General features: G+C 37.7%; 1 protein-coding gene across 2 annotated transcripts; it reads right to left on the minus strand.

Moving 5' to 3' along the window:
• Nucleotides 1-19,809: 19,809 nt before the first annotated feature.
• AUH (AU RNA binding methylglutaconyl-CoA hydratase) lies at nucleotides 19,810-56,190 on the minus strand. Of its 2 annotated transcripts, XM_026674057.2 has the most exons (11): nucleotides 55,950-56,190; nucleotides 54,085-54,152; nucleotides 53,915-54,002; nucleotides 49,861-49,947; nucleotides 48,318-48,410; nucleotides 44,739-44,795; nucleotides 32,249-32,436; nucleotides 27,320-27,370; nucleotides 24,451-24,498; nucleotides 22,367-22,440; nucleotides 19,810-20,810 (listed from the first exon to the last, which is right to left on the minus strand). In XM_026674057.2, the coding sequence occupies exons 1-11, from the start codon at nucleotides 56,164-56,166 to the stop codon at nucleotides 20,807-20,809; spliced, it is 975 nt and encodes a 324-aa protein (XP_026529842.2). In that variant the 5' UTR covers nucleotides 56,167-56,190; the 3' UTR covers nucleotides 19,810-20,806. The 2 variants fall into 2 exon arrangements, with proteins under 2 accessions (XP_026529842.2, XP_026529833.2); XM_026674048.2 differs by having other exon boundaries at nucleotides 19,810-22,440.
• Nucleotides 56,191-72,089: the final 15,899 nt, after the last annotated feature.

Genomic DNA, 72,089 nt, shown 5'->3' on the forward strand with positions numbered 1-72,089 from the left:
GGTTCAGTATTTAGTATTCTCCAATTCTACTGGCTCTATTTTTTCAGTTGAAATAGAAATGCTGACACTCAGCCATAAGGTCCAAAAGCTAAAAGTAGTTGTTCAAAATCTTTCTCCCTCCCAGAAGTCCAGAAAAAAATTAATTATTCATTTATAAAATGCTGATTCTATTTAGGACTCCATATCATGGTGGTTACACTGGAAACTAGTAGATGAAGAACAAAAGAATGGGACCTTGGGATTTTTCCCCTCATGGAAAGGAGAGCAGTTCAGTGATGGAGCACATACAGTATTTTGTATGATTCTGGAGTCAGTTCTTGAGCTAAAATAAATAAGGAAGAACTAAATTCCCCCAATCCTTGTACAATGGGAAAGGTTTTTTCATTAACCATAATACAGTATCTGGAAGATTTACAAAAACAATAAATATTTACATAGAAGTCTTTACAGAATCATATACTTTTGACTGCTTCAAATGGATGCCTTTAGTTTACAATGTTGCTCATATACAAATTTTTCCTTCCTGGCAATTATCTTTTTCTAATATTTTCCTTATTATAAAACAATGCAAACTATCTTGCAAATGAAAGTTTTTGCAACACAATGATTTTCTCCTCTGCAACACGCCTAATAGTTACCACAAAGCCATTTAGATTCACTCAATTGAAGTGGCAGGAAAATATCCATAATAAAGAAACAAATATTCCAACAGTTAAAAGATTCTGATTTTGTATAGAAAGAGAATGAATTTATATTACACATTTTTAGAAAAATAAATCTACTTATTACAACAGAATTAGACTTTGTGCATGTGATGGATCAGTTCAAGTACCTCTGTTAACCTTTGAGTGTATTAATTTATTTATGGTCCAAGACCAGCCTGCTTCGAATGAAGTGGATGGGGCCAAGAACCACAGAGCAGACTTAATTTATTTGTGAGATTTGGGGGGTGGGGTGTTAAAGAAGAAACAGGGGTGCAAGACAAATACAAAAATTTAAGTGTTTTATTTTTCATAAAGCTAAAAATGATAAAGCACAAGTTAATTTAATTTAATTCAATGGAAGCATACATTCTCCATGCATTAAGTAGTTCCCCTTCTTTAACATTAAAATTACAATTTGTTAGTTATGTTTGACAGGCAACGGGGAACATACCCAAGGTTCAAAACTAATATGCCAATGTGGGATCATAGATTGTCAACAGTTACTTTAGGTAATGGAAGCAATGAAGTGTGATGGCTGAGGTAGTAGTTCACCAATTGGACCGGATCTTGATTTCAGTTTTTGAAAAAATAAATCAATATAAATAATAATTCTGAAACTAGGCTGCAAGTTTTCCAATGCTCCATTTTTTTTCAAGGAGGATAAAGTGTCCAATAGTGACTTTTCTACATTTAGAAAGCCAGAATTCCAATTATCCAAGGCGCATCTCTTCTTGGCTACAAAGCTAGACTTCTCTCTGTTTCCATTATAATAGCTCACTTTCTAATTTCTCTCTTTGATAGCCCAAAAGAGCATAAGGTCCACTTAAAATGCAACACTTTAGAACACAGTGTTATCATTGGATAGGAAGTTCATTTAGTGACTGTTCAAAATTACAACAGCACTGAAAAAAAGTGACTTATGACCATTTTTTTCTCAGTTATGACCATTGCAGCATCCCCATGGTGACATGATTTGCATTTGGAAGCTTGGCAACCAGATCATATTTATGATGTTTGCAATGTCCCAGAGTCATACAATTTTGCGTCTTTTTGACAAGCAAAGTCAAGCGGAAACCAGATTCACTGTGTGACTAATTTAAAAACTTCAGGGATCCATTTATCAAATGTGGCAAGAAAAGTCATAAAATGGGGTAAAATTCCCTCAACATTTTTTTCACTTAACAACATAAATTTGGGGGTCAATTGTGCTCGTAACTGAGGACTACGTGTACAGGCTTTATAATATTCTATAGCATTGAATATGAAAAGAAATTTCATTCAGGTATTCCTTGTTTAAGTGACACAGTTGGGATCAGCAATTTGGTTATTAAGCAAACCAGTTACTAAGTGAACCCATCACTGTGCTTATAGCAATATCATTTAGGCTTATATACCACTTCATAGTGCTTTCCAGCCCTCTCTAAGCGGTTTATAGAGTCAGCATATTGCCCCCAACAATCTGGGTCCTCATTTTACCCACCTAGGAAGGATGGAAGTCTGGGTCAACCTTGAGCCTGGTAAAAATCGAACTGCTGAACTACTGACAGCCAGCAGTCAGCAGAAGTAGCCTGCGGTACTGCATTCTAACTACTGCACTATCCCGGCTCTATGATACAAACACAATGAAAATGTTTAAAGACATTTGTCAAAGTCACAACATGAATGGGGGTTTTTTTTGTGTGTGTGGCCACAATTCACACTGCTTAGCTTTGCACGATTTTGGAAAGGGTGTTTAACATCTGCAGCTTCTACCTTCATGATACCAGATTCAGACCAGACTTTGAAATCTAATTCATATCTCTTCTCCTCAACATTAACAGAGTGCTGACCTCACCAGGATGATAGAGCACCAGGAGAAGACGGATGGCATTTTTGACATTTTGCCACTTTAAAATTGACTCCATTATAAAGGTATTTTATTTAATGATAATATCTAAAGAAAGCAAGCACATGCCATGTTATAATATATAAAGGAATTGCTGACTGCTTCAGCTTGGGAAAGAAATGTGCTGACTGCATATTTTTGCAGAGAATGTTAACTCTGAATTATTTCTGTTCCCTTAAATAGTAAGATAAAAATAGTGATTTCAATTAAGTATCCAGTGAACTTCTATAAAGGAAAGTGTTCTCAGATAAAGGATTGCATGCACAGAAAAACATGATTTAATAACTATCTTCCTGTTTCTTTATTTCACCTTCTGCATGAGGTCATCTGAAACATCAAATGGAAAGACATTATTTTTATATTCTCTTCATTTTGAATTGTATTAGGGAGAAGTATGAAATGTCATCAAGTATGGATATTGCCTATAAGTTTAGAAAATTGCCATCACTAACACCATTATGTTAGCCTGCATAGGTCTTCACTCATACTTCTGCCCTGAATGAGAGTAGAACAGAACAGAAAAGAACAGAATAGAATAACAGAGTTGGAAGCAGAGGTGGCATTCAGCAGGTTCTGACCAGTTCTGGGGAATTGGTAGTGGAAATTTTGAATAGTTGGGAGAACTGGCAAATATCACCTCTGACTAGCCCCGCTCCCATCTATTCTCTGCCTCCCGAGTGTCTTCTTTTGTTTCCCTGTACAGGAGAACAGAGCTGGAAAGCAGGTTAGTGGGGTGGGGAGGGAATGGGATTTTGCAGTAATCTTCCCCCAGGAATGGGGAGGGAATGGGGATTTTACAGTATCTTTCCCCTGCTATGCCCACCAAGCCACTCCCATCAAGCCACATCATGCCCACCAAGCCATGCCCATAGAACCAGTAGTAAAAAAATTTGAATCCCACCACTGGTTGGAAGGGACCTTGAAAGTCTTCTAGTCCAAGCCACTGCTCAGGTTGGAAACTTTATACTATATGAGACAAATGGTTGTCCAATCTCTTTTTAAAAATTTCCAGTTCTGAAGCACTCATAACTTCTGGAGGCAAGTTGTCCCACTGGTTAATTGTTCTAACTGTCAGGAAATTTCTTCTTAGTTCTAGGTTGCTTCTTTCCTTGATCAGTTTCCATACATTGCTTCTTAACCTGCCTTCAGGTGCTTTGGAGAATAGCTTGACCACCTCTTCTTTGTGGCAACTCCCGACATATTGGAACATTGCTATCATTTCACCCCTAGTCCTTCTTTTTATTAAACTAGACATACCCAATTCCAGCAACCATTCTTTATGTTTTAGCCTCCAGTCCCCTTATCATCTTAGTTGCTCTTCTCTGCACTCTTTCTAGAGTCTCAATATCTTTTGTTACATCATGGTGACCAAAACTGGATGCAGTATTCCAAGTGTGGTCTTATCAAGGCATTATAAAGTGGTATTAACATTTCATGTGATCATAAACATTTCTACTTCTTTGTTGATCTCTAAGGAATTGACCGATTGTAGTGGGAAAGAAAAGTAAGGGAAATAAGCTTATGCTCATGGAAACATCCCCCTGCCTGCCTTATTAGCTAGTTGCATGAACTGTATCTATAATTATTTCTTCTGGATATGCAGTTCAGTTTAGTTGAAAAGTAACAATTAGGGAAAATAAGATATCAGGATCAGAAGCAAATATAGGTAGTCTTTGACTTACAACCACAACTGAGCCCAACATTTCTGGGCTGAGCAAGACAATTGTTAAGAAAGTTTTGCCTCATTTTACAACTTTTCTTGCCACATTTGTTAAGTGAATCACTGCAGTGGTTAAGTTAGTAACATGGCTGTTAAGTGAATCTGGCTTCCCCATTGACTTTGCTTGTCAGAAGGTCATGAAAAGTGATCACATGACCCTGGGAAACTGCAACCGTCATACATATGAATTAGTTGCCAAATGGCTGAATTTTGATCACATAACTATGGGAATGCTGCAATGTTGTAAGTGCAAAAAATGGTCATAAGTCACTTTTTTCAATGGTGGTGTAACTTTGAACAGTCACTAAAAAACTGTTGTAAGTCAAGGACCAACTATAGCTATACTAGTTCATGGTGTTTATCAGTCCATGTACATTTATGCATTCAAGGGAGGATCAATGTCATTTTGGCATAATATGATTGCTTTTGGAGAATATTGTAAACAACGGTGATCTGAAAGCTTTTCCTGGCAGAGCAGTCCAGAATAATGGACAGGCCAAGCCAATGTTTTTAATTAAAACTTTTAAACCAGAAGATAAAAGCTAACACAAAATAATAGAAAGTAAGGAAGAAAAAAGAAAAAGTAAGAACTCAAAAGAAAAAAAAGGTTCAAGAAAAAGAAAATAGCTAAGAAATTAGAAAGGAAAAAGTATAATGGCTTCCAATATTCTTAAATGCACTTATAAATACGAATGTATTTTAACCTCCTTCTCTATAAAATTACATCGTATTACTCTTTTTTCTCTATATGTTCTATTTTTTTCTATATAGATTTCTAATGTATCCTGTCTAATCATAAGTCACAAGTTCATTTCCCCCCCATTTTTACACATAAAATCACAAAAAAATCACCTATAGGTTAGAGGTTCTCAGACTGGTCTTGTGGTGTAAGAGCCATAACCTCACCGTGAACGTCAAAAAGACCAAAGAATTGATCATAGACTTCAGAAGATGCAAAACAGAGCCTCTCCCACTATATATCAATGGAGACTGTGTGGAAAGAGTTCATAGTTTTAAATTTCTAGGAAATCATATTTCCGACACCCTTACTTGGTCGGTCTACACTATGGTCACTGCAAAGAAGGCCCAACAGTGCCTGCACTTTCTGAGATTGCTGAAAAAGAGTGGTTTGGGTGAGAAGTTGCTGGTTATTTTTTTATCAATCTACCATCGAGAGTATTTTGGCACACTGTGTATCGGTGTGGCATGCAGGATGCTCTGCAGTGGATAAGAAGATGCTCCAGGGAGTTATAAACACAGCACAAAAAATCATTGGTTGCTCTCTTTCTTCTTTGGAAGAGATTGTGAAGACCAAACTCCTCTCTAGAACAATAAAAATCTCCACAGACCGTTCTCATCCTGGACATTCTTATTTTGATCTGTTACCATCAGGGAGGCATTATAGGTATCTTAAAACAAGGATTAATAGATTGAGAAACAGTTTCTTTTCCAAGGCAGTAATTGTCTTGAATCAAACAGTGCATTTGTGCATTAGTCCTATTATTATTATAATTATTTTAATTTTTAAAAAACTCTGTAGTGTGATTGTGATGTGGTGTTTGGGGCACTGTGCTGGAGTAGCTTTCAAATTTCATTGTATTCGTGGAATGCAATGACAATAAAGGTATTCTATTCCATTCCATTCCATTCCATTCCATTCCATTCCATTCCATTCCATTCCATTCCATTCTATTCTATTCTATTCTATTCTATTCTATTCTATTCTATTCTATTCTAAACAAGCTTCCAGTCTGCAATAAATGTAGATTATATCTTTTTTCTAATCAAAGAAGTTAATTTATCCATTTCAGCATAACCTGAAAATCTTTTTTCTTTTTTTTCTTCACTTCCTATTAATTTATGTTACCTTTTATTGTCTTCTTTTAAAAAAATTGTATATAATAGAGCCATTGGTGATTGAACTTGTTCAGCCCTAACAACCAAGGATGACAAATGGGCATACCTTGAGTTCATGTTATCAGAATAGCAAGAAAGTCAAGAATATGCAAAGATAAGGAAAAACATAGTCCTGTTTTTATCACATGGTTGACTGAAGGGGTTAAAATGCTGCAGAAATACTGCAAAGTTAACCCAGTCAACAAATTCTAGGTTAGATTCAATCCAAAACAAATACAGTCTTTCACTGCTAAATTAACTTCACTCAGATATTTCTGTACTATAAAGTTGTTGATGACACAAATTCTTGAATGGTATTATCCAGATGCTTCCTGGAGAAAGTGAACAGGAACTTTACCTATTCAAAATGTAAAACTTTGACCCAATTTGAATGACTCTGTCCTGTTAGAACCACCAGTAAGAAGATTTGAGAGAGTTAGTGACTAAGTAGATTACCTAATTGGGTTAAATGTTTTGTGTAAACAAAGCATTCATTTTGCAAATTCCTAATTACTGTAGGTAGAAAAGTATTTTCTTTGTTTTAGAAAGTTTACATGTAACTTATATGAGAATAAATACCAATTAATATACTAGAACCGTGATGGCGAGCACACGTGCCACAGGCAACCTTACCTCACTGTGCATGCACATGCCTTCCAGATCATTTTTGGCCCATTTGAGGCCTTTTTCGGCCTCCCAGAGGCTTGAGGATAGCTTCTGCGGCCTTTTCAGACTGAAAAGTAGGCCTGTTTTGTCACTTCCAAAGTAATGAAATGGGCCTATTTTTCGGCCTGCAAAGGCTGCAGAAGCTGTCCTCAAGCCTTTGGGAGGCTGAAAAAGGCCTCAAACAGGCCAAAAATCAGTTGGGAGGCACAGTGCAGTAAGTGGGCGGCAGGGGGGATTGCACACGCATGCACAGGGGGCGCGGGGGGGAGCATTGCCTTCTGGCTGCTGGCACGTGAGCGCACACACCATTTTTGGCACAGGAGCCCAAAAAGGTTAGCAACCACTGTACTAGAATGTATATTTAAATAAACATCTACAAGATTTTATTAGTTAGATTATTTAATATGTGTAGGAGATTCCAGGCTAAGCCTGAGGGAGATGTCAGTCTCAGTCTCAAGTCCCTTTGCACCACAAGAGATCTAAATCTAGCCCACCTTGAATTCTATTGACTCTTATCTACCGTGAATTTGCTGTGACTATTAGTAATTCAGATTCTGGTAGAAAGTGTGAGCATACATTGAACGTGTATTCATTTGAATCACCTTGGCTCCTGATTTCTTGTATTTTCTTTAAGTTATTGAGTCAGTGCTGTCCGGAGATGTTTTCATGGTCATGTGGCCAGCATGACATCACACTGCAGCACAAAGAAACAATGAAATGTGGAATGTTGTTACCTTCCCACCTAAGTGGTATCTATTTATCTACTTGCATTTACATGATTTTGAACTGCTAGGGTGGCAGGAGCTGAGACATGCCTACCAAATGTCTAACAAGTAAATAAATAGAATACAGCAAAATGTAGAAAATAACCTCTGATTTTTCTTGATCACTTAGAATAGGAATACAAATTCCACATTTAACATTGTACGCCTCCCAGAATTACCCTGTGGCAAAATGGGCAGTCAATAAATTTTACAAATGCATCACAGAATACTGCATAATCTGTCACTGGCTGCCTTTTTCTTGAGTCCTTCTAGAATGGGGGTGTCAAACTGGCGGCCCATGGGCCAGATGCATCACATGCAGGCCACACCAACTCCAGCTCTGCTAACGCAAAAAATGTCACAATACATCATGATACACCATGTGATGCGATCAAGTTTGACACTCGTGTTCTGGAAGGACACCCCATAGATGCATATTCTCTTTCTACCCTCTTTTTAAAGTACATCATTTGAATGTTCCATTGGATGTTACAATGTTGTTCTTTTAATTAAATGCACTTTGCTGTGACCGGAGGAAAATATATTTAGACCCCAGTTTTATTTTGCAGCTGTGTAGGTGCAGCTAGGTTTTTCATCTCACAATAATGTCTAGAAAGTCTCCTAATCAAGATAGCTTGTCAAACCAGCAGCAATGACTAAAGCTCCTGAGTACTAATAAAGAACATTTATTACTTCCCAGGTTATTGAGGAAGTGGACAATAGTTCAGGAAAGTATTTGCATAATCATATTTTATGTAATTCTCCTGTTATACTTTCAAATCATAATGTAGATAATGAAAAAAAGCATTATTTTAGTACCTGAATCTTGGTCTCTCTGGATTCTGTGACTAAGGTCAGCCAAATCAATGAATGCTGACACAGGTAATAAAATATCAAAACACAGAAATGTGTTATTATTTCACAAGAAGAGTTCTCCACTCCTCTACTCGTTGCAGAATACCTTATGCCACCAGACTTGAAATTCTAGACCTAGAAAACCTAGAACTACGCCGCCTTCAGTCTGATCTAAGTATAGTATATAAAATCATACATTGCAATACCCTACCTGTCAATGAATACTTCACTTCAACCATAGCGATACAAGAGCACTCAATAGATACAAACTCAAGGTAAACCACACCAAACTTGATTGCAGGAAATACAACTTCAGCAACAGAGTGGTCAATGTCTGGAATACTCAACCTGACTCTGTGGTTTCTTCCCCAAACCCCAAAAACTTTTAACCTTAGACTGTCTACTATTGACCTTCCTAAGAGGTCTGTAGGGGGCGTGCATAAGCGCACCAATGTGCCTACTGCCACTGTCCTATTGTTTCTTTTTATTTTTCTTATATGTATCCATTTCATGTATTCATAACTATGTTTATACTTATATATATTATCTTATAGTTGCTTGACAAACAAACAAATAAATAAATAAATAAATAAATAAATAAATAAATAAATAAAGTTATTCTGAATGCTCAGTTTAAGAAACTGTTTGTTATTATCCCCTTTCTCCTATAGTTAACACTTCTGCCAAAACCCCATAGGCAACATATACTGGTTCAACTGTTGAATATTTACTTGCCACACTACTATGGCATGAGGGCTTAGTCAGAGAAGATGACAGTCCGGTGTCAGTTCTTCAGCTTTAATATAAATTAGCTTTGTGTAACGGCATATATCATTTTAGAAAATGTGTTTCCATGCTAACTCCCAAACTAATTAACAATAACCCCAAATATTTCAGAAGAAAAACAAAGCGGAAACAGGTCCGGAGGTTATTTTTATTTGTTTGAATCAGGATGCCCAGTTGCTCTAGGAACTATTTACAAGAGATAGAAAAAATAGCTGTCTTGACCATTGCTAATGCTTGCTTGAGCAGCTGGGAGCTATAGTTCCAAAATGTTAAATGACTATTTCAACACATAGTAATATAGGAAATGTGACACATAAACCTAAATATTCCCAATCAGCACAGTATTTCTCTGGATCGAGAGAGTGAATTTGGTTCTGCTTGATGTTTCTTCTTGTCTTCAAAGTCCAATCATTACTCCCTACTCCCCAAATACCTGTCAATGAATACTTCACTTCAACCATAACAATACAAGAGCACACAATAGATACAAACTCATTTACTGGTGGAGATAAGTCTCTTCCACCTTCACTGATAAAATCTGGGACAAAGGACCAAGCTCAGAAAACATGCTTCTTTTAATGCTGCCTTCTTCAATCTAGCTCTCTCCAAGTGTATTAGACCACAATTCCCAACATGACCAGAGAATATATATGAGGGGATAGGGATAAGAGGAGTTATAGTATAGCACAGCAAATCAGGAAAACAGCAGGCTTTCAAAGCTCTGAGACTAATCCCGAGATGTTCCTCCTATTGAGTCTCATGCAGGGGGCTGCATGAAGTTGTCTGGTTCCCCTCCCACCCTTGGTCAATGAGAGAATGTAGCAAGGGAGAGAGAGTTGGATAAAAGGGAATAGTAGCTAGATACCCATTGTGCTAAGAGTGAAGCACAATGGAACCTCCCACTGCTCCCACATTGACTGTGAGCCTTTGTGTTCATGTGTAGAGGGCCTGCCAGGTAGGGAAGCTGGAGATCCAGAGTTAGGGTGTAATACAGTCTCCGGAGGGCAGGGTTAGGGAGGGCAGTTATATCCAAGTAGTGACAGGCAGGGGTCATTATGACAGGAGTCAGAAAGCAAGCCACATGTGGGGAAGATGCTCCCAATGTTTATTACTGGTGGTATCTTCTGGCCATCTGCACTCACAACGAGGCCTGGCAATGGGACCTGGGGCTTTTGACTGCTGCTGCTTAAAGCCAGGTTGATCAACAATAAAGCTCTTATTTGTGACCTATACCTGAGGATCAGGCCAAACTATTATGTATTACTGGACTGATAGGTAGGGAGGTTTCCCTCTTTGAAATATACCAACGGGGTTTAAGTTTTGGCACCAACTGAAAGTCAGGAGAGGACGGGTAGCAGGATCCAGGAATCTCTGGTAGTCATCAGAGGTACTGTCAATTGTGAGACCCTTTCCTTGAAGTTAGACTCCTAGGAGCAGTTGGGATTGTACCAGCCTCCCTGCTGCTTTGCAAATCTACCCTACCAAAGCTGCTGGAGGTGATTGGCAGGATTGCCAGTGGAGTTTCCCAGACTCATGTTTCTTGCAACTCTTCTTTACTTCTTGGTGGCTTTTGATCCCATCAGCAATGGTGTGTGTGTGTGTGTGTGTGTGTGTGTGTGTGTATCAACAATGGTGTGTGTGTGTGTATGTGTGTGTGTGTGTGTGTGTGTGTATGTATATATATATATATATATATATATATATATATATATATATATATATATATATATATATATATATATATATATACCCTGTTTCTCCAACAATATGGCCTCCCCAATAGGAAGTCCCAGCATGTTTTATAGGCATGAAATGAAATTAAGCCCCTCCCCCAAATTAAGGCCTATATTAAAACATGCGAAATGGGGGAATGGTGGGGGGCTTGCCATTAGGAAGTACTTTTGTTGCACACCCGGATATGGTGCTGCCTGCGTTGACCCCGATATGAAGTGCCCCACCAACACCGAGGTCAACATCCAAGCCATCGCCACCCACCTGCCCAAAGATGCAAGGGAGGGGGGAAATTAAGTCACCCCTGAAAAGATGGCCTAGCCATTTTTTCGGGCTCAAAAAAATAAGACCCGGCCTTATTATATGAGAAACACGGTGTGTATGTATATGCTGTTACGTTATCTCTAATCCATCATTTTTTATTTGATTGGACCTGGCAACAGCTGCCTATGTCTTTGTCACCTGACAAATTTTTGGAAACTGTCTGGAAGTTATATGTGGTACAGAATATGGCTACTAACATATTACATCTATGTTAAAAGCTCTTATCCTGATGATTGTTTTGGGGCACAATTTAATGTCCTAAAGGTTGAGCTCCTAGTCAAAATAGTGACAGATAGTTTGCATTAATATAAATGATTATAAATATCCTACTTAAAAAGTTGCCCTTTAATTAAAATACTGTATCTGATGGGGTTATGCTAATCAGTCCACACCCTGCTGATGAAAGCCCAGGCCTGCTGGGAAGGCCATGTTACAAGGATGCCAGACCACTGCATCCCTAAACAGCTCCCCTATGGAGAGCTGTCTCAAGGAAAGTGATCACAAGGGGGACAAAGGAAGTGATAAAAAGACATTTTGAAAGCCTCCTTCAAGTCCCTGGACATCGACACCATCTCCTGGGAAACCCTGGTACAAGATCGATCAACATGGTGCATGTTGATCCACTAATTCACATGTTGATCCGCTGCCAGACATTTGAAGACAAAAGAACTACTACTTCACAAAAGCAGCGAGCACCCCACAAAGCCAGAGCTGCAAATGCTGCAACAATGGTGCCCACACATGTCTGTACGACATGTGGCAGAACATTCCATGCCCGTATAGGCCTTACCAGCCACCCGTGGACACATCATGGACAGCCCACAACCTGTTAGATGTCAAGATGTTCGAACACGATGGACGAACATCATAATCATGCTAAGGCACAGAAGAATATGAACTGTGGAAGTGAGTGGTCGATTTCCTTGTTTTCCTTGTTTTCCAACTGAGGATAGTTCAAATGATCAAAACATACTTACAGGATTTAAGTTCATATAGATATATCAGTACCAATTATCTTTGGAATTGTTTTAAGTCTCCTTAATATAACAAGATTCAGCTTACTTCAGCATTTGCCAGGAAGACTTCAGATGGCAAAATCCAATTTGTTTTAATAACCACTGGCAACATACCATTTTCTTCACCACATCAGCAATTATTTTTCTAAATACAGCACTAATGGGCAAGAAAAAAAACATTATAGTACTGGATGTTGTAACACCAGAAGGGCAAGATTTTATAAAAGTTAACATCTCTATAATCATGTTTTAGCAAACTGAAAACAGCTAAACCACAAAGGAAAACACACACACACACACAACCACACATACATAATCATCTTTCCCTTCTTTTATCTCACAGATCTCTGTAACAAACTGGTTGCTAAAGAAATCTGATCAAATTGTGACACCGTGTTTTGAAACTCTTCTTGGAGTTCATTTGAAACTTAAGCATAACAAGTGGCCTCTTATCTGTGTACTATTCCAAGAAGGAAGGCATGTTATTTTGTCATCCCAGCTGAAAAACTAGCTGGCTTCGCACGTAGACCCAGGGAGAAGAGAGACAGAGAGTGAGCTTGCACACAGACTAGTAAACAATGGTAACCAAACCTCTTTCCTTTTCCCACTGCTGCTGTTATTGCTTGCTGGAACTGGAATGCAGGAAGAAGTATCCTAACTTAAAGTCAATGTTTGACTTTTTATTTGCTTTTAACCAGTTTATTCTGTGGTAGCATTCTTGTTCTGCCTCTCCCAGCTGAATATGGATGCATGCATCTCTCACCGAGGTCATGCACACTTTTTGATAAATAGACCCACTGAATTCCTATGGAAAACTTATGTGAGCAATGCTTACTCATTCTTAGTGCTGAGGCTGATAAACATTTCACTGAAGTGGGAAAAGGCAATGATGCCTTTTTTCAAGTTAAAAATAGTCTTATGTAATTTGGAGATATGCAAAATTAGTTGCAGGAGAGGATACCATTTTGCTTCTTCCTGTGTCAGTAGATGGATCAATAGTTCTAACCAGCCCAACCTACATAAAGAAAGGTATTTTTTAAAAAAACTATTATCTAGATATAGTGGCTAGGATCTCATACTAACTTATCCTGGGATATGTTAGGCTTTGGCTTAGTGTGGTATGTCAATACTGCTGGTGTGGCAAATTATGTTTATAGCTTAGTATACTGATTGGGTTGAGAGGAAGTAATTCTGCAGATATTGGGCATGAAGTCACTGAGAGCATGACTGGTATGCTATAAAGAAGTTCAAAGAAGGCATGGGATAGCTAGAGCCAAGTCTTTGCTTCATCTAAAGAGGAGCTGTTTTGAGATTAAAATAAGGGGAGATATTCAATGTATTATTCTGATCCAGAGAAAATCCCAAGGTTAAAACATAGCTATAAATACATAAATAAGTAAATGCTTAGCATCTTCAACTGGATTAATAAAAGGCAAGAATAAATAAGATCATTGGAATAATTATGAGAATAGTAATGGCCAGAAAAGAATAGTTAAGCTTGATTGTTGAAGAAAAACATTTGACTATTTAGAGAAAATGAGTTTACACTTGTATGGTTGTCACTATTTCCAAAATTAATCATGTGTAATACTTTGCAATCCAAAAATAAATTATCTATGCCCTTTCCCAAACAAAAAGCTCTTTTCTGAACTTTGAAGCTGAACTACATTACCAAAAAGAAAAGGCTGCATTTTTGAAACATGAGTTTGAAAAGTTTGAGACTTTCATATTTGTGTGATGAGAATTATGTCACAAAGTTAATCATTCCCAGGATATAAACATTCAGGCTAATGAAAAACTTCTTGTGCAAGCAGTCATTAGTCAGGAGCATAACATTGCATAATGCTTTCTAAAACATGTGTTATACGATCAGAGTACAAGGCTACATAATACAGACAAAGTGTTTATGCCATCTGCTGACCTTTCCTAAGACAGAAATGGATCCATGTGACATGCTCTTCTTGCCAACTTCATGCCAATAATTAAACTTGATGAGATGAAGGAAGACAAAATTGTCTTCTTTTCAACCTTTAAGAAGCAGCTTTCAAGTTTTTATGTTCTGTCGTAATAAATGTAACCATAGCCATGTTGTCCACTGGGAACTTCACTTTTTAAAACTGGAAATCAATAAAGACTTCAAATGGTTTCTGGCATTTGTAGGAGAGAAAACACATACTCCTATAGATACATATGCACACACATACACTATCGCACACAATTGCTTTATTTGCCAAAGAAGTAAAAAGGTCAGAGGAACAAAGACAGGCAAAAGAATGCATGGCACATCAAATCTCAGCACAGAACAATGGTATTTGAAGTTCTTGAGCAATAACATTAGCAAGAAGCTGTTACTTAATCTCCTACCAGTATTACTGAAAAGAACATTTGCGAAACCATTCAGGCAAGCATGCTGTAATTATAATAAAAAGGGTTTTGCAGCACCAGATAATTTTAATTCTTTGCACAAATACTTCTTTAGACCTAGCTTAACTAGGAAGAACAAAGAAAGCCATGACTTGTAAAAGAATCACATGCACTTAAAACTATTACAGATAGTAGATAGCATGTACATAGAAGTATCTTTACCTACTGATGGCATCTATTCTATTCTATGGAATCCTGAACATGTTGTTAAATGACTAAATTCCCACTGAAACCAGTAATTTCCCAACTTGGTATACTCCAGATATATCTTAGGAATTCCAGCTAGCTTTCATAGTAAGAAAGGAAGCTGCAACGAACTCACTGGGAATAAAGGCAGAATATAGATTTGCATTATAAGGAAACTCTGCTAACCCAGGTATACATAGGCAGGAAATAGATTTAATATTGGAAAACCCTTTGATAATTTATAATAAATATTTCTAAATTTTTATCCATTTTAATTCATTATAATTAGACTGCACAGATGGAAAACCAGTTTAAAGAACCAAAGGCTTTTCTTTTGGGACTGATGGACAAACAGTTGAGAAAAAGTTATGGAACTTTGTTTGTGTATAGGGTAACTGCAGCAAATTATTGCAATCACAATGATGGAAAAAATTGACTCTATTCACAATGGAGAATGGTTGGTGAGGATGATAGAACCTGCCTGAGATGGCTACATTTTCTTTGATCAGAAAAAAAATCTAATATTTATGTTTATAGACTTTTTGCATGAAACAAAAAAAGGTGAACACGTGATTTATGGGTTTGATGATTCAATAGGATATATTTAATCAGGAAATGAGAGGGTTATGATGTAACCATCAAGAGGTAAATTTCTAATTCTATTTATAACTGCTGTAAAGAAGATCAAAAGCTACTTTGTATCTTTTTTTCTTTTCTATATTTCTTTTACACATATCCCTTTCCTGCACTTTTAACTTTCCTCCCCCCCCCCCTTTTTTTTTTCTTTTTATATTACTGGTAGTTTGTATCAGTTATCTTACTTTTTAAAATCTTTAATAAAATGTAATTTTTTAAAAGCTGGAAAAAATGACAAATAAGACTGTACTGGTCTGAAAAGATTTTGAGGTTAGTTTAGAAATTGTTGGCTAAGGAGATGCTCAGTGTTCTGAATGTATAATCTGTTCTCTTCTCATATACTGCTTTCCAAGTGGTAGACACTGCTGTTCTAGGAAAATAATGTAGATCTAACAAGTTCTAAATCTGCCTGTTCTGTAGAAAACCATAATTTGTTACTCATATTATTCTCATATATTCATTATTCTCATACTCATATATTACTCATGTAAATGTGATAATAGGACTCCCATCCATCCTCCATACTTTCCCAAAAAAATTACTTTTCCAATTGAAACTGGTAATAAACTGAAGAAATTGATGATCTGTAATTTGCATTTTCTCCTACCAAAATAAAGCTTAATTTTCAGAGTGCATCCATAGTTTACAAATTTTGTAATTTTTGAATTTGGCGATTAATACAGGAAAATGCAGTCAGGCTTCTTTTACCAGAGGCTGACTGGATTTAATAGAAAAGTATAATTCAGTTTGCAAAATTCTTGAAAAAAGAAAGTGGTTCCACATGCCCCAAATTTTTGAGAAATACTCAGCTGATAAAACTGATAAATATTGAATCAGAATGAATATATTTATAATAATTTATTGATAAGCCCTGCAACATCAATAAAAGAAAAATAAAATGCATAATCTGGTTCCAGGATAAAAGAGATGGAATGTAATACGTTGATAAAATACATGTGATAAATACAGTGAGTCAGCAATTAGTAATTAATAGATTCACTCCCTTGCAGGATACCTCAATTGGTTCAATGTGTCAGGTTCTTAGTTCAACTGCCTTAAAAACTAAGTAATTATATATGTAGGATAACCACGAGGAGGAATTCATTCAGAACTATGCAAAAGATGAATGACATGGGGCATATAATGCAAAGAAAAATGAAATATCAAAATAGCTATAAAACAGGCAAGAAACAGCAAATGGCTCCTATGTTATAATCTGAATCTTTATGTATTCCTTTTTCTTTCCTATCTGCACAACAGTCATTCATGTTCTGTGTGTGTTTGCGTGAAACATATACAGCAGTAACACAAAGAACTTCTTGAACTTGGACACAGTCAAATGGATAAGGTTCACTCAAATCCAGCTTGCCATTTCTCATTTCTTGTTGTTGCTTTTAGACAGACAATAGAGAAATAAAGCTTAGCCTTTCTCACATGATGTCACCCTTTAAAAACATCCATCACCTACTGGCAATTAACTTGGAAAAAATATCCCTGTCCATCTGAAAATATTTTTTTAATAAGAGAAAGAGAAGGGATGACAGAAGAAGTCATGTAAGAATGAGACTCGTGGCAGAGTGTTTTCCCCACATTTGGCTTTAATTTCATATAATTATCCATCTACTCCTGGCCCATCACTGCAAAGCTGTGTCTACCAGCATGAACCCCTCCCCAACTTCCACTTAATGGGATGGGATTATACATTTTAGACATGACTTCTGATATCAACAACAGCTTCATCCAGAAGCAATTGTCCAAATTTCTCTTCTTTTTTTAAATTAAAGTGGGTTGTTTTTCATCAATGGGAATTATAAGCTGGTACAAAAATACAAGAGTAGTTTCTCTTGTCTAGAATTAAATTTAATGATTTTGGAAGAGTTAGTTGACAGAAATGCTTGAACCAAAAGTATGCATGCGGATGAAATGTTGAAACTGAGAAAGGCAGTTATGCAACTTCTGTTTCATCACTGGAACAATTGGATTTTCTGGAGTATTTCACGTAGCGATATGAAGTGTTACTGCTGAATCTTTCTCTGTCTTCCAGGCTCCCAGCCAACTTATGTTTGTCATTTCAATCTTTTTTTTTCCTTCTCAACCAGCTGGGAAAATAGTTTGAATATCTACAGCTAGTAAATGGAAATACCAATATAAGCCAAATACCTTAAAATGAATTAAGTACAATTCACCAAAATAAGCATGTTCTTAAAAAAACTGAAAAACATCTGGTATTTAACTGGATATCAACATTGCAAAATTTGGAATCTTCTTCCCAAATTCATTATAATAACAAGAATCTTCCTGAGTCCTTGTGAACAACAAAAAGGGACATTTTATCATACTTGGTAGACAAGTAAAAAGCTAAAAAACGGATTCAAATACTGTAGATACATTGATTCAAAGGATTTTAAAGTAAAAATAAAATAAACAATTGTGATCAAAGGCTTATATATTGAAATTGACAGGCAGTTTGAAAAAAGTCATGGAACTTTGTTGTTGTATATTGTGTATCCAAAACTTGGAAAGATTTAGCATTATCCACAATAGAAGAATGGTTGGTGAAAATGATAGAACTTTCTGAGATGGCCAAATTGACTTCTTTGATAATTAGAATGGCTAGATTATAGAAAGAGAGTCATGTTGTTTAAGAGTACAAAGGCAAATTTATAATTGTATTTTTAATTGTAAAGAAGGATGGAAGCTATTTTGTAACTTTATTTTCTATTTTTCTTCTACCTTTTCTCTCTTTCTTCAACTTTATTTTCTCTTTGATTTCTTATTTTTATTTTTTTCATTATATTAGTTTATTTCACTTTTTATTTCCCTTTTTAAAACTATATGCAGTAGTTTTGTTTAGATTGTTTTGGCTATAGAACATGGCTCATTTCCTTTGCAATTTTTTTCTATATTTTGATGTATAAACAATATATTTACATAGTTTTGCTCATCACATCAGTAAGATAAATTCTGTAAACAGAAAGGAAATTGAAATACGAGTGGAAATCCCATAAAAGATCAAGGATCTTTATTTTCCAATAATACCAAATATCTTTATGATGTCTTGCTGCAAATCCAGTTTTCTCATAGTGAATTTCACTTCTATTTATTTGATTTTCCAAAGTTTCATAACAAAAATATGCAAATATAGTGAAATAGCTTAAGAGGCCATAGCATTTTTTTTTGGCAACTATGGCAAGCAGTAAATCCAGATGTGTAACTCACCTAGTGATTACATATTGACAAGCCATTGTGCTTCAAAGCTACAGGTACTCTAAAGATTATGTTCTACACATCACACTGGAACAATGCAATTAAGAAAAATTAGCAGTTCATAATCCATGCTTTGATTCTATTTGATATAATTAATCTAAAAGAGTTAGCATTATAAATAATATATTAATTGGATATTCACTTTAGCTAGAAGTGAGGTGATGGTTTGGATTTTTTGAATGAGAATAAATCCCCTTACTTGCACGGGGTCTAAGAATAACTTTTTTTTCCCCCCATCTGATTCTTTTCCCCCAAAAAGCTTAAGAAGATTGAGAAATTACTTTGCTTTGAGGTTAACATGGTGGGTGCAAATGGAATCAGTACAAAAGGATTATGTACTGAATTGTCAGCTTAACAAATTGTAAGGGCCCTTCTTTCTAGCAAATGTTTAACCGACATAAATTCAACAAAAAGGAAGAAACAGAGGATAAATTATTGCCTAATGTGGATAATCTTTCCCCTGGAATTCATTACACCTTAAGATACTATGATATTTTAATGCACAGAAGTGAAGGCTGCAGATACAAGGGCTGCAAATAAATAGCAACATTCTTCTTGTGAAGGAAAAATGAGATACGTGTAAATAATTTCCTTGAATCAAAATAATTTTTAAAACATAAGGCATCAAAATGACTAAATATTACAGTTTAGTAGAGATATTTTTGTATTCCTTTATAAGCAATTCTGATGAATGACATTCAACATGCAATTATCATAATTTATGTTATTTTTATACACTAGATGTATTTAGTCTTGAGTGATGTCTGTACACTTAAGTATATTTAATTGGATGCATGACTTTATTAAACATTACATCTTACACAATGAAAATAGAATTTTAATATTTTTGGAGACTTTTTCTTTCTTTCTAAAATTATAATAGATAAAATGGTCAGTCAGCTAGCATAGTGATAAGTCCACTGAAGTATTTTAATCAAAAAGTGGAATGTTGAATTTAAGGATATTTGTTTCATTTTGATCCATTCTTATATTTATTACTGACATGCAACATACAAAATTACATATAATTTTTCCATACTAGGCAATGCTATATAACAGAATGAATATGTAAACAAAAAACTGATATACACTGCATTCATAGATGAAACCTCCTTCTAGTTCATATAGTGGGTAGAATAAGTTTCCCTACAAAGGTTAGCATCCAACTTAGGTTAACAGCCGAAGACAAAAAGAAAATAAAAAATGTGGGCATCATCAATATGTTTAATGCTTGCAGATGATATTAAAAAACTGACAATGAATCCAGATAAGATGTTGGTTCTACTGTTTAAGATGGGATTGCACAGAAAGAATGATAATATATTAAATTAAGTTAGGCGCATAAGAATCCTTATAAGCCCCTCTATTTCTTTGAAGAAAGCGAAGATTGGCCATAGTCATATGATCTTATGTTAATTTTAGCTGTCTAGAAAGACTTAAGCTTTCTGAACTCCAACATGGATTTAGTTAATTGCAGTTTTTCTCTCATCATTTTCTTTAAAAAAAATTTTTTTTTAAATGAGGGGTTGCCTTAAAAAAACTTGTATGAATCCCTAAACTGTAAATTATAATACAGATAGTCTTCAACTTACAACTACAATGAAGCCCAACATTTCTGTTGCTAAGCAAGGCAGGCGTTAAGTGAGCTTTGTTCCATTTTACAATCTTTTTTTGCCAGTTTTTAAGGGAATCACTGCAGTTGTTGTAACACAGTTGTTAAGTGAACCTGGCTTCCCTTTGACTTTGCTTGACAGAAGGTCACAAAAGGTGACCACGTGACTCCAGGACACTCTGACCGTCATAAATATGAGTCAGTTGCCAAGCATCTCAGTTTTGATCATGTGATCATGGGGATGCTGCAATTGTCTTAAGTGTGAAAAAATGGTATTTTTCCAGTGCTGCTGTACCTTCAAACGGTCACTAAATGAACTGCTGTAAGTTGAGGACTACCTGTAAAACAAACAAAAAAATCAGTGCTGCTTCTTACCTTCTCAGCAGAATGCAGCTGCTTTCTAAAGTTGGAAGAATTCCAAGCAGACAGATGTTGCAGCGCTAGCAATTCCTTTTTGTGGGAGCCATCAAGTGTGTAGAACCCTTGGCTTGCAATGTCACTTTCTTTGTAGCGATTTCAGTTTATTTGCCTTCCAGTGAGGAGCCTTGTTTAGTAGGCAACACAACTGCAGAAAATTGTATTTCTGGACATGTGTAACATAAGGTGGTAAGGTCTCCTATTATTATTATTTAATTGGTTATTAAGATCCCTATACACCCTTAATTAAAATGTACAAGTTTATAAGACAAAATGTCCTTGGATCCGTTTTGATTAGTATGTAGGGTAAAGCTATCTGATTTGTTAAATTGGGTTTATTGATGTATTTGCATTTATTCTTTTCATTCTGTTTTACATTCATTCTTGGATTTAGTTAGAATGCCTGTTATTTCTGTGTGTGTATGTGTGGTTGTGTGTGTGTGTGCATGCACACGTCTGCATCAACAGGTAGTCTTTAACTTATGATCCTAATTGAGCCCAAAATTTATGTTGCTAAAGGACGCATTTCTTAAGTGAGTTTTGCCCTGTTTTATGAGTTCACTTGCCACAGTTGTTACAGTCGTTAAGTTAGTAAGCCAGTTGTTAAGTGAATCTGGCTTCACTTTGCTTATTGGAAGGCTACAAAAGACCCATGACCCTTGGACCCACTGCAACATCATAAATCTGAACCACTTGCCAAGCATCCAAATTTTGATCATATGACCATGGGGGATACTGCAGTGGTCGTGTGAAAAACAGTCATAAGTCACTTTTTCAGTGCCATTGTAACTTTGAATGATGCCCAAATGAACTGTCAACAACTACCTGTAGACACACAATAATAAACTCATTGCCATTATATACACAAAAAAGCTCAAGTCATAATTTTTATGCCTCAAGTAAATAATCCCAACCCCGTCCCACCACGCGCCCCCCAAATCTAAGTTTCAGTTTCTATTTTATTGTTAAAATCCTATGCTGGAAGCATAGCACAATTAGTATACTGAAGAACTCTTTACAATTATACAAGCTGTACAGTTGTTTCAAGAGTATATAAATATACTCCCAGTTGTTCTTTCATAAATTTGGGAAACGTCATAAATTTATACATTCAGATGGAATAAAAGTGCATTGCTGATCTACTGATAAATTTATTCAATATAATCTACAGTGTCTGGTTTATAGAATTACTTTGTTCCAACAACAGAACGCCTACATTGTTTAGTCTCTTTAGGAATGTATATATTTAATTGATAAGATATACAGTTCCAAGATGTGGAATAAAGTGCTGTAGAATTCAATGACCTTGCAATTTCACAGAAAAGCCTTCAGGACATATACATTATATATATCAAACTATGTGTATTTACATTTACTTCCATAGTTGCAGTAGTCCACATTCTGAGGCAAAAAGTAAACTAAAAGTCCTTCCAGGAGCCTTTTATTTCAATTGCATTTTAAAAGAAGTTTTTCTTACTCTCCTTTGTAGTGAGGAGGTCTTTTCTCTTTAAAAGCAAGAAGACCTTCAATTCTGTCTTTTGTTGGGATAGTCTACAAAGAAGAAAATCTTTTTCAGTTCTTGTAAGTTAGTTAACATTTACATGCAAACATCACCCAAAGATATGAGTGTGTAGAAAGATAAGAAAAAGTGTAAGCTGAGCCATGATTACAAAATGTTTGCAGCTGTTGTAAATCAATCATGCTCCTCTATAATCAAAGCTTTGCTGGTTATCAGGGACAGGATAAAACTGAGAATAGTGGCTCATATTTGTTTGTTCTGAACTGAGAATCTCTCAAGAAAGAATGTACAACATATGTGACAATTAATTTTCGACAAGGATGTAAAGTGTGAAGTGTGGCTTCTTAAAACTGGTCTTGCAGGAAAATTAAACACTCCTGCAAGTTTCAGTTCTGAATAAGATCATCTTAATCAAATCAAATCAATCACAATTCATGTAAGGCAGAATTAGTATAGTGCACTCAAGAATAAAGAAAAAGCCCACCTCCTGTTAAGTCATAAAAACCTCCCAGATATTCTTAGGGTATAAGAATTGCATTGGCATCCACAATTTTGCTGATCTATTTCAAGTTATTATTCAGATTACATAATTGTTAATTTGATAAATTTCAAAATAACACAGTGGTGAGGAAGACTCTTCATGAAGGTCGAGATTACCAACTGGCCTGTAACTCAGAGGGTTGGTAAGTAGTACAAGGAGAAAAAGAGATGTTTGTCCCAAAAGTGGTTTTTCAAAAGGCAACTGGACTTTGCTTTTCCTTGAAGTTTTGTTTCTCACCCAAGAATCTTCTTCAATTCAAGAAACAGAACTGAAGAAGCTTCTTGGATAAAAAGTGAAATGTTTTCAAGGAAAAACAAAATCCAGTTGCCTTTTGAAAAAGCACCTCTCGCACAACCATGACTTGGACCTTTTGGACCTCAGGGACCACCAAACTCATAATTTTAAATCCCGGGGACCACTAACCAGTTCTGTGGATGTGGCCTAATTTGTGGGTGTGGCTTGGTGGTCATATGACTGGCTGGGCATGGCTTGTATGTAAATATTATAAATATTTATATAAATATTGATTTTTTTATAAAAAAAGAGCAACTTTTACCCAAAATCAGGCAAAGCAGGCAGGCAGATTGAGTTGCTCACAGAATCATTCAGAGATCTATCTATCTGCCATCGGCTAGCTCAGTCTGTCACATAAAATTTGCTTGCCGTGAGTCTGCACTGATTAATAGAACCTTCAGTCCTAAGGGAGGTTCGGCTGTGCTTAAAAGCAGACCCAAAGATCTAAAGACTAGTTAGAAAGCAAGAAATCCAACCATTTCCTGCTTCCAAGCTAATCTAAATCTCCCGGCACAGCAGAACAACTGATGGTCGGTAAAATAGCAATTTAGCAGGCAAGTTTGCCGGGTAAGGAGTGAGTGGGCAGGGAGGGTTCCTGTGGGCCATGTGGGTGGCGCAGCCTTGTGTTTCTGTGCAGACTAGATTAATTGCTTTGGGGAGGTGCTCCCAGGGTGAGATTTCTCTGCGGCCCACCAAAATTTTCTCGTGGCCCACCAGTGGGCTATAGCCCACTGGTTGGTGACTGCTAACCTGGATGATAGAGGATCTCCATAGAAATGTTTGTATTATGAAGCTGCATTTCTAAATAATACTGGCATCACTCAAAGAGCTAGGCCAAGGGCTAATTTTTAAGAACATAACTGATTCAAGAAAATAGGTGTTCACTACAATATGAGCACTCTAACACAGTAAATGTGTACATATTAATCTGGAATTAAGTCCTATTTCTAAGTAGGCATATATACAATTAAACAGTATATATACAATTGAACAGTAAATGAGTAAATGAGTAAAGTTCTTATCCAAAAAAGTGAGGTGCATGAGGTGCAAAGCAGATATTCGTTACTCCTCATCAAAACTGAACTATCAACTATTATAGTTTGGTATTGGGTGAAGACGATCTGTATATTACCAATATTTAAACATAGGAAATAACTGGAGGAAGCATTTTGTAAGGCATCAAGGAAGGATAATTTTAATTTCATACCTGAGCATAACAGGCTTCTTCAATTGCTAAACCTGTTAGCAGATCTACCTAAATAACAACAAAAGTGGAATAAATTTAAAACAGTGTTGAAAATATTTGGCATACCAGTTCAAAAATGAGTTGTTATCCATAATAATAATAGTTTCACCTACACTTCAATGGAATCTTAGGTTCAAATTTCATAAGGATGTATGAAATCAGTGGCAGGTTCCAATAGCTTTCATCTCTGGTTATGTTTGGTGGGATTAATGGACAGGTTCCTTAACGTTAAAGTATAAAGATGTTGTACTTACAAGGGTTTTGTGGTCCTAATCTAATTGTATTATTGTGGTAGGCCACTGAAATTTTATTTAGAATTTTATTATATGGAAAATGTGTCCCAATTACACACAAATCTAGTTAATGTCTTCAAAGTACCGTATTTGCCGGCGTATAAGACGACTTTTTGCCCTGAAAACATGCCTCCAAGTGGGGGGTCGTCTTATACGCCGGTAAATACGTGTCACTCGATGCAAGAGCGACGGGGCGGAGCTCCGCAACTGCGAAGCCCCTTCAAGCCCAGCCGGAGTCTCTCTCCTCCTCCTCCCACCCACCCACCCACCCACCCTCCGCCCGGCTCGGGCGCTGCGAGGCCAATCTGGAGGTGGGGTGGGGGTGGAGCGGGAGAGTCTCTGGCGGGCCGCTCGCCAGCCAGCCCGAGCCGCGTAATGGCCCAGGGAGTGGGGGGAGAAGGTGGTGGGGGTGGACTGTGGCACCCCCTCCTTCTGGGCAGCGGGGCGGGGGCGGCAATTTGCTCCTCCCGCTTCTCCCTCCCTCTTTGAAAGACCGGGAGGGCTGTGCTTGGGGCGGGGGGGTGTCCTCGGGAAGTTCCTGATGGGACCCCGCTGGGCAGGGCCACCCGGCTCCCGAGCTGCTTTCCAGGGTCCCCTTGGGAAGAAAAGGGTCCGGTGGGCGGTGGAAGAAGGCGGCGCCCTCCTCCCGCCCCCCTGTCCCGTCCCTCCTCTTGTCCCCTCCTCCTCCCCGCTTAAGAGAAAAGATCCGCCTCCCTGCACCGAGCTGCCACCCGGCGCCGCGTCTCCCGGCCAGCGCGCGCTGCGACTTGGGAACCGGCCAGCGACTTTAAAACCGAGCGGAGGCCAGAGATAGCCGGAATTACCCTCCACACACACACACACACACACACACACACACAGAGAGAGAGAGAGAGAGAGAGAGAGAGTTGGCAGCTGTCCATCCCCCCACCCTTGGAGTCCCGATGGCACGCACGCGGGGCTGTCACAAAGAAAGGGAGAGGAATTGAGTGCCAGCCTGAGAAAGGCGAAGCTGCCTCTCTAAAGCATTTTGGTGGCTTTGTAAGTTTGGGGGAAAGGGGCGGGGGTGTCAATCAAGAATTATATCCAGAATACCCCAAGTGTTACAACTTACCTTATTTGCCGGCGTATGAGATGACTTTTTTGCCCTGAAAAGCATGCCTCCAAGTGGGGGGGTCGTCTTATACGGCGAGTATATAACAAAAACTATATTTTGAGTGGAAATGTTGGGGGCTCGTCTTATACGCCCAGTCGTCTTATACGCCGGCAAATACGGTACTTTTAACAAGATGTCAACATATTATTCCAATAATTTATATTCTAACTCCTACATGATGCATACTACATTCCACTTTATGACTCATATGTATAATAGTAAAGTCACTGATATAATATTTTTTAAAAAATAAACTACACTGAAGAACCACATAAAACATTTATAAGGCCAGAGGGGATAAGTGGGCATAGTGCAATGAAATATAAGAAAAATATGAGAAATCAAGTGATCCCTAACATTTTCCCACATTTTAACAGCAATTCAATCTTAGCCAAATTTAAAACAACTAAGTGCCTGTAACAGGATATATTCTCCATGTACAATTAAGGGCATTCAAAGCACCATTTGGGATTTCCATTTGAGGAACTATTTCAACAAAAATTCACAAATACTTTTGCTGAGTACATTTACTGTATGTTTATATGCTTCTCATATTCCTTAAGAACTCTGGGATACAAAACTACCTATAAATAACATATATACTTATATAAAGATATACATAGATCAATATCATACTTTCAGAAAACCATATGACAAAATACATCACAACATAGCTTTTGGTATCCTTTTTGAACTTTCTGCGTAAAGCAGAAAAATTGAAGATAGGATCTTTGGTTTTGACAATAAGGATTTTTTTAAAAATAAGAGACACAATGTAACTTTAGAGAAAAAGATGAATAACAAAATTATGTTAAAGAAGATAGCTTTTGGTCATGCTTTGTAAAAATAGATAAAATGATACTGTTCACTAACAGTTAAGAAGTCTCAAGGTATTACTTTATGTTATAATTGTGCTAAAATGCATGTTTTCAGAAACCTGGTAAAGATAAAAAAGAATATATATTGTCTTTATCCAAAGAGAAATTTGCAAGTCCTGATAAAAGTATGTTGTGCTCAAAATGCTCATTTGAAACAAAGAAATCATAGCTTAGAAGACTTTCTAAAGTTAAGGAATAAATAAGCTGATTTATAGAGTTAACTCTTTTCAAATTCAGGAATAAGTAAGATGTGATAAGAATCTCACATATTGTTTTATGTGCAATAGGAGGGTAACATTCAAACTTTTCCAATTCTGTGAGGCAATGAGACTAGAAGTATAGTAGTCAGGAAAAAAGTATGGATAAGATTCAACTTTCTAAATTTTCCATACTGTGCTTGAAACAATACATCCAACTACCGTTTTGTAGATTTTGATCCATATATATCAAGTATACAATTTCTGCATCTACTCTTCCCTTTAAAAGAAAAAAATTAAATAGTATGCACAAATAGATTTTCTTACTTCCATTCCTTGATTTATGGCCAATTTTGCAACTCTCATTGCTATGGGCCCCTAAAATTAAAAAGAAATGTAAGTTTCAGCATAGAAAATAAGGTTTGTGATTTTTAAAAAGGATTCAAATATCAACATTTCATTTTGTTATCTCAGAAGTCAATTGTATTAATTGTTACATTTAGAGGGAGGAAAATGCATGTGGACCATAACAGCATTTGAGGATAAGAATTAAAACCTTAATCTATAACTTCACTTTGACAAGCTGACTTCAGTAAACACAATACTGAATCTTTTATGTAGAATAAGTTTTGTACTCAAGGGCTTAAAACGTATTTCATAACAGAATGAATGCTGTATCAGCAATCTGGAACTAATGATAAAAGTGCTGGATTAAAAATCAGATTATGAGTTGTAGTGCCTCTACAATGTCCACTTTACAGGATTGGTATTGTGGGGAAAATAGGAGGAAGGAGGATTAAGTACACCACCATGAGTTTTATAAAATAAGAGTGATCTAAATCTATAAAATAGATATGTGCATGCATATGCAAAGCTGTATTTAGCAAGTTCATTTATTTCTATTTGTATTTCTACATGCATTATAATATTTTTTTACCAAGATTAAAAAGGAAAGGCACTGCAATTTTTGTAAGAATTTCTATGATATAAAATCTGTAATTTGTTGGCCAGTTTCATGGCACCTGATTGATGTATGAGAGCTGAATTCCTGAAAAGTAAATTTGGCATTTGGAAAGTAAATATCAAATAGAGCACCAAGATGAGAAAGACCTGTCTCTGAATATTTATACAGGAAAACAAAAATAGAAAAGGTTTCTTGGCTGCAAATATACAACTGCAACGGTCATCTATCAATTCAAACAAATGCATAAGTAGAAAGTTTCTTTCTAATCATCACAATGTGTCAGAAAAAGCAATGGTCTTTCCATTTCCTATGTTGGTAAGTGAAGATGAGAATAAATTTTCATGGCCACCTAATATCACCAGGAGGAAAGCTGCCAATCCTGAATGAGAATCAAGCAGCAATAGCCGGAGCAAACTGTTATGGCTCCCATTATCAATATGGAGAATGATGGACCTTGAAAAACCAACGAACTTCAGTCCCAGTGAAATGGTATTGTACTGGCCAAACCAAATTAAAAATGATACGCATCAAAAGAATAAAGCAATGTGTCAAGCACAGGAAATCAGGAGTCCAGATAGTTCAAATGAATATAGGTTTATTGTACACTAACACTATCTATAAGAATTTGAATTAACAGTAAAAGCAAATTGGCAGTAGATAAGAGTCAACGGAATTCAAGGTTACTTGACTTAGATCTCTTGTGGGTGTGAAGGGACTTGAGAACCGACAGCGGATTTGATCCCTTCCTTGGGCTCAGCCTGATCATCCTACACAATGTTTTGAATGGTGTTCAAGAACAGGGAAAACAGACTATTTTGAATGAAAAAGGTACCTGAATAAAGGACTATCTTGTTCTATGGAAAATCAGGAAAGTCCTCATCAACATACATACATATACATACATACATACATACATACATACATACACACACACACACACACACACACACAATTCTGTATCTCAATGATTTGATGTCACAAACATCAGAAAGTTGATGTGATAGGACGTTGGTACTTACCTGACACGCCCATTCTCTTTGAGATGTGAAGAGCATCCAGTAGTGGGAGGTGCTTCAGCCTCTGCATATCTAGGCTGGGCTTAATTTGTGGAACGCTCCTCCTCCACGGGACTCCTCCCCAGCGTTCCCCAGTTTTGGTGAAGACTAGAGAAATAAACGCCCTCATCCTCAATGCCCTAACAAGTTGTTGGCTGAAACAGGACCCCACCAGATGGAAAAAGGGTGGGGCTGGATTCTCTTCACAGCTCAAAGAGAATGGTTGTGTCAGGTAAGTACCAATGCCCTTTCTCCCATGAGCTGTTCAGAGCATCCAGTAGTGGGACATACCAAAGCTTGGCCTGTCCTACGGGAGGGACTCCGTCTGGCCTGAAAGCCCCTCCTGGTCCCTGTGGACCCGTTGCAGAACTCTTCTGCCAAAGGAGGCCTCAGTGGATGCAAATACATCTATTTTATAATGCCTAATGAATGGCGATGGAGAGGCCCGACAAATTTCAATTATTGCGGCTCGACAAATTTCAATTATTGGTGCCTGTGTGGCCCACGTTGCTGATGTTGCGGCGCTCCTTGTTGAATGAGCTGTTATGCCCCTGGGCACCTGCAGTGATTGAGTCTGATACGTTTTCACTATCGCGGCCCGTGGCCAACATCCTATTGTAGAAGGTGAGACCTTGCATCCCTGAGTGTTGGGCTGAAACGACACAAATAAGGCTTCCATTTTTCTGAAAGCCGCTGTGTGGTTAATATATATTCGCAATGCTCGCCTCACATCAAGCCTATGCCATTGTAGTTCCAACCCTTGGGATGGTCTGGGACAAAAATTAGGACGTTTCAGCTCTGGTGCCCTATGAAAAACCGAGTTAATTTTGGGTATAAACGTAGGATCAGGACGAAGGACCACCCAGTCAGAATGGAAAACACAAAGATCTTGTCTGATAGACAAAGCTGCAATCTCCGAAATACGACGAGCAGAAGTGATTGCTACAAGGAAAACTACTTTATATGTCAGAAATTGGAGACTTGACCATTTCAAGGGTTCGAAAGGGCCCTTAGTGAGTGCGACGAGGACCTTGTTAAGGTCCCAGGTGGGATAACGGTGTACCACAGGAGGGCATAAATTTGTGGGTCCTCGAAGGAAACTCCATATGCATGGATGATGGGAAAGAGATAGTAGGCCTTCACAAGTGAAAACTGATGCCAAGGCTTCCACCTGTCTTTTCAACGTATTAGGTGATAATCCCTTGTCAAGTCCCTCTTGCAAGAACTCTAGGATTTGAGCCACAGGTGGAGAGATGGGATCAATTCGAGACTTAGTACACCATTTGCAGAAACTGGTCCATGTGGCATTGTAAATGTGAGTTGTTGAGGGGCACCTGGAGGCTTGGATAGTGGCGATAACTCTGTTGGAAAACTTTTCGCTCTTCAGACGACTCCTCTCAACCTCCAGACAGTCAGGTACAACCATTGAGGGTCCGGATATTGAAGGGGTCCCTGGGTTAGCGAGACCCTGGCTGGTGAAATTCTCCATGGTGTTGATACGGATAGACTGTGGAGGTCTGCAAACCACGGCCGTCTGGGCCAGTAAGGAGCAACTAGAAGCAGCTCCGCCCTCTCGTCTAGCAGTTTCTGGATGACCTTGGGAAGCAGTGCAAGTGGCAGGAATGCATACAGAAGTCCCGGGAGCCAACGACAGCGGAGTGAACTGAAGTTCTCCACTCCTTGCGAGGGGTACCTGGAAAAAAATCTTGGGAGCTGAGCATTGAGGGGGGAAGCGAACAGGTCCACCAGTGGGGGCTGGGTACACTGCTGCAGAGGCCCACTGTTTCTGTACCAGGTCCGAAAACATGGGAGGAACTGGGATCACCTCTGCCTCGACTACTGGTTTGTTGAAAATTAGATCTTCTGTGGTCCCTCTTCTGAAGGAGCTGGAGTGGTAGAAGGGGGCGACTTGTTTAGGCATGCAATGTTTTTTGCCTTAAACAAGAGAGATCTGAAAAGTTGTGGGTGGAATAAGCCTGTAAAAACAGGTTGGTCATGAACAAGGCCCTCATCCTCAGACATGCGATTAGAAGACTAAAGGATTCTAAAGACAAGCTGATTAACTTTCAAACCTGCTAGCAAGGAAAGAATTTTTCCTGTTTCGGCCAAGGAAGAATCACAAGCATTGTCTATCTCTCATGAGGCTGAGCCAGAAACTGGGAAACACTGGGGAGGAGTCCCATGGAGGAGGAGGAGCGTTCCACAAATTAAGCCCAGCCTAGACATGCAGAGACTGAAGCACCTCCCACTACTGGATGCTCTGAACAGCTCATGGAAGAAGACCCGGAGTGTAACACAAACATAACAAAATCCAAAACGTAAATAAATGTCCTTTAATGCCTCCAACTTGGCCCCACTATTCAATAATTCTCAGTTGGAGATAAACCTTATGCAAAAATAGTCTTCAAAGGAAAGCAATACAGAATGAATGAGCAGATAGAGGTGAAATAAAAAACCAAAACAAACTACAATGAAGGAATTTCCACAACGGACCAGGATAAGTAATTTCCAACTTCAAGGAGATAACAAGGCACAGTCTGTTGGAAGGATGCCAACCAAGATAACTTCAGCCCAAAATAAAACACGCTTTGCTTCTGGCAACGCTGTGTTTTAACCATCTCTCATATACTTTTCTGCCCAGCTGCAACCAATGAGGGGGATCATGGCCGCTTCCTCTCTCGTAAGTCAAGTAGTTTCCTTCTCTGTTCCTCCCTGCGTGTCCTAGGATGAAGAGGGGATGGGCCTGATTCTTCCTCTGACTGCCCAGCCAGTCTCTGCCCTTCCCCAGCCTCCTTCACAACCTTCAGAGCCACACCTCCACTCCCTGTCGGCTGTTCCTCCTCCCTCTCAGAGTCTGACTCTAACAAGGGCATGACAGTTTATCAGGACTACAGACATTAATTCAAAGAGTTTCAACATTAAGAGAGAGAAAACAAAGGAAAGGCTGCAGACCAGAAGTGGTGAAGAATCAGAAAATAAGGACTTTCTACTCTAGGACTTTCATGAAATGCTTCACTTGTGAGTTATGAAAAAGAAAAGAAGTGCGAAGAAAGGGACAGCTGCAAGATATACTTTACTGAAGAGCGAGCCACATTTTGCTATTTCATATGCAAGATCCTACACAGGATTCAATTATGGTAGAAATACTATGGAGGGCTTTCATATATATTTTACTAATAATTGTCATCTATTGAAACAAAATGACAGAATAAAGAATATTATCCATTGAGACTGTACCTGAGGTAAAAATTCTCTTGCCAGGGCTAAAGCTCTTTTGTAGGCAGCATCCCCTGCTTCATTCTGTTCCACCACATGACTGATCAAGCCAATTGATTTAGCTTCTTCACCATCAAGTACACGAGCAGAAAATATTAATTCTTTTGCCAGAGACACACCAATGGTACGAGGTAGTCGTTGTGTCCCGCCTGTAGTTTAGGAAATGTAAGAGAAAACTCAAATACTGATGCTATGGTGTATCATCATGTTTAATATATCAAGATGTGTGACTGATTAATAAACCTAAGAGTGATTTTACTACTACAATTACCAACAGAGTAAGAGTTCAAGTACTTTAAGAAAATGCCTATGTATATAAAGCACAACATAATACACACATTATTTTCTTTCTCAAGGCAAGTATGCATATCCAATTTTAACAGGTCATCTCCACTCAGCAACTTTCCAACATAGAAAATAGACCAAACATATTTATAAAAATGCACATCTCATCAATAATTTAAGAAAATATATGTGCTGAAATTTGGCACAACAAAGTAAGTTTTAGTTTTCATTAACCAGCAAATCAGTACTGTTTATTATCTAACATCAGCTGCAGTCAAACAGCCTATATTGCTGATGGATGTTAGGCAATGATAACATATAAGTAGTGTATACTTCTTACCAAACACAGAAAATAATATTCAATCTTTAACTGAAGGACTTTCTGTCTGCTAATTCAGCCACATTTGTTAGATCCTGAACTCTCTCCAGTTATGAAGCTGATATGGACGTAATCAAGGGATGGGTCCATGCAGTGATTTCTGCTTCTTTGAGGGAGTGGTTCTGCTGGCCTGAAAGAGGCAATGGCATGCCCTCTTCTCAGGAGTCCATCGTTGGCCATTACGTTATTCTAGATCAGGGGTGTCAAACTCGTGTTGTCATGGCGTCATCCTATGACGTATCGTAACTTTCCCCCCCTTTGCTAAACCAGGCATGGGTGTGGCCAGCGCATCACATATCCAGGCTGTGGGCCGTGAATTTGACATCCCTGTATTAGACAAAACTATTTTCCAGGCTCCAAATTCACTTCATAGTAAAGGTTGCAGAGAAAGTGGTTGGTCAATAATTACAGAGGATCTTGGAGGAAATGGATTACCTGGACATGTTTCAGTTGGTTTTCACACTGGTGTACTCTATGCAGACAGTGCTAATCATGCTTGCCAATTACCTTTGGCAAAGCTGGGACGGTGCATTCATTGATAAATTCATTTAAGGGTCTGCCTAACTTAATTACTTCTACCTGCCCAGTAAGTGATAACAGAATAGTAACAGAGTCACCTGATAGAGAAGATGGGGAGCATAAACATTTAATAGATAAAAACAATAGCAAACATTACAGCTCCCTTCTATTAAATGTTAAAAATCTTGTGGAACTGAGGAAACTTGCCTCTAGAATAGCAACCCCTCTCTCGCCCCCTCCCCCACAGAGATACAGAAAGCACTTCATGGTTCTGAAAAATACTTCAGAACTGGTTTTGGACTCAGGTTTGTGTGTTTGATATATTTTGGATTTATTAGTTATGATTTGATTGTTTTAATCAGGACTGCTTGTGGGGTTATATACTTTTGTACTTGTGCACTCTTACCCACCACTCGCGCATAAACCATTACCTCTCCCTCCCCCTCCCCGCCAGTCCAAAAAGATATAAAGGTTGGGGATCGCTCTTCTGGTTCCATCTTAGGCACAAAGCCAGCTAAGTGATTTTGGGTTGGTTACTCCCTCTAAATTGTAGAAAAAAATGGAATAGCAAATCTGAAATTCTTGCCAGGAAAACTCATTCAGGCAGTCACTAGCAGTCAACATTGCCTTGATATCAACAAGAAAAATCATCATTTACTGAAATATATGATGATGTCAGAAAGAATAAATTTTGCCCCACACTGAAAAAAGATATAATCCCAACAATATTTGATTGGGAACTTAAATTTGGAAAATATGCAGCACTGGCAAAATTAACAATATATATTCACAACAGAATTTTAACTAAATGTAAGCAAGAATAACTACAGGATATCACGCAGCACAGCAAATATAAACATTTACAGTTTGGCCTCTCTGTGAATCTAAATGTTTATGAATATTATAAATTAGCAGAAGCACAAAAAGGGGAAAGTCAGAAACCAAATAACCTTGTTTTTTTCTTTTTAGTTGTTGTGCCTATTTGGTTTTGTCTATTTCTTTTTTCTTCAATATGCATCAACAGTAAATAATATTACAATGGAGACCTTAATATTAAGTAATCAGCTTGAGACAAAAACATTTACTGTATAAAACTATTTTGATATGATGTGCAACTGCTTTTTACTGTTATAGTCAGCTCTGTAAGTAAAAGCTAAATTATCTTAAGCTTGTTAATGCTGACATTTTAAATCATAATTCATACTGATATATCTTCTTTTTCATCTTTAATGGTCTAGGTCAGGGGTCACCAATCTTTTGGACCTCAGGGACCACCAAACTCATAATTTTAAATCCCGTGGACCAGAGACCCTGGGAAAGTCCTCAAAAAGTCTATAGGAAAATTTCCCACCCTGTTTTCCTACCGATCGATCATTCTTTATTTGAGATTGCAGGATACCGTCTCTAGCTCTGTTCTCAGGGGGAGAGAGAGAGACTTTTGGCTTCATGCAAGGAAAGCAGCAGAAGCAGCAGAAGTCTTTCTTTCTCTCCCACAAACTCAGCCAGAAATGAGTCTTTGCTGGCACTGCCTCTTGGAGCAGGATTGCCTTGTAGGGTCCCAAAGACTAATTTCTGGCGGAGTTTGGGGGAGAGAAAGAAAGACTTTTGCTGCTTTCCCTGCATACAGCCAAAAGCAGAAGAAAGAAGCAGAAAGAAGTAGCCCGATGGCCAGGCCAGGTGTGTGGGGCAAGTGGGGCAAATCCCCCCTCCGCCCTTTCCCCACTCCCCTCACTACCTCGTGTTGTTTGCAGTGCAAGCAACGCAAGCCTTGTTTTCCCACGGACCATGTGGACGGCACAGCCTTGTGTCCGCGCAGCCTGGATTAATTGTTTTGGGAGGTGCTTTGGAGATGACATTTCTCTGCGGACCACCAAAATTTTCTCGTGGACCACCAATGATCCCCAGCCCACTGGTTGCCGACCACTGGTTATCTAAATATTAAGTGCCAATAATCTGTAGTCAGCACTGCACAAATGCCATGATATTGAAATAAAATATTACATATGATTCAAAGGAACAAAAAAAGGTTTCCTGTTTTCTCACCTAATTCCTAAAAATTCTAATTAATGCATTTCAAAAAAAAAAATTCAATGTAGTAGCCAATTTAGGTACTATAAATATTTCACATGATTTATCTGTGGGGTTTCTAGCATAAGCAAAATGTGAGTTTTAACCATATATTCCAGCTGTCTTAAGATTAAAATGGCTCTTTTTGCTCTTTTTTATTTATATAAAATCATCCCAAAGGACTAACAATTTAGTAGGAAAAAGAAACCATTTTCACGTTTTTATGTTCCAAGAAAGAAAAATCTATAATAGAAATATTCAGATAGCATCTGAAAATGATAGTTTTTTATAGTTTTTTAATTTCAGAATGAGAGTCACTGAAACATGGCCTGCAATTGAAATGAATCCTATTAAGTAGTACATAAAAATGATTAATTCACAGCAGAATAATTTTTAAAAAAAACTAGTTAAAAATGTTTTCATGTGCATTTACTTTTTAGATTTCAAATGCACGAATTAGTTTAAATTTCAGTATATATTCTTGGAATACTTTCAAACCGTGGGAATAGATAAGAGGATCTTTTGGAGGATGTCTATGTAGCTGAGAATCCTGAATTAGTAAATTAAAATCACTATGAGTTGACAGAGTGGAATAAAGTTTAGGAAAACATCTTTGTAGTATTTCAATAAGTTATTCTTGAGGCCATAAAAGTCAATCAGACCAATAGTGTTATTAATTAATCTTTTCTAATAAGAAAATAAAGTATAATTCAGTGTCACGAAGCTTGTATTATACATTAATTTTAGAATTACTATTAAGCATAATAACTACCCATAATGTCCAATCCAACTTCTAGGTCTCAAGAAAAATAGTTCACTTGGTAGAATACAGTGGTGGGATTCAAAAAAAATTTATTACCGGTTCTGTGGGCGTGGCTTAATTTGTGGGTGTGGCTTGGTGGTTATTTGACTGGGTGGACGTGGCTTGGTCACATGACCAGATGGGTGTGGCTTTGTGGACACATGACCGGATGGGCATGGCTTTGTGGGCCATGTGATTACATGGGCGTGGCCAGGTGATCATGTGACTGGCAAACCAAATACAAGTGGTCCTCACTTAATGGCCGGTTGCTTAGCAAGTGTTCTAATTTATGACTGATCTCCCCAGAACTACTTGACCTGTTTTTGGAATTTTGACAGACACACACGCACACGCACACACTTCTAACCCTGCTATTCTACAATTCTCTAAGGATCTCCTGTTGGAGGAAGGGGTTGGACTAGATGACCTCCGAGATCCCTTGCAGGCCAGCCCTAGATTGCTGTGCTGCTTCAAAGAGTCTTCTGAAGCCAGGGTTTGTGTCCTTCCTTCCTCTCCTTTTTTTCTCTCTCTCCCTCTCTCCCTCCCTCCCTCCTTCCATGTATTTATCTATCCATATATCTCATTCACTTTTTCCTCCCTCCCTTTCTTTTTCTTTCTTTGTCCCTTCCTGCCATCTCTCCCTTTCTTTGTCTATCCCTTTTCTTCCTTTCGCTTCCTTTCTCTTTTTCTTTCTTTCTCCTTCTCCTTCCTCTTTCTTTTTCTCTTTCTTCTTATCTCTCTCCCTTCCTCTCTCATTCCCTCTTTTTCTCTCTTTCCCTCTTTCTTCCCCCCTCCCCCTCTCTGTGTGTCTCTCTATGGCTCTCTCTCCCCCACTCTGTATCTGTCTCTCTCTCTCTGCCTCTCTCCCTATCTTCACCTCCCTCCCCCCCACTCTGTGTGTGTGTGTGTGTGTGTGTGTGTGTGTGTGTGTGTGTGTGTGTCAAAGCTGCGGCTGGACAAAGCGTTCTTTACTACTTTCCAGGGACTCTTCTAGCATGGCTGGCGATCCTTGTTCAGCCAGTCCCTTTGGGCGACTCTTCTCCTCCTCCTCTCACAACCAGTGGCCGTGGCGGATCCGGGAGGATGGCATGCACACACGAGGAGGAGGAGGAGGGTCACCCAAAGGGATGCTTCTAGCATGGCTGGTGATCCTTGTTCAGCCAGTCTGGATTCCAAAAAGAAGAAATGAAAGTAGCAAAGAGCACCAAGGAAAGCCCACCCGCAGCTTTGAGGGAGAGAGACACACACACATAAACACAGAGAGTGGGGGAGACAGAGGGGAAGATAGGAACCCGGCCACTTCGCTATCCCCTGCCATTGCCCTTACCTTCTCAGGCCAGGTGAGGGATCGGAGGGTGAGGGGCAGGACCAGCCGCTTCAGACAAGGTGAAGAGGTGTCAACCAAGCATGGGCGAGTAGAAGCCTGGGAACGGCAGCTCCCGGCTCAGCTGGCCTGATGGGCTGCTGCAGGCATATCGCGTCAAGGGGGGCGAGGAGCCCCGGGACATCCACCCACCCACCTGCTGGCTGGCCGGGCCAGGCTGGAAGAGGCGCGTCCACTGGGAGAAGGAAGAAAACGTTCTCCAGGAGGGCAGACAGGCAGGTGGATGTCCCGGGCCTGCCGCACATACGCACTGCAAGTGTAGCAGCTGCACACGCAGTCAGCATGTACAGCAGTCCTGGGACATCCACCCGAGCTGCGCCACGGCCACCACGTGGTAGGGAAAGCTAGGAAAGCGACCGGGAAAAGCAGGCGACCAGGCAACTGAGTTTGGCGACCCATGCCAAATCACCACTACCGGTTCGCCCGAGCTGGTGCGAACCGGTTCAATACCAACTCTGGTAGAATATTTCCTGCAACATAATATCTGGCTGTAAAAAAATTTCACCCACCCACCCTCTTTTTTAATCTGAGCCCAATAAGATTCTAGCTGATAACTTTAGGCCTATACCTTCATATAGGCAAAATATTTCTCAAAACCAATTTTCCAACATGGCAGACATCTTGTTCTGTGGAAGCTTAAAAAGTAATAGATACAAAAATGATTTAAATAATGATTATAAATCTAAACTAAAAGAAAGTAAATATAATAAAGAAAAAACAAATCTCACTCTACTATTTAAAATGGGCAAAAAAGTCCTTTATTATAAATCTATGGTAGGCTCTGGCTTAAAGCTCCTCACCTCTCTGACCCTGGAAATAAAAATATAGAAAAGGAAGCTTCTGTATTCATACAGGAGCAACAACTGTTGAAGTAAAGGGAAAGGGAAAAAAAACAAAGTTTGTTACAAAGCAGATAAATGCAAAAGCTGTAAGAATTCCACATCAGAGAATTTCCATCACAGTATGTGTACATTTTAAAGTATTTTCTCGCAGAAGAAAGACAGTAGATTGTTGGATTTAAAAATAATGGTTTCTTGTTTTCTGTCCACAGACATGACAGACATGGCAAATCATTTTTCCTCTTTAAATTTAGCATTTGCGAAAGAAGAGCTGGTTAAATCATTATTTTACTTCTACTTCCTACTCATTTTATTTCCACAAATAGAATCAGCTAGCAATGAGAAGACTTCCTAAATATATTCTTTTATGTAAAATTAACAAAGTGGTCAGCTGATCTGCATATCCAAAAGCAAATTAATTTTTTTAAAGTTATTTCAAATTAGTCATCTATGTATTTTAAGTTTGCAGATACTGTATGTAATTAATTTATCATGAAATTCTTAATTTCCTTCTAAGGTCTTGATTCTGATTTCGTGTGAAATAAAAATAATTAAGTTCAGTACTTCCAAATCTTTATAAAATTTAAGAGCTTGAGCTTTCATAGTTTTAAGGTCTCTATATAGATCCCAGATATACCAATATCTAGATTCATAAATCTATTTTTTCATCCACTTAAGGTTTCACCATTAATTCCAACCTCACTATTTCTTTTCATATAAATAGAAATACATCTCACATTCATGTTTTCTAGCCCAACAAAATTTGTAGTGGCTCTCAGGGATTTCAAGTGAATTTATATGCTTGTCCAGGTTTCCTCCCTATTATCTGAAATGCGTGGGGGGAACTTCTTCATTTTGTTAAATATAATGTCCTAGTTGTTAAAGCAAACTGTGAAAGTTTGTGTATGCATCACTTGCTATTTATAGCAGCAATTTTGTTCACACAGTTGGAGGGAAGTAAAAAGAGGCAACTGTTTAGGCTTCAAAATCAAAATCATACCATTTATCTTGTAGAATTTTTTTTTTTCTATTTTTAGGACAATAACCGTCAACAGATCATCCAATTTACCATACAAGAAATCAGGCATGTGCCAAACATTTTGTGGTTTAATATTCTAATTCTGGAACTAACAAGTGTTCTGGAAGCCACCATTCCAACAACACAATGGATAATCCTGATGCCAGAACAACCTATTTCAAATTCAGGTCACTTCCAGACTATATAGAATTGTTAAAGTGATCAATTTCAGGACCAGAATAGTCTGTGAAATCTTTCTTGCTAAAAACTAATAACCTAAGCTTGCATCATTCAAACCAAATGTAAAGTGTTTACATTGATTTTCTGTAATTCAGAACAATCCTCCACACTCTCTCTCCAAAGCAGATAGGTAAAATTTATGCAATGACATTATTATGCATGTGTTGTCATAATACAGGGGTGTCAAACTGGCAACCTGCAGGCCAAATGCATCATGCACAGGCCACATCCAACCCACAGCAACGTGATACAACAAGTTTGACACCCGTGTTATAGTGATTTGTTGAGAACATTGCTACTTTGGAGTTCTATGTTATTGTTCAGAATAAAAAGTTAAGAAAGATTATCACCTCAACTTATGACTACAACAACCTATGATCAAATTTCCGGGATCCACTGTGGTCATAAGTTAAGGACTACCAGAATCCACAATACTATTTTGTGTCTTAAGTATAAACTAAAGTAATAGTAGCAACAACAATATTCAAATTAAAATATACTACAATATAAAACATAAAGTGTGATGCACAGTGGCCTGCAGAAAAAACAGCAGAGAAAAGTAGATATTTTTTCCTGTTATATGAGCTGTCAGGAATTGACCTGCAAAATGGATAATCATCACCTCTAAAAATCTGTTCTTCGGAATACATGCTTCATGTTCTATAACGACTAAAGAAAATCTATGTTTTAAATTCACCATTATGCTAACTCAGCTGTAACTGAAAGCATGTTGGGTGTTGATTTATGTTGTACTTTGAAGACTTTCATTCAATAGCTAGCTGCATTTTTCAGTTGTAGCAATACATATTGCTTAGGTTTATTAAACATCATCTATTGTCATTTACCACCCATTTCCTCCCCTTCTCTAAATCTACTGATCTTCACTGAAGCTTAGGGAAAGGTTTCTGTCAGTTTTGCTGGGGTATAGAAAGGATAATATGTGAACCCTGAACTATGATTAAGGAGCAAGACTGGTAAAAAAAAGTCACCTGATGTTATACTGTATTACCTATTCCAATACAACTGAAGAATATCTAAAAAATATTTAATATGCTATATAATGCAAATAAGTTTTTAAAAAACAAGATAATGGGACATTATCTGTTTTTTTGTAGGCAATGAAATTTCATTTAATGTAACAATTAGTGTACATTCAAAGTGGCAATAAAGTTATTCTAAATCTAAGTCTAAGTCATTTGAGGAACTACTGCTCGATTTATTAAATCTGTTACAATGAAATTCATCTGAATCAAATTCTATTTTGGGAATAGCAAGCAGGAAACACATGCAAACCACACTATTCTTCTTAATTTATAGACACAGAACTAATTCATCTCTTTCTAGTAGCACTTGATATACATTATTTAATTATTTGGAAATAAGATTGGCTGTTCAGACAGCTGCTTTCTATACCATTTCTCTTGAGAGTATTTATTTTTGTAAGCATAAAACAAACATTTTCAAATAATATAAAAAGCAAATAAAGTTGTTTTCATACAAACTAGTAATGATGAAAAATAATTTGATTACAACATCAAGACTTCAGGTTAATCATGAGCTCAAATAGTCAGAATCAGATTTACGATAATTACTTAAGAGTTTGCGTATAAAAATGCTTTGATTTTCTAAGTGCCTCTTTGTATCGTTCAAGAAACATGTCAATCCTCTTAAATTAACAGATCCAAAAAAGATACAGTGCTATATCAACACATGCTATGTTTTGCAATTCAATGGCCAGCCTGCACCTTCATGAATTGTTACCATGTAGTAATAAAGGAGCTTGTGCAACTCGCTATTATCCTTGGGGGTGTATACTTCCTATACAGTTTACACTTGAGGGACATGTCATAAACAAAGTATCTACTAGATAATAAAATAGCAACCTCTCTCCAACATTTTGTCAAAAAGTTACTGATAGACCTGAGAAAACAGTCTTCTCTTTTTGTTTCTTGTACAAACTCTCCTCCTTTTGTTAGCTTTAGGTACAGATTAGCATTACAGGTAGTCCTCGACTTACAACAGTTCCTTTAGTGACCGTTAGAAGTTATAACAGCATTGAAAAAGTGACATGACTATTTTTCACACTTACATTGCAGCATCTCTGTAGTCATGTGATCAAAATTCAGACTCTTGCTAAGTGGTTCATATTTATGACCAATGCAGTGTCCAAGGGTCATGTGATCTCCTTTTGGGACCTTCTGACAAACAAGGTCAATGGGGAAACCAGATTTATTTAACAATCAGGTTCCTAAATTAAGGACTTCAGTGATTAACTTAACAATTGTATAGAAAGAAAGATTGTAAAAGGGGGCAAAACTCACTTAACAAATATTTCACTTAGCAACATAAATTTTGGGCTGAATTGTGGTCATGTCGAGAACTACCTGTATACAAACGATCTATTTTTACATTATTCACATTCATCCAGCTTTGAAATATTTAAAAATCGACAAATGATAAACAGATAAAGAGAAAAGAGAAAATATTTAGCTACCTATCATAAAGAAAAGTGACGCACGGTTGATGAAAGCCAGAATTTTTTCCTCTTCATGCCCCCATTTCAGACCTTAGTCACTGAAGTAGGAAATAGTTCATATTTATAGTTTCTTCATGAAGTCAAGACAAAGCAATATACAGATAAAACTCGAAAAATTAGAATATCGTGCAAAAGTTCATTTATTTCAGTAACGTAACTTAAAAGGTGAAACTAATATATGAGATAGACTCATTACATGCAAAGCAAGATAGTTCAAGCTGTGATTTATCATAATTTAGATGATTATGGCTTACAGCTCATGAAAATCCCAAATCCACAATCTCAGAAAATTAGAATATTACATGCAATCAATAAAACAAGGATTGTACACAAAACAATATCGGACCTCTGAAAAGTATAAGCATTCATATGTACTCAGTACTTGGTTTGGGCCCCTTTTGCAGCAATTACTGCCTCAATGCGGCGTGGCATGGAAGCTATCAGCCTGTGGCACTGCTGAGGTGTTATGGAAGACCAGGATGCTTCAATAGCGGCCTTCAGCTCTTCTGCATTGTTCGTTCTCATGTTTCTCATCTTTCTCTTGGCAATGCCCCATAGATTCTCTATGGAGTTCAGGTCAGGTGAGTTTGCTGGCCAATCAAGCACAGTAATCCCACGGTCATTGTCCCAGGTTTTGGTGCTTTTGGCAGTGTGGGCAGGTGCCAAGTCCTGCTGGAAAATGAAGTCAGCATCCCCATAAAGCTCGTCTGCGGAAGGAAGCATGAAGTGCTCCAAAATCTCCTGGTAGGTGGCTGTGTTGATCCTGGACTTAATGAAGCACAGTGAACCAACACCAGATGACATGGCTCTCCAAATCAACACAGACTGTGGAAACTTCACACAGGACTTCAAGCATCTTGCAGTGTGTGCCTCTCCATTCTTCCTCCAGACTCTGGGTCCTTGGTTTCCAAATGATGGTTTTCTGCACAACTGTCAGGTCAGCAGTCTTTCCCATGATTGTGATTCCTACTGAACCAGACTGAGAGACCATTTAAAGGCTCAGGAACCCTTTGCAGGTGTTATGGCTTAATTAGCTGATTAGAGTGGGACACTTTGAGCCTAGAATATTGAACCTTTTCACAATATTCTAATTTTCTGAGATTGTGGATTTGGGGTTTTCATGAGCTGTAAGCCATAATCATCTCAATTATGACACATCACGGCTTGAACTATCTTGCTGTAATGAGTCTATCCCATATATTAGTTTCACCTTTTAAGTTGCATTACTGAAATAAATGAACTTTTGCACGATATTCTAATTTTTCTAGTTTCACCTGTAGAATAAGTCTGATTCTCCTTCTTCTAACTCCTACATTCTGAAGGGGAAAGGATCTTCAATTTTCATCAGTCAAATCTAAGAGCATCTGGCCAGTGCAACTATATCTACAGGTAGTCGTCAACTTACAACCATTTCTTTAGTGACTGTACAAAGTTACAACAGCACGGAAAAAAGTGACATGACCAGTTCTCACACTTATGATCATAGCAGCATACCTACGTCACATGATCAAAATTCAGGCACTTGGCAACTGGGTGTATTTATAACTGTTGCAGTATTCTGGGGTCATGTGATCAGCTTTTGCAATCTTTCCAGCTGGCTTCTGACAAGTCAATGAGGGAAGCTGGATTGTGTGATTCACTCAATTGCAATAATTCAGTTAAACAACTGTGATGAAAAAGCTCATAAAATCAGCCAACTGCTTTACTTCGCAATGAAAATTCTGGTCTCAACTGTGATTTTAAATCAAGGACTACCTGTACATTGAAAGGAAAAAAAATTAAAGAAGTGCAACTTCTCTTTCCCCTTTGGGTAGATTGGGGACTTTTGCTACACAGAAGAAAACTAAGCAGCAGGCCAAGTACCAAGCAGTAAATTTCTATGTTGTTCCCTGATGCTAAACATCTTCATAAGTAAAAATAGGCAGCATGCATATCCATGCTCTTTGCTTGTGCAATGGTATTAGAAGACAAAATGTCCTACAGTCTAAGAGTAGATAGATATCCTCACTAGCCCAACCTGGCTTCATTTCCATTCTCCATGACTACTCATTTTACACCAGAATGTGGTGAAGTGATTAGTATACTGGCCTAGAAACCAGGACACTGTGAGTTCTAGACCTCCCTGAGGAATAAAAACCAATTGGGTGACTTTGGGCCAGACACTCTGGTTCAGCCCAACCAATCTCACAGGCTTGCTGCTGTGGTAAAAAGAGGAGGCAGGTCTATATTAAGTACATTTACCACCTAGAGTTATATACAAAAAATTCTGAATGAAAATGTTGTTGCTCAAAACTGGCTAGCATCTGGACAACATGCAAGAAATGGAAAGTAACAATAACATTCATAAAGAATAGTTACATAATGATGAAAAAAAATCCATACCTGCACCAGGAATGATCGCTAATTTTGTTTCAACTAGACCCATTTTTGCAGAAGAAGCTAAAAAAGAAAAATTGGTTTTTGAAAAACCTACACATTGCTTTAATAAAATAACAGGAACTTAGTATAATAAACTATAGCTTCACTGTAACAATTTCAGATAGAAGTGAAAACACTGAAAAGGGCAGAATGCCAATGGCTATGTTTTACTTCAGCATTAAGCCATGGTTTACTGAGAAACCAAAAACAAATTCAACTGTGCCTTAGGTTGTATGAGAAAAAACGTTTTTTTCTCAATAGGCTCTGTAAGGCCTTTCATTTTTCAGAAACGGCATACAGGATGTAGGAAATAAAACCTTTTTTAATGCTCATGTGCGAAGATCCATCTCTGTTCTTTGTAAAAAGCCAGTATGTGTCATGATTTTCTAATATTTTCACACCCAGAAAAACAAAATTATTTGTATGGCAATTGTTCTGTGTACAATATATGCCCATTTAGAATACTCTTCTTTGTGCATTCATGTATTTTTCAATACACTGATCTCCAGCTGAACTAGGCAAATTGTAGTAAACTGGACAGTCCAATGAATAAATACTTTAATTGGGATATATTGCTGTTGCTTTTAAAGTTGTTATATTTTTATTTTTTATGTGCTGTAAACCACCTGAGTTGCTTATGCAAAGAAAAAAGCAAGGTATACATTTATTAATATATTAAAACACTTCTTCTAAAGTGAGCAATTCAGATATAGGAAGTTTTTTTTTTTTTTAAACAAGTTTTATTAATTTTCAAAACACACAAGTCATCATTATCCATTACATGTTTAAACCTTTTTCCATTATAAATTTAACAAGTCAAATAAACTATAATTCTGTTTTAAACCATTTCCATATAAACATACAAAAACCTCTTATCCAATTTCCCTTTATTTCTCTTTACTCTTATTCAATTTTATTATTATTATTTCATCTACTTCTTTCTGACTTAGTTACCATTATTCTCATTCTATATTTCTACAAGGTTTTATTAATTCTCCCCCAAAAAAACAACATATACACACAACACACAAAACATAAAAAAGATCTTTTGGAAAGTAACTTGGACCCAGGTATCTCTCTTTTCATGGACTTCAATTATATTCAGGCTCATCTTACATATCATTACTTATTTTATTTACCATTCTAAGTCTTCTATATTAACTTCTCCACATATTTCACTCTTCTTGATTCTATCTTAATTAATCATCTTAATTTGAGTCATTATATTTATATCTTTTGTCCATTCTCTATTGTACCTTTGTCTCATTCCTTTAAAAAGAAAGAAATTTCTCCTGAAATCACTAATCAGAGTATGATGCCTTTCTATCTCCCCACTAAATTAATCAAATTAATCTTTAAAATACCCAATCCGATTTTGCTTGGTACATTCTAACTGAATAATACATCTAAAACAATTAAATACATAGTTAAGCAATAGATTTAAATATTAAAAACAAAATACTATAATGAAAGTTTTATAATAACATCAATACCATAATCTTAATAAACTCTTTAATTAAAGTTTAATATTCTAAATCTCCCTCATATTATATTTTCAAACCAATCATTATTAACATTCCAACATTTTAATCTCTTATCAACTCTCAAGCCATTTAAATTTTCTATTTCTGGTACAATACTACAATATCATCTTATGTACCTTGCAAAATCTCTTTGAAGAAATTATACTTATCCTTTATCCCTAAAAAAATTTCTTTTTTCCCATTTAATTTCAAAACTTTGTAGCTTTTCTCCACCTTTTCCCTTTCTTTCTTCCCCCAACAAACCTTTCTAGCGCCACTTCTTCTAGCCTCTGCCTTACTGGCTTCCCTTCTCTGTCGTATTCCTCTTCCCTTTTGTTTACCATCCTTATATTGATTTTGCACCTTGTTTTTCCCTTTCTTAAATGTTTTTTTAAATCTTAAGTCCTTTATTTCTCTTCTTTTTCCTCTTCCTTCCCTCTTGGTCGAGTTCTGAGATTTATTAAAGATGGCTTCCTCTCTTTGTTCTTCTTCTGCTGTCTTCATCTATTGCAATGTTTGTTGATAGTTAATAAGCGCCATTTCTAAAAAAGGAAGGCTTCTTTCAAACCAGCTTTACCATTTTGTTTTGCTTGCTCATAATCTTTTCTCAGTTCCTCGATAGAAGAAGCCATTATAAATCTTTTCTTTTCTTTTCTCTTACAACAGCCAGAATATTCCAAAGGAAAAATAAGACAATCCCAAAGTTCTCAGTCAGTCCAAACCAAGACAGAGTTCCCACTCTCTCCTCCTGGGGTAGTATCAATTAAAGAAAAAGAAAGTCCAAATCTGTTTCTTAAAATCTTATTGCAATATATTTTAGTCTTTCAATCCTTAAGGCATCTCCTCCAACAAAGTCTTAGCATACAAATATTATTTTTTTAGTCCTCTCTTTTCCCACTCACCGCTTAGAGCCAGTTTTCACCTAAAAAAATAGGTTTCTTAATGTTCACTTTTTATTCCGTGAAAAAAGAGGGTAAGCTATCCTTTCAGCACCATTAAACTGCCGCTTTTTTCCTCTTCTCGAAGGTACCATTCAGAAAGTCATACTTTTCAGGAATTTTGTTAAATATGTCTTAGAGTCCTAGGAACCAAGAAAGACTTTCTCCTCTCAAGCACTTTCTCCACTTCCTCCTGCGCATTCTTACCCGGCTGCCAGCTTCTTTGTGGCGGCCATTACGGACCGCCGCTGCACCGTCCTGGGAAAAGGGGGTTTTGCCGGCCGGGAGGGGGTCTGCAACACCCCAAACCCTTCTCCGGATCCCCCTACCTTCAGCTGCCCCTGCAGGGCAGCCTAGCCCTACCCGTCTGGGTCGGAGCCCCAAAAACGCTAGCGCGCAGGGATCGCGCAGCTTCGCAAATCCCTGCCGCCGCGAAGCCGACAAACCGGAAACCAAACAGATATAGGAAGTTTTAATTCATTCTCCCTTCCTGTGAACTTCCTCATTTAGAATAAGGCTACAGAACAATCATGCAATTATCTTGCCTAGATTTAGTGTTTGGTTTTATGACTAAAACGTACGAATAGATAAAAGGTTAATTCTCTTTTTCCACCTTTGGTTTTATTAATGTTGTAATTTTCTATATCTGAATGACACAAGTAAGAGGTGAGGGATCCACTCCAGTATTAGACAATCACCTCCATCCAACAGTCTAAGCTAGAGGATGTCTCCAGGACAGGTGACATGCTAAAAACCCTTCACCTACTCTTGTAAAGTGGAAAAAATTGTCTTAATGTGAACACTTCATTAACCTGTGCCTTTTTCTTTATCCTCTTTTGTACTTATTAGCAACAACCCTTTCATGACACAAATCACAATTTTTTATATTAGATTAAATACATTTACCCTGGATCCAAAAATTAAAAGATACATACTAATACCAATGTAAATACTATAATAATTATCAAAGTCGAGGTGTTCAAAATTGCATTAAAATAGTGTTCAGAAATCATTTTCCCTACACTTGAATTAAACAAGGTTTAGATGAATGCTTTAATTTTAAAAATAGGACTAAATCTTACCTGCCACTCTTATATCACAGGCTAGAGCCAATTCTAGGCCCCCACCTAATGCAATGCCATCTATTGCAGCTATAGTTGGTACTGGAAGATTAGCTAAAAGGCAAAGTTAACAAAAATAATTTCAGGCAGTTGTCAATATTTCTAACATAAAATTAATTTTATGAAATTTCTAATATCTATTTATTTATTAATTTATGTGCTGCCCATCTTGTGAGTCTATGGATAATCAGAAAGTTCCTGTGCACACACTTTGCATATAAAGCAAAATAATACCTGTTTAGATTTTGAAAATAATTTTTTTTTCAATATTAACTCCAAACTAAATTCTGACTACAATTTGGGATATTAACAGCAATAAAAAACAAGATACCAGAATTAATTATAAGGAACAGTTATGACAAAACAGCAATTCCTGATCTGTAAATTTGCAAATCAAAATAGATATGCTGTCTATCCATAAAACTAACAAACATGGAAGTTATTTACTTTATTATTTTAATTTACATGCCATTCCATTTCCAAGCAGCCAAGGTCTTTCTGGCTGCAGACTCTACCTTTTGTTCAAGTAAAAGCTATGAGATGAGGAGGTTCAGATGAAAATTCTGTTACTTAATAGAGATCTGGAAAACACATAAGCAGGGCATAAAAATAACAACCCTACTCATTGTTTGACCCCAGAATTCACAAGCCTGTATTACTAGTAAATATGTAAGTTTTAGTTGTTTGTTTCAATACAAGTTAACTGATTCAATCCTAACAGGAAGTTATCACTGAAAGACAATAAATTCTTAAAATACTGCCATTCCAATCTTAGGTAATAACAGATATCTACAATATTAATGGATTCTTAACCTCATTATCAAAAACCTTTTATGAATTTTTGGAAACACTCCTTCTTAAGTGCTGATGAATTTAATTTCCCTCTTTACAAAAGAATATTTAGCAATGTTTAGTTATAGATCCAGATTGTAAGCCATCTAGAGTAGCCCCAAGGTGAGATAGGCAGCAAATAAATTTAACACATAAAATAATAAATAGAATTGACAGCTTGAAACACAAATAATTCTAAGCTCTTTGAATTATTTACAAATATGTTTTGATACTGTTGAAAAAAGAAAAGCCTTGGGTCTACTCCTTCTACCTCTCTCAGTCCAACTGTTTAGAATACATTTGTTTTTAATTAAATCAGTGTTAACTGATTAAATCAGTTAAAGTTTCTGATTGAAGTTTTCAAGGAAACATTTTGATTTTTTTTCTGTTTTGATCCTATTCAAACTGAGAGTTTAACTTACTTCAGAACGATATTCACTGAAATAAATTCTGTGTACATTTAGAGGGTTTATTTACACTCAATTCAGTAATACTAATAACAGAGAAAAGTATAAGAAAAGTAATATTCTTTAATGACAATTATATTATACATCTCTGTCATGTTAATGAAAATTAGCCTTAATTTATTAGTCATTTATCACTGAGAACCTTACTTACTACTACTATTCATGACTGATTCAATCAGTAATATTTCAATGAAAGTTGTACTTACCCATTTCATTAATAGTGGATCTTGCTTTTGATACAAAAAGGCTTACTTCACTAGCATGCATTTTAGCTCTTTCTTTAAGGTCAGCACCTGCAAATGACATTTTATGGTCATATTTAAATACCATCACAATTTCTGTTCAAATCAACCAATTTTCTCTAACCTTCAAATGCATGTACATCAGCATTTTTATGAATGATAAGGCTTGCTAGAATTTCTGGGAGCTAGGCATAATCCATTCATACTTTGAAGAAAAGTAACATGGAAATGTAAACCTACTTCTTGACAAGGTCTCAAAACTCTGTCAGTTCTCTTTACAAACATTTGGATATAAAATAAAAATGTGTATAAAATTTACAAAGTACTTAAAATATACTCCATTGTATGTTTTATATGCATATTTCATGGAAAACATGGAAATACACCAGTCGTCATTTCATAAAGGACAAAAAAAAGGAAAAAGTTAATAAAACAAACCAAGCTAATTTCTAGATGGGTGGAACAGTTCATATAAAAAGGCATTTGTTTTTTCATGATAGCTCTGAAAACTATCTCTATTGTGTTATAAGCATGACCATATCTTTTGAATGTTTTGACAAAATGAACAATTTTACAAACAAAATAAGGAAAGTGAAAATAAGGAACACCTCTTCTTAAACAATCCAACAAATTATGTATAAAAGTCATACATTTTATCCAACAGCAGAAATTAATTGTTTCAAATTTCATGCTTAAGTCTCTTCTGAAGCAAAGCGCTCCAATAGAGCATTTAAGAGACTTTCCTCTATACAGTCAATGTCCCAAGAGAAGAAATTTACTATGTCTATAGCCAGTTATTTAAACTTAGATTTAAAATGTTTCTATGTAAAGTCTATATAAACAGTTTTATAATTGTGGTCCACATGCATATTCATCCATAATTAAATGTGACTGAAACATTTTATATAATTATCCCACTCACGTTATATTAATAGCCGAAGATGACAAAAATTAGTGATGCAATAGCCAATTTTATTTCTGCCAAGATTAAAAAAAATTAACAAATAAATAAAATCTGTGTCAGATTAAAAAGTGCCATTTATACATTTTTAGAGATACCAGGTTTATATCAGGCATTTGGAGTAGGACATTAGAATTAGCTATTTCCTACTGATACCATAATACATATAATTCATATGCTCCCCTAACCCAACAAATTAAAAATATTCAATTTATATTGTCTATTTCAATTATTGCTGTATTAGTCTTCATTTAGAATAGAATAAAAGAGTTGGAAGGGATCTTGGAGGTCTTCTAGTCCAACCCCCCTGTCCAACCATTCAGACAAACGGTTTCCAACATCTTTTAACTACTTGAAATTTATTTTTGTTGGCCTGAAACTGAGGAGTGCAATTATGGAAGGATTGTAATTAGAAGATTATTAAACAAAAGAACGTCTGAATGTTTGTAGTTATATGATCATATCTAACAGCTTTATTAACACATAAAAGAAGATTCACATAATCCAAAAAATTATTCTCTGAAAAAGTCAAGCTCACGTTACTCACACATGCCTTCTTACAAAATCAATTTCAGAATAATTTTGCAAATGGCTATCTAATTTCTGCCTCTAATTAATAGCAACAGAATATATACCATTTTTATATTCTTAATCTAGATAACTAGCAATCAACGCTTAAATATCAGAAAATTTAAACAACTGACGAAAGTACTGGCACTCAAGTGACATCAGAAGAGAAAATAACATTATAACATTTTCTGGTTATTGTCAGCCTATACAACTGAACAGGCTAAAATTATGGCAACAGAAATAAGAGTCTCTTCAAAACTATTGCCTTGGCCACAAGTTACACTTACAATAAAGAATGTACTGCCTTTACATTTGCTATTTAATTAAAATGGATAAAATTAATAATAGTGAGCTGCATGAATATGCAATTACTGCAGCTCTGTACTTTAGAACAATGCTGAAGTATCTGATTATAAGGCTCAACTAAAGAAAAAGACATAGAAGATGCCATACCATGGTAGCAATATAAAATAATGACCTCACTAGATATTTAACACATAGTTTTGTTTCATTTCCAATATAAAAAAGAAACAATAGGACAGGGACAGTAGGCATGTTGGTGCAGACAGTCTAAGGTTAAAGTTTTTGGGGTTTGGGGAAGAAACCGTCAGGTAGAGTATTCCAGACATTGACCACTCTGTTGCTGATTGACCACTCTGTTGCTGATTATTGTTGTTGATGAGGAGTAAATAGTAATATTTTATTGGCTGCTACAAACTAGATCCTCTACTTCAAAAAACTTTCTTCAATATAAATCTATCACTGTAAAATAATTAGTAAGAGAGGAAACTAACCTTCCTCTGTAGCTCTTTATTGCTTCTGTATCCTATTAAAACTCTTGTGTCTGTAATCTTTTTAAACCAAGATCAATTATCAAATGGGATAACTTACAAAATGCAGGGACCCATTATTCCCCAAAGGAATGAAAATTTAGGAAAGTTGTGGCTGTTTCAGAGCTGCCAGTTGCTATTTCTTCAGTACTGCCACCACGCTGTTATCATCATGTGACTTTCATTTTCAACTTTCCCTGACAGCATCATGGCCAATCCTTTGTGAGTTAGGGGAGGGAGGAGGGCAGGCCAGGGAAAAGGGAAGGGAGGGAGATTTCCAATGTTCATTGCCAGCTTCCTAGAAGGAAATTCAATAAGCTGACAGAAATTCAGAAATCCTCCTCCCACTGAGTTTTTGCTGTCCATGGTCATTCTGTTTCCTCTGTTTAAGTAAATAAATACGTCTGAAACAGTGACCCACTGAATGACAGGTTGTCTAAGTTTCTTTAATATTACCGGTTTGCTTCTTGTTGATCATAAGATGCTCCGAAAAGCTTTGCAGCTGAAGAACCAGATAAAATACCCTTAAAATAACAAATTTTAGAAAGCTACAATATACACCACATTTCTAACAAGACAAACAAATAAAAAATTCGCCATACTTTTCCTTTTGGCAGATTTTGTTTCAATGCTTAATTTCAGATACGATCATGGATTTTCATGATCTACCAGAGCTACTAATCTCTAAGTTATACATGGTTTCACTTCCCCAGGCGGACCAGGTATGCTCTGGAGTCACAACTATTCCATGAAGAGATTACTGTTGTGGCTAGAAGGGTCTTTTTGTGCAGCTTTTAGTTGTGTTCCAGTCGCACCCAATCCTAGATCAATCCTAGGTTCTATGCTCAATCACTCAGGCCCTAATTAATTCCTGTTTTACATCGGGCTGCCCTTGAGGAATATTTAGAAGCTTCAGTTCAAAAACAGATAAAGGCAGTCCATGGGTTATGAAGGCAATTGGGACTGGAACGCTTATCACTGTCATAAAATGTGATGTCACATGACTGCATCATTTATCAATGACAATTACAGAAGTAATATTTGCTGTTTTTAAAACAATGGCAATTTTAAATGTTTATGTTTTTAACTGTAAGCCATCCAGAATCATGAATGTGAGATGACAAGCTATATAAGCATTGGGTCATTAAGTCAGGACCTCACGATTGCAGTTTCCTGCCAGCTTCCCCATTGACTTTACTTTTAGGAAGTAATTGGAGAATGCTGGACATTGCGATCGTGTGACTGTGGCTCACTGAGATGTTGTAATCACAAGCCAGGTGCAAGCATAGGGATCACATGACTGCAGGGACATTGTAAGGGCTGTAATTCCGAGGATATATCTTAAGTCTTCCTAATTCAGCATTACTATAACTTGTAATTGCTGAACAAATGGTCATAATCTGAGGACTACCTGCATAGATATAGATATTTAGACACACACACACACACACACACACACGCAAAGTCAGGAAAGCTCTCCAGTCTATATATCTCATTAAATATTACGGAACTTTTTTCTTAAAAGGGCACAGCAAACATTATTTAAAACATAGAACATATCTATATTTCATTCCCAAATAAAAGATTCCAAGTTACTTCTTCTGAGTTTAATAGATTATGGATTTCCAGATGGATAATAAAAATTAAGTTTGCATACCAGCACAAAATACCCCAGGAACTTCACTTCGGAATATAACTGTCCGTACTTTTTTGTCTGTTTTCAAAGCGTCCATAACTTTTGATATCTACAGAGAAAAGGTGTGGACATTATCAACACTAATTTTCAGTTTTTCACATTAGTAAGTAGTTAAAGTTTCATTTACTTACCGTTTTAACAAGATTTTTATTAAGTGCATTTTTTGCATGTGCTCTGTTTATTCCAAGTACAACAATTCCTGTATGCAGGACAAAAAAATAATTACAAAAATCAGTTATAAATTCCAAAACATTTCATGCTACATTTTTAAGACTTCTACGTCTTTTGGGGAAAATGCAAGAGTTTATATGAAAAATTATTGCTGTGCATTTATTTGAAAATTTTAGCGCTATAATAAGTAGCATGAAAATACACATTAATAGTTAGTTGATAAATATATTTTAATATATTTCTTATTTGAAAAACTATAGTAGATAATTTGGAGTATTGCTGATAACATTGAAAAATAAACTTGTATGCCCTAGCTTTATATAAGCATAATTCCATTATAGCAATAGCACTTAAATTATATACTGCTCCGTAGTGCTTTACAGCACTCTTGGCTGAAGGATGGAAGGTGAGTCAACCCTGAGCCAGTCAGGATTGAACTGCTGACTGTGGGCAGAGTTAGCAATACCAATAGCACTTAGACTTATATACCGCTCAGGTTACAAAAGATGATCACATTACCCTGGGACACTGCAACCATCATAAATATGAGTCAGTTGCCAAGAGTCAGAATTTTGGTCACTTGACCATGGAGATGTTGAAATGGTTGCAAGGGTGAAAAACAGTCACAAGTTACTTTTTCAATAACAAGTAACTTTAAACAGTCACTAAATGCACTCTTGCAAGTTGAAGACTACCTGTACTATGAAACTATCTATTCACTATAAATAATACACTATAAATTGAAATAGAGGTGTTTCACCTCCCAATCTTCCATACGTTTATTAAAAAGATAGGAAAAGTCAATTAAAGCTAGCATAAAATTACAGGTGTAAAGTATTTTCTCACAAAGCATTCAAAGTACACTTTACTCCTCTCGTTTTACTTATCTAAAATAGTTCGTTTATATTGATCTCTGAACATATTGTAAAATTCAAGAGCATGACATTCAAAGGATAACCTGTACATCATTCCAGAAAGCATAATCAGTACATCTGTGTAGGTGCAGCCAATCAGCTCAATGTAGAATGCAAAGATTTTATTGTGCTTTTAGCTTAAGTTCTGGGCAGAAATTCTTGATACATTTATACACTTAAGATTTCAATATGATTTGAGTATTTATCAGTGCATATTTTCCAAGAGGTTAGGAGCATGCATAAGCAGACAATCATGCCTACCATTCCTGTCCTATTGTCACCAATTATTAGTTCCTATTTCTTATATTTAAATTTGTTTATTTTTATTTATATTATATTGTAAGCATTTGACAAAATAAATAAATAAATAAATAAAGAGTAGAGTGTGTATTTTTTAGAAATATAAACGTGTAACAGCGACAGCCAAATGACAGGCCACCTTCAAATAAAACGCAGAACTTTCAAAGTCTGCACATCAGACATCCTGACTTTACAACCCAGGCACCCATATTTCCCAGTCTCCTAAACTAGCTTAAGGCTTTTCCAAAACCAGCGACTGTAACGCTGGTTACAGTCATCACCCACAGCACACGAGAAAGAGCCGCGCATGCGCTTTATGATTGAGGCGGCTCGCGCGACCCGCCCCCGCCCACGGGACAATTTAAAGGGTCAGGCAGCTTCATCATTTCGGACAGATAATTGGACATGGACGCGTCCCATCTACGCGTCTGACAAGCAAAAAGAGGCAGCCAAGCCTTATCTGCTGGGCAGAACTGGAGGGAGGGAGGGAGGGAGGGAGGGGGGAACATATGGCTTTCCTGAGAAATGGAGCTTCAGGTTACGGCCTGAATGACAGGTTTAAAAAAAAAAAAAAAGAGCCCCGCTCCTTTCACGGCGGCTACTGCAGTTACCTTTATGCTCGTCGTCCAAATACCGAACCCGCAATTCCTCCTCCAGTCCTTTGGCTTCGGAACTGTATTTTCTCACGGCCGCGGTCAGGCCACAACAGCTGGCCGGCCTCACGGGGCCCAGGGAGAAGGAGCAGGCGGGCGACCAGGCGACGGCGGCGAAACTCCCTCGAGGGTGAAATAACCTAAGAGCTACCTTGGCTGCCGCGGTAGCCGCCATGTTGCCTGTCTAAGGAGGACGCTCGCCAAGCCAGTCTCTAGCGCGGTCACGTGACGGCCACTTTTAGCGCGGGCCGCCAAAGGAGCGGGGCCCAGCCGGCAAATGGCCTGGAGTGGCCTCATTGGAGTAGGGCCTCCCCAGGGCAGGTTTTGCTCGATCGATTCTCCGGCCGATGAATGGAAAGAGATCCTCTTGTCACTCGGGAAGAGTTGGCTTTACCCCTTCGCCCTGCCCCGAGGACTAAAGAATGGCCCAAGCCGTATGTGGCTTACGTATTGCGAAGTTACAAGTCAACTTTTCCTATTTATTATCTTAGAAAGCTTCTCGCCAGACAAAAATAATAGCATTTCCCTTCATTTGTGTGTGACTTACTGTTTGGTGCCTCGACTCTGTAAGGTGGTGCCTGATACACGTGAGATCAATAATCGGAATTCTCACCGATTTTGTTTTTTTAATTTCAGTATAGAACAAAGCGTTGCTTATGCTTTAAAAAGTAAATTAATATTAAAAGCATTTAATGGTGACAAACAGGAATGGTATCGTGATTTTTTTTAAATCGTGGAATATATGCTTTGTATGGTTTACATTTCGGCAACATAACATACAACAACATATTGGCTACATAATAAAGCAATTCAGCAATATAATTCAGTCTTTATATACATGCAAAAATTCCATCACACAAGCCTATTGTATGTTTTGATTAAATCAGTAAATGCACATAAACCTTTATTTCCTGTATATATTTCTCAATGCCTTGCTAAAAAGCAAAACTGATATGTGTACCCCTAGCTCAGTATGAAGTTTTCTCTCATTTCCCAAATGTTACTGTGGTCTTTCAATCAAAATTCTGCCAAGGAGTGCTTAAGTCAAATCGTCCTGTCGTTTTTGCATTTATTCTTGCTACTTTCTTATAGCATTCTTCCAATCTGCATTTCTGCAATCTTTGCAGACCAGTTAAAACATTGTACAGTTATTCCCAGACAAATAATACATATTCCCCCTGGTTAAATGTGAGAAAACAGACCCAAAGATTGGGAGGACTCTGATGGCTGAAAAGCCAAACAAGGGGGTGTCTCAGTATGTGGCCTCTCAGTCCCCTCTCCCCTGCCATCCCTAAAGCATCATGTGCTCAATGTCTAGCACTTTCATTTAACAACTGCAACAGGAAATTGTTGTTGAGGCTGTTTTGCTTAATGGCTGTCACTACTTGCAACTGTAATGGTCAGGCTTCATTATGGTCAGGGGCTACCTATAATGCAACAGATAGACATTAAGTGACAATATAGGCATACCATATGATCCTGTGTGGTAGGAGCCATAGTGATTGCCAGTTGCTTACTTAAGTATACCCCATTTCTTTATAATTTAGATTTATAAAGTCTAGTCTAATTTGAATTAGACTTGGCACTAAACAGATTAAAAATAAATACCTAAAACAAAAAAAAATGCATACATGTAAAAAGAACTATTTTACCAAAATAGATACTGCATCCCAGGTAGGCATGGCCCTTCCTATTTGTTTAATCATTTGCTTTATATAGCCCAGTCTGCTGGCACATAACTCAAGGCAGCATGCATGATCAATAAACAGTATGTGCCAGGGAAATATCACTTCCATCTCAATGCTGGATTAAAATACCAAGTTTTTAATGTCTTTTAAAAGGCAGGCCAGGGGCAGGATAAACCACATTTCAGGAGAAAGGAAGTTCCATGCATTTCTGTTCTTCTCTTTATCTGAGGCTGAACCTTGATAAAACTAATGGGTTTTGGATATGTGGAGTTCAAGATCTGGGGTTTTGGATGGAGTTGCACTGCCCCGCACAGACCTGGTGCACAATTCAGGGCTTCTGGGCTTGCGACTCCTGATCAAAGAGATAGCAATTGCAGCTAGGAGAATATTTTTTGCAACTTCATGTTGTTCACCAGTTGCACCCTTTCTTAGATTGGGAGTCCCTGTCATTCAAGCCCTGGTCATCTCATGTTTGGAATACAAGTAGTCCTCAATTTACAAACCCAATCCCAAAATTTATGTTGCTAAGAGACAGTTGTTAAGTAAACTTTGCCCCATTTTGTGATCTTTCTTGCCACAGTTGTTAAATGAATCACTGAAATTGTTAAATTAGTAACACGGTTGTTAATTGAATCTGGCTTCCCCATTGATTTTGCTTATCAACAGATCACAAAATGTGATCACATAATCCCAGGACATCATAAATATGAGTCAATTGCCAAGTGTCTGAATTTTGATCACATGACCATGGGGATGCTACAACAGTCGTAAGTGTGAAAAATGGTCATTAGTTGCTTTCTTCAGTGCTGTTATAACTTCAAACAGTCACTAAATGAACTGTTATAAGTCTAGGACTACCTCTATTGGAATGTGCTCTATAAAGGTCCACCCTTGAAAAATATTTGGAAGCTACAGGTCGTGTAGAATACAGCCTCACAAATAGTCCTTGGGGTCCTTAGTGTGGCCTATGCTATACTGTTATTCTGTGAGTTGTACTGCTTGCCAGTTTGTTTCCAGATCCAATTCAAGGTGTTGGTTATCATGTTTAATGCCCTTCAACCTGGCATCAGTCCAAGTTATCTGAGGAACTATCACACTTTGATGGGATTAGCATGCCCTACCTGCACCAGCAGAAGGGCTATGCTGCTGACCTCATCAGTCAAGGAACTCCGGCCGGGGAGTCCAGGAAAAGGACTTTTTTTCCCATGGCTCCTGCCCTCTGGAACAAGATGAGATCTGCACCCATTCTCTTGGTTTTCTGAAAGGCCCTGAAGACCTGGCTCTGCCACCTTCCTGGGGTTCCAATATAAATATAAAATTAGTACAGCTTGTTACTTTTTCAGGTATATTTTATTCTCTTTAGAAGAGCACTCAATCTTATTTTCAATCTCTTTAAATGTTTCTTTTATTTTCACTCCCTCCTCCGCTCCCTTTTTTTAAAACAATGCTATGACACTAATATTCCCCTAATTGTAATCAATCTTTCATAAATAAACAACATCATGGCATTCCCACTTTGGCACTCTGCCCTTTTAGTATATATCAAAGACAACTGTTTCCTCGAATTGTCTTTCCGCATGTTGATTAGAACATTTTCTTTTCTCTTTTAAAGTCTCCATAATCAGAAAGTTCCTGTGCACACACTTTGCATATAAAGCAAAATAATACCTGTTTAGATTTTGAAAATAATTTTCTGACACTTATACCCAACTATTGGGTAATAAATTGTATTTAAAGTTGCTGGTCTTGTTAGTATCCCAGAAATAAACATAGTAATTTAAATAAAGTGCACCCTATAGATTGAGGTTGCAAATTCAGCGATGATGGCAAAAGTGGGCAATATTTTCAATCCTTAATCCTCCAGACTGTCAGTTGCTGTCAGATTTCTTAGTATCTTGCTATTAATAGATGGCAAAAAAGGACAATTCTGAACAGTTTTATGAACCAGATTATTTGCAGCACATGCATCTCCAGGCATAGGTTGTTCACCCTGTACATGTAATATTTAAGGGGTTTAAGAAGTCAATACAGGTAGTCCTTAACTTACAACCATAATGGAGCCTGCCATTACATTTGTAGGTTGTGAGGTCACCATGTGACTGGAACCATATTTGGGGGAGGGGGTATTGCGGTGGTTGAAAAGCAGATGCTTCTGTCATAAAGCAAACATTGTTTGATATGGACCATTTTTGCTGAAAGCTAAAAGTAAATAAAGTTTTTGGCAAAAAAATATAAAATATCATGTGGCCATGGGACACTGCAGATAGCAGTAAATGCAGCTGGTTGAGAAATGTTTGATATACGGTCATATGACTGGGAGGGCACGGCCTTTCAGAACTTTGGAACCAGGTAATAGGTGTGTTGGGTGAGCCCATTGTAATTTTGAACAGCTGTCAACAACCAGTCACAAGTCAAGGAGTGACTTATAGTAGCAGTAGGAGTGAGAGGAGTCCCAAGTGGGAAGCTATAGAGATTTATGTTCCATAGATTTATGCTATTATGGTGTATGGACATTCCGCAGATATTTGCTATTTTTTAATCTTTAATCAAAGTTTTATTACATTAAAAAGGAAGAAAACAAATATAAAAAAAACCTAAAAGCCACCATCCTGGTGTAATCGGATATTTAAATGCAAAACTAAACTGCGCAAATGCCTATGAAAAGATAAATGCTTTAGTCTGGCACCAAATCACCGAGGCATGGTTTCCAACAGAGGTCATGCTTCATGTGGGCCCCACTGTGAGATTGAATTCCCTTGAAGCTGTTTGCCCAGATTTATTTATTGAAGGTGTCACTTGACTGTACTGACCCGAAAAGTGCGTTGTAATAATCTAATAAAAAGTTACTTCAGCAGATGTAACTGATCTCATTCTGTGTCCTGATATCACTGCAGATGCTGCCTCACCTAACAGGATGACAAGCAAAGGCTGATGAGAACTGCTTTTACATTGGTGGTCTTTTCCAGTGATTGTATGTACATGAAAGAGAAAATAGGGCTTTAGTACACTTTGGTGCAATTAACATTGCCCTTTGGGAATAGCCAATCTGTAAAACAATGATCCTAATTTGAAATATTTGTATTATTTTTCATTTAATGGAGAAAAAAAACAATAGTTAACAACATAATGGACCAAACCAAATATAATTACAAAAATCATTCTTTATTGTTACACAAATATAGCATGAGGGTGAAGGTTCTTTCTCCTAGCTTGTGGGTTGGTTTTTGAACATCTCGTTACCAGGCTAGGTAACATCTTCAGCAGAAGTTCAGCTCCACTGAAGATGTTACCTAGCTTGGTAACAAAACATTACCAACCTGCAAGCTCAGAGAAAAAAACTTCACCCTCATTTACACCTGAGTTACAGATATTTGCCACTATTGCAAATATAGCATATAATCTGAATTAATAGTGTGTGTGCATGAAAAGTATATATATTTTAGAAAAATAAAAAATGTGTAAAACAAGCAACAGATCAAGGAAATTTGACCGTTTGTTTGAAGATTCTCTTCCGTACCCTTCTCTTAAAATTTTAATGTTGACAAAGTGAACATATAATATATTGAATCATTTTATCTTTCAAATGTCATATAATAATTTTTTTGGCAAACCATTCCTTCCCCTCCCCTCCCCCGTTTCCCATTGCACAGAGAATTCATTATTTGTGAATCTGAATACATTCCAAATGCTAGGAATATAGCCAAAGAAAACATATGACAAGTAGTAATCTTTCTAGTGTTGAAAATGAGTGATTGCCAATAGGATGGCAATATTGTTGAAATGTAGAAAATTCAGAGAATTGTTTGCAAGAATAGGATATGCAATCTCATTATTCCTAAGACCAGCTAAGTAGTATCAATTTCATCAATTTCATCTTCTAGTCAAAATAAATTACTGGATTAGGAGCCCAGTGAATTCATTCTTCCAAGACTTCTAACAAATGTTGACTTTGGAGACAGCAAAGACATTAGTACAAATATTCAAAATAATAAATGCTTGAAAAATATGCCAACAAATAGTCAAGAAGTTTAAGTTCTACAAATTAAAAAAAAACATTTCTGTGAAGTTAAGATATATTATGAGAGGTCCAATTTATTATCCTTCCAGGATTTTCTAGGTATTTTTAAAACATGATCATTTCGTAATAGAAGTTTTTCTTGAGTACAGTGATCAAACTACCTAAGACCTAGTATTTTCCATATACTGAAGCATTGAGTTCAGAAATTAAAACTGATCCCTTGCCAAAATTTCAGTGGGGTAAAAGAATAGCTCTTAAGTTAATTAAAGTAGAGCTGACTCCAGTAATTCCTTATTTCAAATTTCAAATTAATTCATTCAAAAAATTTAAAACATGTAAAATTAAATTAAATCCACATTGCCCAAGAGGAATTATAATTTCTGGGGGAAAAAAACTAAAAAAAAGAACATTCTACTCAAGGGAATTGTTTAGTAAATAATGCATTTACTTAAAATAATATGAAAGAATAAAAATAGGCTTTATAAACAGTGTCCCTAATTTAAAGGTTTGGCCTTGGAAAATAAATGTTATTGAAAATGGCTGAGTGCCTAAAAATCAGCAGTTTTTTTGTCTTTTTCAACCAATATTATCTCCCGGTGTAACTAAGGCAGTTTTTATTTAAAACCTTTACTTAAAGACAAAATGAATCTAAAATCAGCTTCATCCAAGAGTATGCAGTCATGGGTGACCCATTTAACAACCACTATGACTATTCCATATTCAATTGCAGTCATAACCCAAGTACTACCTATATTGGGATGATAAAATAACCAGGAGGAACTCAACCCTAATGAATAGACATGTTTATCACTTTCTGTATAAGTGGGCCAAGATGAAATACGATAATGTTTGAAAACTAAGGTTTTGATTATGAAAACCTTGGGGAGTGCCAATTTAAAGAACCTTTTCTCATAAGCCTTCCATGACAATTACGGAAAACTAGTTTCCTCTGGCGGTAGAACTGTTTGTGACTAACTCTTGTGGTCAAATTAGCTGAAAACTACAAAAAATTCATAGTTCCCAAGCCATACTTATGAGTATAAACATGCCTTGGCAACATCTTTTTGTTTTTGCGTGATGTCCCCAATTCATGAGTAAGATAGGATACTGTGGCCAAGCAATCTCTTTATGGTTCTTTCATAAAAGACAAATAATTTTGCTAAAAGATTTTGGGGGATACATATACCTTCTGCTCTAAGTAATTGATTTAATGTTTCTGCAAAAATTGAAAAATTACAGTATTTAAAATTTTTATTTTTAATGCATTGACAGCATTGTAATCATGAAACAAACTTCACTGTTCACTAATTCTGCCATACAAAAGTTCTTTTATTTATTTATTTATTTATTTATTTATTTATTTATTTATTTATTTATTTATTTATTTATTTATTTATTTTGTGAAGAGCTTACAATATAACAGAAACAAGAACAAACAAAGTTTAAATACAAGAAATAGGAACTAATAATTGGGGACAATAGGCCAGGGACGGTAGGCACGATTGTGCACTTATGCATGCCCCTTACAGACCTCTTAGGAATGGGGTGAGGTCAATAGAGGTTAGTTTGAGGGTAAAGGAGTGGGGGTTTGAGCAGGTGACAACAGAATCAGGTAGGGAGTTCCAGATGACCACTCTGTTGCAGAAATCATACTTCCTGGAATCAAGCTTGGAGTGGTTTACATTTAGTTTATATCTGTTCTGTGCTCTTGTGTTGTTGTTATTAAAGCTGAAATATTCATTAACTGGTAACTGTAACATTGTAACATATCATATATTTTTTTAAACAAGTTTTATTAATTTTCAAAACACACAAGTCATCATTATCCATTACATATTTAAACCTTTTTCCATTATAAATTTAACAAGTCAGATGAACTATAATTCTGTTTTAAACCATTTCCATATAAACATACAAAAACCTCTTATCCATTTTCTCTTTATTTCTCTTTACTCTTATTCCATTTTATTATTATTATTTCATCTATTTCTTTTCTGACTTAGTTACCATTATTCTCATTCTATATTTCTGCAAGGTTTCATTAATTCTCCCAAAAAAAACAAAAAAACATATATACACAACACACAAAACATAAAAAAAAATCTTTTTGGAAAGTAACTTGGACCCAGGTATCTCTTTCTTCATGGACTTCCACTGTATTCATGCTCATATTACATATCATTACTTATTTTATTTACCATTCTAAGTCTTCTATATTAACTTCTCCCCATATTTCACTCTTTTTAATTCTATCTTAATTAATCATCTTAATTTGAGTCATTATATTTGTATCTTTTGTCCATTCTTTATTGTACCTTTGTCTCATTCCTTATAAAAAAGAAAAGAAATTTCTCCTGAAATCACTAATCAGAGTATGATGCCTTTCTATCTCCCTTAAATTAATCAAGTTAATCTTTAAAATAACACCCAATACCCAATCCGATTTTGCTTGGTACATTCCAACTGAATAACACATCCAGAATAATTAAATACATAGTTAAACAATAAATCTAAATATTAAAAACAAATACTATAATAAAAATTTTATAATAACATCAATACCATAATCTTGTTAAACTCTTTAATTAAAGCTCAATATTCTAAATCTCCCTCATATTATTAAATTTTAAAACCAATCATTATTAACATTTCAACATTTTAATCTCTTATCAACTCTTAAGCCATTTAAGTTTTCTATTTCTAATACAATACTACAATATCATCTTATGTACCTTGCAAAATCTCTTTGCAGAAATTATACTTATCCTTTATCCCTAAAAAGATTCCTTTTTCCCATTTAATTTCAAAACTTTGTAGCTTTTCTCCACCTTTTCCCTTTTTCTTCTCCCAACAAACCTTTCTACCCCCCCTTCTTCTAGCCTCTGCCTTACTGGCTTCTCTTCTCTGTCGTATTCCTCTTCCCTTTTGTTTACCATCATTATATTGATTTTGCACCTTATTTTTCCCTTTCTTAAATGTTTTTTTAAATCTTAAGTCCTTTATTTCTCTTCCTTTCCCTCTTCCTTCCCTCTTGGTCGAGTTCTGAGATTTATTAAAGATGGCTTCCTCTCCTTCTTCTTCTTCTGCTGTCTTCATATGTTGCAATGTTTGTTGATAGTTAATGAGCGCCATTTCCAAAAAAAGGCAGGCTTCTTTCAAACCAGCTTTACCATTTCTTTTTGCTTGCTCATAGTCCCTTCTCAGTTCCTCAATAGAAGGAGCCATTATAAATCTTTTCTTTTCTTTTCTCTTACAACAACCAAAATATTCCAAAGGAAAAATAAAACAATCCCAAAGTTATCAATCAGTCCAAACCAAGACAGAGTTCCCACTCTCTCCTCCTAGGGTAGTATCAATCAGAAAAAAAGAAAGTCCAAATCTATTTCTTAAAATCTTATTGCAATATATTTTAGTCTTTCAATCCTTAAGGCATCTCCTCCAACAAAGTCTTAGCATACAAATATTTTTTTTTAGTCCTCTCTTTTCCCACTCATCGCTTAGAGCCAGTTTTCACCTAAAAAAAATAGGTTTCTTAATATTCACTTTTTATTCCGTAGAAAAAGAGGGTAAGCTATCCTTTCAGCACCATCAAACTGCCGCTTTTTCCTCTTCTCGAAGGTATCATTCAGAAAGTCATACTTTTCAGGAATTTTGTTAAATATGTCTTAGAGTCCTAGGAACCAAGAAAAACTTTCTCCTTTCAAGCACTTTCTCCACTTCCTCCTGCGCATTCTTACCCGGCTGCCAGCTTCTTTGTGGCGGCCATTACGGTTCCGCCGCTGCACGTCCTGGGAAAAGGGGTTCTGCCGGCCGGGGAGGGGTCTGCAACACCACCAAACCCCTCTCCGGATCCCCCTACCTTCAGCTGCCCCTGCAGGGCAGCCTAGCTCCGTATCCGTCTGGATCGGAGCCCCAAAAACGACTAGCGCGGCAGGGATCGCGCAGCTCGCAAATCCCTGCCGCTCGCGGCCGACAAACCGGAAGTCTCGTAACATATCATTTTATGTACTATGCTTAAGTCTAATCTTAGATGGCATAGTTCAAGGTTATCTAAGCCTAGAATCTCAAGTCTGGTGCTGTAAGGTATTCTGTAGCGAACAGAAGAATGTAGTACTCCTCTGGTAAAATACTTCTGGACTCACTCAATTGCATTTATGTCTGATATACAATGCGGATTCCAGACAGCAGAGCAGAATTCAAGTAGTGGTCTAGCAAATGTTTTGAATGCCCTAGTTTGCAAATCAGTATTACCAGAGGAGAACCTTCGTAAAATTAAATTTACAACTTTTCTTTCTCTCATCTTATGTTGCCCTTACTTTTCTGAAAGTGCTATAAGTGGTTGATAAGATTTGCTCCAAATACTGTTTTGAGCTGCAAAAATGTTGTTGTGAGAATAGACTAGCTATATCTAGCCATTCCCTTGTGTAGTTTTTCCCATGAATTTTTGTTTACTTAACTTTCAGCCTGATGTTGTAGTTAATCAGCTATGCTGAGAGAAATTCTTTTGATTTCATTACATTTTTGTTGTCATTTATCCCCAGTATAATGTTAGTTCCCATAACCTTTAAGTGCCAGAATTAGTCAAACACCAGAACCAGAATTCCCACTGCACTAGTGGAAGTTGGGGAAACGTGCTAAGCATAAAGCAAACAACAGAGTACTTTCAGCATTCAATGTCATGTTTCCTATTACTGGAAAGAGGCATGGGGGTTGGGAATGTCAGCTGGCAAACTTGCCAAAGTACTCTCCAAGATTTATGTATCAGCTTAAACTAGAATAAACATACCAGATCAGCATTCCCCAATCTACTGTGTTGGGACTACAATTCCAGGATCCTAATGGGTTTGGGGAAAGCAATTCTAGAACAGATACCAAGCATCTCTCTCTCTCTCTCTCTCTCTCTCTCTCTCTCTGTCTTTGTCTCTATCTTTCTCTCTTTCTCCCTCTTTCTCTTTCTCTGTGTATAAGGAGAAAAGAGGAATGTGGGGGACATTTGAAAAAAAAACAAAGAAAGAAATCATTCAGTTATCATAGTTTTTGACGATCGTGCCACATCTGCATTCACAGTTTAGATATGTACTGCAAAAGAAACTGTCTTTTTCTGCTGTAATTAAGCTGGCAACTAAGTGAACCATCATGTTTTTTTAAAAAAAAACTCATGGATGTTGTATGGTATTATTTGTTTATCACAATCATTGCCTGGCTACTTTTAATCATCAACATTATTAAGAGTTATACTTTTGGGTATACTTTTGGGTCACTTTTGTATATTTACAGCATTTGCGAGGCCGTACAGTGACATCCTGCGAAAATTCTTTTTAAAAAAATCTTTCTCTGTTTAACCAAGCCTTAATCAAGATATTTTATTGCCACAGGCTGAAAAGCCATTAAAGCCCCATTCTTCCAGGGATAATCAACTTGTCACTTGAATAAAAATGCTGGTGAAAATTAACAAATTACCATTTTTTGTCAAACAATGACATCTAAAATCAGCTACCTGAGGCACTTATCAGATTTCTATCTAACATTACGGCAAAAACTACCTCTTGACTTACATATATGACCATAGAAGTAATATTTTGGTTGTTTATGTAACAGAACGACATAGCAAAAAATTATCTAACTAAATGCTGAGTAAAACACAAGGAGAAATCAAGAGAAAATATTGGGCAAAAATAAGTATGGTTAAAGAGAATGTTATACCGAGGAAAGAAATTAGAAAGAAGACAGGGAAAGAATACTCAAAATTATTCCTACATTACAGGGTTTGATCACTAAACAAAAACCAAACATTTTTTAAGGTGAAATTAAACAAGCCCTAGAAAAATCTGCTAATGACAAAGTTGCAGGAGTTGAGGAATTTCTTGTTTAAAACTTTGCAAAATGGTTAAAGAACTTTAAGCTAAAGGATAACAGTGACATAGGACTGGAAAAGACCAATTTATATGTTTTAGGCATTCATTTAGGTGCTCAAGAATTTGCAATCCAGCCTTCAACAATATAGAGGTAGTTCCTGGTTAATGACAGCTGTTGAAGCTAAATTGCCATTGTTAAGCAATACGGTCATAAATTATGACATCGCATGATCCCACTGCTTATGGATGGCAATTTTGATCCTCCTGGTTGCTGTTATTAAGCAAATGTCAACTCACGAAGCATCCCTGACCTGCTGTCAAGTTGCCACCTGGAACACTGAGCAAAAACATCAGGTGATTTCCATTTTCAGCCTCCTTCCAACTTTCCGTTGACTTCATGTCAGAAGCTGGCAAATTTGTATTTGCATGCCTAGCATGGATTGCAATCATGTGACCACAAAGATGCTGCAACAGACAGAACTCTGAGGACCAGTTTTAAGTACAATTTATTTAGCAACATTGTAAGTTTGAATGCTTGATATAAAAGCACTATATATAGTCCTCACTTAATGACCACTCAGTGGAGGCAGAGGCCCTCAAAATTTACATCATCAGCTGATGGATAATGTAAAAGGGATAGATGTTCCATATTGCTTTATTGATTATACCAAAGCATTGACTATGTAACTTACAACCAATTGTAGATAGCTGTTATAAACATCTCTTCTTACTGAAGAATTGCCTGTTGGCTAAGAAACAACAGAATAGAATATGAAGCAACTAAATTGTATAAAATTGTGAGAGAGGTCCATCAAGTTTATATGCTCTCACTTTATTTAACATATGCAGAATGTATCATGAGAAATGCTGTAGTGGAAAGAATAGAAATTAAAATTGCTGAAAGAAAATCAATAGCCTCGGAGGTGCTAATAATACCATGCTAACAGCTGGAGTGAGGAAAATTGAAGAAAAGGGTGTTGGTCCTACCTGAACGCTTCTTCTCAGGGAGCCGAAGGGAGAGTCTAGGATGGGTAGTCTCTAGTCTCCTAGCTCTGCAGACCGAGTTGAAAAACTGAGGACACACCCCCTGGTAACGGTCCCCAGTTCTGAACAATGTCGAAGCGAATTCAGCTGCTCCTCATACTCAAACTGATACCTTAGTTGACACTGCGAAAAAAAGGGACATTTCCTCCCTACTCTGACCTGACAGAATACAGGTGGACTGGACTCTCCTTGGCTCCCCGAGAAGAAGCGTTCAGGTAGGACCAACGCCCCTTCTCCACTGAGCCAAAGGGAGAGTCCAGGATGGGACATACCAAAGCTGGCTGATGGCTGTCCCTACGGTGGGAACTGGATTGAGTCGGAGGTCCCCACTTCTACATGAACACTCCTGCAGGACTCCGTCTTCCAAAGGCCACCTCTGCTGAGGCAAAGGAGTCAATTTTGTAATGTCTTATGAATGGGGTCACCAATGACCAGGTCGCAGCTCTACAAATGTCCAGAATCGATGCCTGAATTGGCCAGGCTGCGGTGGTCGCTGCACTTCTGGTTGAGTGCGCCAGTGATTCTCCTGGGTACAGGAAGCCTCTGTAACTCATAGGCCTTTGCAATGCAGGCTCTGAGCCAGCGACACTGTGGAAAGTGTCATCCTGCGACCCAAAGTTGATGGCGGAAAGGAAACGAACAGGGCTTCCGTCCTCCTAAGGGAGAGGGTTCTATTAATGTAAATATGGAGGGCCTCTTAACGTCCAAGGTGTGCCACTTTCTTTCCAGTGCATGGGTAGGCTCTGGACAGAGTTAGGCAAAATCAACTCCTGTGAACGATGGAATAAGGAGTTCACCTTGGGCAGAAAGGTAGGGTCCAACCTCGCAGAACCATCCTGTCTGCATGGAATATGCACAGATCCTTCCTGATGGAGAAGGCCGCCAACTCCTAAGAAAGGCTTTCACCCTAGAGTATTGGATCAGAGAAGTAGAGTCCTTGACTGAAATAACCCGAAGCCAAGGTAGCCACCTGTCTCTTCAAGGTATTGGGGCAATACCTCTATCCAACCTGTCCTGCAGGAACACTAACACCTTTGCAATAGAAACAACAGTGGGTTCCAATTGGTGAGAAGCACCAACTGCAGAAAATCTTCCACGTTGCGTTAAATATCCTGGTTGTGGAAGGTCTTCTGGCTGCCTGGATGGTCTGAATGACCCTTGTGGAAAACTTCTCCCGGCTTCAGGATCCCCGCTCAAGCGCCAGACGGTCAACCAAAACCAGGCTGGATCTGGGTGTTTGATTGGGCCCTGGCTGAGGAGATCTTGTGCAGGGGATTCTCCAGGGTCTGGAGACTGACAGGCCCATCAGGTCGGCGAACCAAGGGTGCCTGGGCCAGTAAGGGGCTACCAACAGAACTTCTGCCCTCTCTTTCAGTACTTTCCTGCGGAATCAGGGGAAGGGGAAGGCATACAATAGTCCCTGGGGCCACCTGCACTGGAAAGCATTGATCCCTTCTGCTCCCCATGCAGGAATCGAGCAAAGAACCTCGGGAGCTCACTGTGTTTCTCTGGCAATGCAAAGAGATCCAGAATCGGGCAGCCAAGCATTCTGTCATCTCCTGGAACAGACTGGGATGCAGTCACCATTCCGACTGGTCGACTGTGGCCCTGCTCAACCAGTCTGCCTGCACGTTGAACACTCCCGAGATGTGTTTTGCTCGTGAGGGAGAAACAGGTGTCTCTCTGCCCACCTGCAAAATTGAGTCGCTTCCTGCATTAGAGATCTGGAATGAGTGCCCCCTGCCAGCTTTATGTGGGCCTTGGTAGCCACATTGTCCATGAGGAGAAGAACATGTCTCCCCCCACCTCCTGCCTTAGATCCTTGAGCGCTCAGCAGGCAGCCCTGGAGCTCTAGCCAATTTATGCTGTGGGCGAAGCTTCCTCGTGACCACCTCCCCTGGGTGACCTGTACTCCCAAGTGGGCCCTCCAACCATACAGACTGGCGTCAGTGGTGATGGTAATCCTCTGGGGCTCCTGTAGAAGCATCCCTGATCCATGGCTTGGGACTACCACCAATGGAGAACGAAGAACTGGCAGGGGATGTGAACCCTCCTTGATGAGTCGCCCCTGCTCTCTCTCTGGATGGCCCGGGAATGGAAGCAGGCCCGCAAGGATGACAATCCCGATGCACGATATCATCTTGCTGAGACAGCAAGATGATAGGCCTCTCTGGAAGACAAGATCAAAGCGGATGTGACTTTCCTGATACTGTCTTGCATGCCCTGTGAAAGAAAAAAAAAAACCTGGCTGGCCAAGGTGTCTATGATATCCCCAAATGCAAGAGCCAGAAATCGATGGAACTAGGTGACATTTGTCCAAGTTTATTGAGAATCCGTGCTCTTGAAGAATCCACGATTTTTGACATCAGATCCTCCTCTGCCTGGGTTTGGGAAGCAAAGAGGATGTTATCAGGATGTCACCAAAATATCATTGGATCCTTATTGGTAAGGCTCTGAGGTGTGCTGCTACAGCTCCCGGTGAGCTTGAGTAAAAGTCCGTGGGGCTGAAGACAGGCGGAACGGGAGGAAACCCTGTATTGGAAAATGGCAGCCGCCAGCAAAACCTCAGGAACTGACGGTGGTTGGGGGTGTATGGCACATGGAGGTAGGCCTCAAATCGAAGTCTACCGAAGCCAAAATCTCCCTCCCACAGTCCCTCTAGGATGGAATGGAGGTGCATCTTGAACCTTCAGTAGTTAGTGTCGTTGAGCGCTCAGGTTGAGGGCGCCACCCCACCCCCCGGGCCTTTGGAATGACAAGTGTCTGTCCAAGTGCTGTTGTGGCTGTTCCACCTCTGCAGAACAGCCCAGGCAGCCCCCTATGGGAGTGGGGCTGGGCATCACTTGGCCCTAAGGGCGCCCTTGCCGTGCCCTTGGGGCAAGGCCTGTCTATCAACCTGAGATGGCTTTGGAGAGGGCCCTTGTGGGAAGCCGCCCCAGCTCCCCTGTTTAAGGTGGGCTTCCTGTAGTAGGAGGAGACCTGTGGAAGCAACTACCTGGGAGGCAGGTTCGTTGTCCCGGTCACAAGGATCCAGGGCCTCCCAAGCCTCCTCTTTGGCCGGCCGCCCTTTGGTTCTGGCGTTCATCTGCCTTCTTAGCCAGAGGAGCCTACGTGCTGTTTAGTGGAAGGGCCAGAGGCTCTGGAAGAAAAATTTTGGCTGACATGAGGGTGGCATCAGCAGTCAATTGAGCTGCAGCTATAATCTTATTCAGGTCCTGATGCACCCTGAGATCCTCCAGGTGGGATTCTGCCCTGTAACTGCCTCAGCCACCCCGCAAAGAGGCCCGAGTAAAAAAGACGCGGTGTTGATGCTCTGATGGCCCTAGGCGTCAGCTTGATGAGCTCTCCGAGCGCCATCTCCTCCTTCCTTCCGGTCCTCCGCAGCCTTTAAAACGTCCTCCGCATCAGGTGGGATGACAGATGAGGAAGCTAGGGCCACCACTGGGCCATCTACCCTTGGCACTTCCATAATGTCCAAAAGGTCCTTGTCCAC

Source organism: Notechis scutatus, chromosome 2 (genome assembly GCF_049901735.1).
Source record: "Notechis scutatus isolate UNSWTSFEM ecotype Mainland chromosome 2, rNotScu1.2, whole genome shotgun sequence".
NCBI lineage: Eukaryota > Metazoa > Chordata > Lepidosauria > Squamata > Elapidae > Notechis > Notechis scutatus.

What these genes read in the sequence shown, in the direction of transcription:
- AUH (XM_026674057.2), bottom strand. Translation starts at nt 56,166, where the DNA reads ATGGCGGCTACCGCGGCAGCCAAGGTAGCTCTTAGGTTATTTCACCCT. An exon ending in TTTGGACGACGAGCATAAAG is followed by an intron (nt 54,153 to 55,949) that starts GTAACTGCAGTA and finishes TCCTGCATACAG; the next exon opens with GAATTGTTGTACTTGGAATA. An exon ending in AAGAAGCCTGTTATGCTCAG is followed by an intron (nt 22,441 to 24,450) that starts GTATGAAATTAA and finishes TCTTCTTTGTAG; the next exon opens with ACTATCCCAACAAAAGACAG.